General features: G+C 35.5%; 13 protein-coding genes, 1 long non-coding RNA gene and 2 pseudogenes across 22 annotated transcripts in view; 7 read left to right on the top strand and 9 right to left on the bottom strand.

Moving 5' to 3' along the window:
• The window catches only part of LOC9310930 (thioredoxin M2, chloroplastic), a 1795-nt gene extending 1090 nt beyond the window's left edge, over positions 1-705 (bottom strand). The window contains exon 1 of the mRNA XM_021020820.1: positions 363-705. Coding sequence (XP_020876479.1) covers positions 363-606 — 244 coding nt within the window. The 5' untranslated portion in view covers positions 607-705. The remainder of the gene's footprint in view (positions 1-362) is intronic.
• Positions 706-3414: 2709 nt separating this feature from the next.
• Positions 3415-5087, top strand: LOC9308839 (CASP-like protein 1C1). The gene is made up of 3 exons (XM_002874816.2): positions 3415-3705; positions 3847-3949; positions 4641-5087. Exons 1-3 carry the CDS (start codon positions 3548-3550, stop codon positions 4872-4874), a joined length of 495 nt encoding a protein of 164 aa, XP_002874862.1. The 5' UTR covers positions 3415-3547; the 3' UTR covers positions 4875-5087.
• Positions 5088-6874: 1787 nt separating this feature from the next.
• LOC9308838 lies at positions 6875-8230 on the bottom strand (annotated as a pseudogene). The gene is made up of 2 exons (XR_002330998.1): positions 8117-8230; positions 6875-7792 (listed from the first exon to the last, which is right to left on the bottom strand). The product of XR_002330998.1 is annotated as a polyubiquitin 11 (transcript).
• A 1735-nt stretch (positions 8231-9965) lies between these two features.
• LOC110227211 lies at positions 9966-11594 on the bottom strand. The gene has a single exon (XM_021020768.1). The coding sequence runs from the start codon at positions 11153-11155 to the stop codon at positions 10061-10063; it is 1095 nt and encodes a 364-aa protein (XP_020876427.1). The 5' UTR covers positions 11156-11594; the 3' UTR covers positions 9966-10060.
• Positions 11595-14423: 2829 nt separating this feature from the next.
• On the bottom strand, positions 14424-16131 carry LOC110227230. Its single transcript, XM_021020825.1, has one exon. It carries the CDS (start codon positions 15144-15146, stop codon positions 14613-14615), a length of 534 nt encoding a protein of 177 aa, XP_020876484.1. The 5' UTR covers positions 15147-16131; the 3' UTR covers positions 14424-14612.
• Positions 16000-16681, bottom strand: LOC110227451 (annotated as a pseudogene).
• A 592-nt stretch (positions 16682-17273) lies between these two features.
• On the bottom strand, positions 17274-19829 carry LOC110227243. 2 transcript variants are annotated; one of them, XR_002331011.1, is made up of 3 exons: positions 19427-19829; positions 19317-19355; positions 17274-18557 (listed from the first exon to the last, which is right to left on the bottom strand). It is a non-coding gene; the product is annotated as an uncharacterized LOC110227243 (long non-coding RNA). The 2 variants fall into 2 exon arrangements; XR_002331012.1 differs by lacking the exon at positions 17274-18557 and adding an exon at positions 18799-19215 and having other exon boundaries at positions 19427-19817.
• Positions 19830-21394: 1565 nt separating this feature from the next.
• Positions 21395-27743, top strand: LOC9310928 (callose synthase 12). Its single transcript, XM_021020684.1, is given in 6 exon segments — positions 21395-23449; positions 23612-25634; positions 25789-26152; positions 26155-27248; positions 27333-27393; positions 27478-27743. Coding segments are annotated over 4 exon segments (5340 nt in total). The 5' UTR covers positions 21395-21578; the 3' UTR covers positions 27237-27248; positions 27333-27393; positions 27478-27743.
• A 362-nt stretch (positions 27744-28105) lies between these two features.
• LOC9310927 (two pore calcium channel protein 1) lies at positions 28106-34095 on the top strand. The gene is made up of 23 exons (XM_002874814.2): positions 28106-28414; positions 28830-28973; positions 29070-29177; positions 29484-29579; positions 29694-29824; positions 30028-30088; positions 30184-30350; positions 30443-30548; positions 30655-30732; positions 30887-30948; positions 31091-31163; positions 31281-31346; positions 31442-31585; positions 31667-31724; positions 31975-32082; positions 32169-32232; positions 32315-32483; positions 32714-32778; positions 32929-33019; positions 33178-33264; positions 33376-33447; positions 33579-33616; positions 33711-34095. Exons 1-23 carry the CDS (start codon positions 28298-28300, stop codon positions 33802-33804), a joined length of 2199 nt encoding a protein of 732 aa, XP_002874860.1. The 5' UTR covers positions 28106-28297; the 3' UTR covers positions 33805-34095.
• Positions 34096-37361: 3266 nt separating this feature from the next.
• Positions 37362-38558, top strand: LOC9310926. Its single transcript, XM_002874813.2, has 3 exons — positions 37362-37935; positions 38025-38198; positions 38287-38558. Exons 1-3 carry the CDS (start codon positions 37603-37605, stop codon positions 38488-38490), a joined length of 711 nt encoding a protein of 236 aa, XP_002874859.2. The 5' UTR covers positions 37362-37602; the 3' UTR covers positions 38491-38558.
• Positions 38559-39115: 557 nt separating this feature from the next.
• LOC9308837 lies at positions 39116-40432 on the top strand. Its single transcript, XM_021020844.1, has 3 exons — positions 39116-39760; positions 39867-40045; positions 40149-40432. Exons 1-3 carry the CDS (start codon positions 39448-39450, stop codon positions 40350-40352), a joined length of 696 nt encoding a protein of 231 aa, XP_020876503.1. The 5' UTR covers positions 39116-39447; the 3' UTR covers positions 40353-40432.
• A 530-nt stretch (positions 40433-40962) lies between these two features.
• Positions 40963-41652, top strand: LOC110227450. Its single transcript, XM_021021551.1, is given in 4 exon segments — positions 40963-41016; positions 41114-41196; positions 41281-41443; positions 41445-41652. Coding segments are annotated over 4 exon segments (345 nt in total). The 3' UTR covers positions 41490-41652.
• Positions 41653-42362: 710 nt separating this feature from the next.
• On the bottom strand, positions 42363-43258 carry LOC9310925. The gene is made up of 3 exons (XM_021020830.1): positions 42829-43258; positions 42587-42739; positions 42363-42508 (listed from the first exon to the last, which is right to left on the bottom strand). Exons 1-2 carry the CDS (start codon positions 43215-43217, stop codon positions 42709-42711), a joined length of 420 nt encoding a protein of 139 aa, XP_020876489.1. The 5' UTR covers positions 43218-43258; the 3' UTR covers positions 42363-42508; positions 42587-42708.
• Positions 43259-50298: 7040 nt separating this feature from the next.
• Positions 50299-51660, top strand: LOC9308836 (death domain-associated protein 6). Its single transcript, XM_002874810.2, has 3 exons — positions 50299-50917; positions 51010-51171; positions 51278-51660. Exons 1-3 carry the CDS (start codon positions 50498-50500, stop codon positions 51479-51481), a joined length of 786 nt encoding a protein of 261 aa, XP_002874856.1. The 5' UTR covers positions 50299-50497; the 3' UTR covers positions 51482-51660.
• Positions 51661-51754: 94 nt separating this feature from the next.
• Positions 51755-53368, bottom strand: LOC9308835. The gene is made up of 2 exons (XM_021020828.1): positions 52832-53368; positions 51755-52721 (listed from the first exon to the last, which is right to left on the bottom strand). The coding sequence occupies exons 1-2, from the start codon at positions 53102-53104 to the stop codon at positions 52533-52535; spliced, it is 462 nt and encodes a 153-aa protein (XP_020876487.1). The 5' UTR covers positions 53105-53368; the 3' UTR covers positions 51755-52532.
• An 8848-nt stretch (positions 53369-62216) lies between these two features.
• LOC9308834 lies at positions 62217-64829 on the bottom strand. Of its 7 annotated transcripts, none has more exons than XR_002331003.1 (6): positions 64452-64829; positions 64007-64367; positions 63001-63045; positions 62757-62930; positions 62613-62684; positions 62217-62363 (listed from the first exon to the last, which is right to left on the bottom strand). XR_002331003.1 is itself a non-coding variant. In XM_021020833.1 (5 exons), the coding sequence occupies exons 2-5, from the start codon at positions 64235-64237 to the stop codon at positions 62310-62312; spliced, it is 393 nt and encodes a 130-aa protein (XP_020876492.1). In that variant the 5' UTR covers positions 64238-64367; positions 64452-64827; the 3' UTR covers positions 62217-62309. The 7 variants fall into 7 exon arrangements, 2 of the variants coding, with proteins under 2 accessions (XP_020876492.1, XP_020876491.1); XR_002331002.1 differs by having other exon boundaries at positions 62757-62879; XR_002331005.1 differs by having other exon boundaries at positions 62613-62675; positions 62757-62879.
• Between the last annotated feature and the right edge of the window lie 2941 nt (positions 64830-67770).

Here is a 67770-nt window from a genome sequence, read left to right as displayed (position 1 = left end):
TCCTTGCTAAAATATCCACAAAAAGAAGAGATCCTAAAATGTATCATTCTTCAATTTTCACGCAACCAGCATGAATTGTTCCTCTAACAGAAACCTCATTTTCAGCATGAATTTCCTCAAACGTATCCTCTCCTAAAGAAACTCTTCTTCCTCCAGATTCAGTAATCACGAACTAATGACAAGTTTTTAGCAGATTACAAATTACTAAATGAGTATAATAACAACACAAATTCAAGAACCTAAATTCTAACTACCCCACACAAACCAATCATAAACACAAAATCAGTTCAAAATCCATCAACCAGCAAGAATCAAGACCAGTTAATAACCAAAAATCGAAAAGGAAGAGTGAGAAAACATACTATCGGTAGTAGTTTCCTGAGCTTCACAGACGATAGCTCTTCGTAATCGAGAAACCCTAGGATGATGATGAATCGAGGTCAACGAAGCCGGAGAAAGAGAAAGACGGATTCTCAAACCTGATGATTCCGGTAACACGGCGAACATCCGCCGAGAAGAGAGAGAAGAAGCCGATGGTGAGGATACGATTTTGGTCTCGGAACGGAGAGAAATCGGAGGACGAGAGGTACAAGTGAAAGCAGCCATGGCTCGATAGATAGAGGACGAGAGAGATTCTCCTAATCCCCAAGTGTAAAATAATATCCAGATAGAGAAATTAAAAAGATAACGAAACTATGGAAGAGAAACTGATGCACATGTTTTTTATACATCAAAACAAACAAATAATGTTTCTTTTTTTCATTTTTTGAAAAAATTAAGTTAAAAATATTTCTGTCAACTCAAAAACAATTTAACTACGGGAAAATTTCCAAAAAAAACTCAAACTAATTTTTATTTAGACGTTTAATGCCCAATTATTTTGGATTGGAATAAAAATACCTCATCTAATTATTTGTGGTTAAAAAATACCTCATATATAAATTATTGGTAGAATCGAACACGCAACTTAACGACTGTTAACGGACGTAACGGAATTATTTGACGGTGTTAAATTTTAAACTCATATATTTTAATCTATATATACAATCTGTTTTACATGACTTACGATTATGTTGTTGTGGCTTGTTGGTAACATGTGACTTTATTTAGTTTACAAGCTCGGATTCGAGACCAACTGAATGTCATTTTAGTTATTTTTTTGGGTTTTTTTTTTTGTTTCTCTAAAACCCTAGACGTCGACCAGTGGCGGAGATTTGTGGCGGGGGAGTCTGTGGCGGAGGTTTGCGGCGGGAGTCTGTGGCGGAGGTTTACAGCGGGGGAGTCTGTGGCGAAGGATTACAGCGGGGGAGTCTGTGGCGGAGTTTTGCGGAAGACGTAGCGGTGATTTATGACTCGATCTAGGAGCAGAAGAGTCTAAAAGCCTTGAAAATTGCGGAATTAGAGGCTCTTGTTCATAAGTTTGATGAAACTATCATCTCTGCGACTGTAGTCGACGGCGGAGATGGGGAGGAAACAAATCCGATAAAGGACTATATTTGACTGGTCGGCGGCTAGGGTTAGAAAAACAGGGAAAAAAAAAAAATTGTCCCAGAAATAACCAATCACGCGTACAGTTGGTCTCGAACCCGAGCCTAGTCGACAACCGAAGCACGCGTTACCAACAGGCCATAACAACATAATCAGAAGTCTTCTAAAACAGAAGGTATATATCGATTAAAATATATAAGATTAAAATTTTCACACCATTAAATAATTCCGTTACGTCCGTTAACCGTCGTTAAGTTGCGTGTTCGATTCTACCAATAATTTATATATAAGGTATTTTTTAACCATAAATAATTAGATGGGGTATTTTTATTCCAATCCAAAATAATTGGGCATTAAACGTCCAAATAAAAATTAGTTTGGGTTTTTGTCGAGAATTTTCCCATTTAATTACGGTTACGAAACTTTTTTGGGAAATAATAAAAAAAAAATGAATTTTCTGATTCGTTGAGCTGTAGATATGATAACGGAAAAGAAAAAAATTATTCAATTTAGAAAAACAAAAACCCTTAATATAATTAATTTCGGATGATAAAAACAAAAAACAAAAACCGTTAATATTTTTACGTTTGGGTAAGATCGTGCTCTGAATTAGCAATCTGTTAGCCCAGTAAACTTTTGAGATATTCCCTATTGGGCTTATATTAGGCCCATTTATATATTTCGACTCTAGAGAATTGGAGTCGTAAGCATTCGGATTTCACTTCAGGATTAGCCATTAGGATATCAAAGCTGATATTGTGGATACTAGTTATTTACAATATATACATGTTCTCAAAATCTTTACTTTTTAAGTAACTTTTAAGAACATGAAAAAAAAATTTGATCGTTTTGAGTTATTTAAGGATGTGTTTTAAATTTTTGCGACAAAGTCGCATCATCGACTACAAAACAAACTATTATAGCGATTGGTCGTTACGTTGATCTCAGTCGCCAACAACTACTAAACGAATAAACTTTTAGTCATTCATACTAGTATGAATGTGTTATCATTTAAGTTTATAAACGGTTTGGTCTAGACTCTCAAGACATTTTTGTAAAAATAATTCTTATTAATCTGCAAACGATTTTTCTGCAACATTTGTGTTAATAATCTATTGGCCGTTGCTTGTTTATGATCTTCATACTTGACAGCTAAATCTTGGTTGATGGTTTAAACCAAAAAAAAAGTGAAAACGGCAGATAATAAAACCATTTTGAAACTAAGTTTCTATAATTGGATTAATTTCTAGACGTAGGAGAATGTTGAATTTATTCTCTTCATGTGAAAACACTTTTAATAGGTCACCCACTTCAAGACACTAAAATATTTCCATTAACTCATAAAAGTCCCACAACAAAACTCTAATTTTGCTTTTCACTGACTTTTTCGATTTAAAGCAATGTTAGATCGACAGTCAGAAGCAAAGAAGATTTAGATTAAAATGTGAAAATTAAAACTAAAAAGGACTTGTTGTCGGTAATTATCAATATATACTGTTGACGAAATCGATACAACAAATACGTACATTCGATTATATTAGAAAAAATGTCAACATTAATACGAGCCCAGCAGACAAAATCACCGAAGAGGCCACCTATAAGTTAGGACAACGGCTCAATGAAAAAATGATACTTGTTTCTTCTATGAGGTCATCGTTCATGAATCTAACAATAATAATAACTACGACATTCTGTTACGTCATCAAAGCATACTTTACATCTTTAATTCGAAACTATGACGACATCTATTTTAAAAAATATTGACTTTGTGGGCTAGGTTTTCAAATAATAACCACTGTAATCCGTGACGGTGAAGATAGTTGAAAAATCTCAACTAACACGACACATCGCAATCGCCAATCGATATATATATATATATATATATATATATATATATATATATATATATATATATATATATGGTTGATTACCATTTAGTTTATTTATTGAGTTTATGTGTTTGTGTTCTTACACTTCTCCCTGATGTTTCTGTGCTCTCACATATTTTTCTGTTTCATATAAATAAATTTGAATACTAAATCGATTGACCGATCGATATATGGTGAAGTTGACAAAGAGAATAGGAGGGCTTGTGCTGCGATTGGCAGCGTTTGGTGCGGCTCTTGCCGCCTTGATCGTTATGATCACTAGCCGCGAGAGAGCTTCCTTCTTCGCCGTCTCTCTTGAAGCTAAGTACACCGATATGGCCGCGTTTAAGTATGTACAAAACTTCTTATATTGTTCTTCTTTGTGTATGTGTGTGTGTGTTAATTGCGGTACATATATATTAATGTAAATTATACATCTAATGAGTTATGTGAATATGTGGTAATAAAATTAATATAACATGTTTTGCAGGTATTTTGTGATCGCAAATGCTGTCGTGAGTGTTTATAGCTTTTTAGTTCTGTTTCTTCCAAAGGAGAGTTTGCTTTGGAAATTCGTCGTCGTCTTGGATTTGGTAACAATTTATATTCTCTGCATGATTTCATTTGCATTCTATATTTTAAGTTCGTTTGGTTATTAAAGTGATGTTATTATCTGGTTAATTTGTGGATATTAACAAAGGATCCTAAATAAGTATTATTTTAAGATCTTCATTGAAATTTTTCATCACATATTACTGGCGACAAAAATGCAATGAAATCAACATTTCTGTGGCAAAAATTTCACAACTATTTTGCAGCTTTTACATAATGATTTTCTCGTTATACTAACTTACTAAGTTTTGGTCCAAATGGTGTAATTCAAGAATTGAAGATTTTGATATAATGTATCCATATATGATATATTGATCATTAGTTCAATTTGTGTTACATGACCGACCACCTGAATTTTTTTCCGAGTGTACTGTTTTGTTCGTTTTTTGTTTTTTTTTTTGTTATTATTATCACAATTCGAGTGATAATAATATGTATAAATGTGTATAAATGTCAAAGACGATGATTGATAACTGATGGTGGTTAATTTGCGTTTATAGGGATAGATGAATTCGTTGGGTGGAAAGTTAAAACACTTAGATTGAATGCTACCTAATTAGTATTCGTGTCTTAATAAAAATATTTCTTATCGTTTGTTAGGTGAGATTAGCTAAAATAATTAATATGTTTAATTTTAATTGTGTATCAATTTTGTTATTAACCGTGATGAAGGTGATGACCATGCTACTGACGTCAAGCTTATCGGCGGCTCTAGCGGTGGCACAAGTGGGAAAGAAGGGAAACGCAAACGCAGGTTGGCTTCCTATTTGCGGTCAAGTTCCAAAATTTTGCGATCAGATCACTGGAGCTTTAATTGCCGGTTTCGTTGCACTCGTCCTCTACGTACTCTTACTCTTATATTCTCTCCACTCCGTCGTTGACCCTTTTCTCCTTCAGAAATCTTGAATCTAATTTTTTTTTTTTTTTTTAGTATCGATCTAATTTTACGTCGCTCATATATATATATATAGACACATAAACATAAACTTCGATCGATGTCGATTTGAGACGTAGCTCGTGTGTTGTGTTTGTATAATTTCTTTGTATGAGTGGAAACTTTCATGGCTTTGTTTTTCTTCTTTCTAACTCCTTTTTATGGATTAAAATATATAATTACCATCTTAAAGTCATTTAGATCCCAAATGCGATTAGATCATCGTTTGATTATTTGTATGGTTATCAAGTGTGCGACCTTAAGTATACATATATTTATAGTTAAAGGGAACATTTTCTTATTTGTATAATGTTATTATAGTTTAAGGACCATAAGAAGAGTTAGCTGAAAATACACATAAAGAGACGAATGAAAGTATAGTTATGTGGGACACTGTTTTGTGTGTATCCAAAAATTATTTTAGTATCGCAAACCAGCCTGTCTTAAGTGGACATTTGGAGTAACAAAGTCGATCATCGGAAAATTAACGTTAAAGTTGCTCTAAATCGTGTGTATCTTGTTCTAATGCTTGGTGAGGCACATGCGACCATTTGTTGTGTCAGAAGAAAAGGAAGATTCCACCTTATCGATTATAATCCCACATGCCTATTATTTAAACATATACTGTAATAATTTAGTCCCAGAAGAGAATTTCCTTATAATTAATCAAATTTAAATATATTTTGTGTTGTTTATAAGATGACTAGATTCACTTGATTTTTTTAATACTGCTTGGTCGTTTGACTGGTCAGGATCCAGAATAAATCAATAAATATATTGTATATTGGTTTGTAAGCAAAAAAAATATTCTCAAAACGGTATATGAGTATGTGGAAGCAGTGGAAGCCCCTTTGGCCCTTTGGTTGAACAAGGGTTAATTAATGCTTCTATACCCAGAGGTCTGGGGTTCGAGTCCTATATACTGCGATTTATTAATAAATTTGCAAATTATTGGAGGCAAGTGTGCAGGAGATCTCCAGCGATGTACAATTATAGCCGTTCGCCAGGATTCTACGCAGAGAGGGAAGTGTCCATCAGTGATCCCACAACGTTCATCGAGTATTCCTCAATCTTTTTAACTTATAAACCCTAAAAGTTGTGCGAAGCCGTAGTCACATGGTAAAACTTTGTTCATGCCTAATTTGTGAGAAGAAGAAGAAGAAATGAGAAAACGACGACGTTTCGATACGCACCGTAACGGAGTTGACTAACACCCGTTAGATTGACTCCGATTTTTACACGTTGTATCAAGTATAGGGTATGAGATTCAAATTTTATTGAAGTTTAGGTTGTAAAATACCCTACAAAATTGTCTAGGTATGAAAATCCACGGCACAGACAGTACGGGTATGAAAACGACGTCGTTTTCATACATGTCAGCGTACACGTGTACGATGACTCAGCACTGTAACGGAGTTGACTAACACTCGTTAGATTGACTCCGATTTTTGCACGTTGTATCAAGTATAGGTATGAAATTCAAATTTTATTGAAGTTTAGGTTGTAAAATACACTACGAAATTGTCCAGGTATAAAAATCCACGGTATAGATAGTACGGGTATGAAAATCCCCTTTTCCCGGCTCGAGAGTATCCTAAATTCCCAATGGACCTCTTGATGAGTTCCAAGCCAAAGTTATGAACGATGCAGGAAACGAGAAACCTCCTTTCCCTGTTCTCTGCAGACCAAGTCCTAAACTCTCTATTTGGACTTGTATGATATCATTCTTTGTTTTTGAAGTCATTTAAGTATGTCATGTGTAAATGTGTCAGTTTTGATTAGATCTCATGGGATTGTTAGACTGTAATCTTTCTTTCTAAATTGCAGATTGGGTATGCTGACGCCTAGCTAACCAAGGCCCTATGACTAATTCTGTTGTGCTTTTAACGGTTATATTTCGGATAGTGCATACTAAGAAGATAGCACATCGTGTAGAGAGATAACGATGATAGAAGTGAATCCAAGGACATAATTGCAATTGAAAATTAGTTCGATTTGTCATTAGGAAGAAAGAGGAGATTAACGGATCGAAAACATAGTTCATCAATTATTTATCAGGAGCTTTACAAGGCCCCAGAAACACAAACCACCAAAGTTTTAAAAGAAACGAGGCATAAACTTCTTAAACCATAACAGAGACGAGTTTTAAAAACCACCACGGAGACGGAGGACCAAGTGAAGAGTAGACTCTTTCTGGATGTTGTAATCGGCCAAAGTGCGACCATCCTCAAGCTGCTTTCCAGCGAAGATGAGACGCTGCTGGTCCAAAGGGATACCTTCCTTGTCCTGGATCTTAGCCTTCACGTTGTCAATGGTGTCGGAGCTCTCCACTTCAAGGGTGATGGTCTTTCCGGTCAAAGTCTTGACGAAGATCTGCATACCTCCACGGAGACGCAACACCAAGTGAAGGGTCGACTCCTTCTGGATGTTGTAATCCGCCAAGGTACGACCATCCTCCAACTGTTTTCCGGCGAAGATCAACCTCTGCTGGTCCGGAGGGATACCTTCCTTATCCTGGATCTTGGCCTTCACGTTGTCAATGGTGTCGGAGCTCTCCACCTTCCTTATCCTGGATCTTGGCCTTCACGTTGTCGATAGTGTCAGAACTCTCCACCTCAAGAGTAATCGTCTTTCCCGTTAGGGTCTTGACGAAAATCTGCATACCACCACGGAGCCTGAGAACCAAGTGGAGGGTGGATTCCTTCTGGATGTTGTAATCAGCCAACGTACGGCCATCCTCCAACTGCTTTCCGGCGAAAATAAGCCTCTGCTGATCCGGAGGAATGCCTTCCTTGTCCTGGATCTTGGCTTTAACGTTGTCGATGGTGTCAGAGCTTTCCACCTCAAGGGTGATAGTCTTTCCGGTGAGAGTTTTAACGAAGATCTGCATCTGTATTTCAGAAAAAAATTGAGATTAGTCGACAAATCCGATCGCACAAATAAGAATCAAATCCGATCAAGAAACTAATACCAGATCTGGATAGATCTCAAAGATAAAACTCAAATTCGTTGAAAAAATCAGATCAAATTCAAAGAATCGACGAGAAAATAAACAGATCAACGAAAACAACGAACCCTAATCGAGAATTAAGATGAGATCTAACGAAGAAACTCAGAACTTTTAAGATTAACCGAATGAAATTCAAAGAACAGAAACTCAATCACGATCGAACGAAACAATACGAAGAAACTGAAAAGGAACCCAGAAATCTACCTTGATCACGGTTGAGAGATTTGAGAGAATGATTTTAGATTGTTTGAGAAATTTGGAATCTGAATTGTGAAGAAGATGAGGTCTTTGGGTATTCATTTATAGGAAAGAGAAGACGAAGACGACTCGGTCACGAGAAAGCTAAGGCGGTGAAGCAATAACCAATAATAAATTGACACGTATGTATAATGACGTGTATTGAGCGTTGTTTAGACGCAAAGTTTTTTTTTGGCTAATTACCTTATTTGTAGGTTAGGAAAAGTATATGTGCTTTGAGTTGATAAACACGTCTCGTTGCCGGCTTCAACCACTTTAACGCCGTTTATTTACAAACTTGTCGACAACCACAATTTCTAACGGCCGTTATAAGATCCAGACGTTGAGAGTTAACGATCGTCACGATATGTAGTATTTAGTGTTATCTTTTTAATTTTTTTAATAAACGGTGGAGCTGAAAATTGGCAATAATTAAACTGCGGGTCCCACTTCATCAAAGCCTATCTCGTCTTTTCTTCCTTTTTTTGTTTTTTTTTGCCATTTTCTAATGCAAGTGGGTATAAAATCAGAGATTTTCTAGGAAAAGTAACTTTTTATCATAAAACAAATTGTGAAATAATCCATTTTATTAGTGTTATTGGATATTTTTGCATGATTTGCATAAGAGACTTTTTGGATCAAGTTGGTGAAGGTGAACGAGTCTAATTAAAAGGCAAGTTGTTTGGGTGACTCGGTTTAGTATATATAAATGGACCTCATTTGGGCCTGGGCCATATTTAACACTCGTGACTTCTTCTTCAGTCCAATAAAGCTTCGTCCAATAATTTTTTCATTCTTGTTAGCTCTTCTAGTCTTCTTACTAAATATTTGATGGTCTCTTTCTGTTAATCTTTGTGCTGCTAGTGTTTCCATGTTGTGTTTGCTGCAATTAGGGTTTATAACTTGTAAGTGACGCTTGATCGCTGCTTTAAAGGGAATTCAATAACAACAACAAGTTTCAGCTGTGAAATAGAAAGCAAACTTTTGAACAAAACAAGAGAACTTGAAGAAAAGATTAAAACCTATAAGCAAAGAGTAAAACCTACAAATAGGATAAAATCCACATAACTTTCTGTTGCTGAATGTATCATGCATAGTTTTTGTGTCTGGATATACAAAATTTCTAAACAACTTTTTTGAATCCAAAGAAAACTGTGACTTAAGAGGCACGAGTAAAAGACGACTCATAACGTCGGGGAACCATATAAACTGTTTCGGCTGGACCAAGAACACCGTTCCACTCGAATGACTGATCTTCATTCAATATTCTCTCCTTCATTCTGTCCGCAAAGAAATATCCTTCATGAGGCAGTTTTATATAACCCCTCCGAATACTTTCAACCAACTCGTTTCTCAGTATTTTCACTTGATCCGTCGAGCTCACTTCCACCTCAATAAATCTCTTCAATCCTTTACACTCACTTGAAAATGGCATCACATATACTTTTTTCTTCTGCTTCGGGTCATTATCAGGCGCATTTAAAATGTCAGAGATCTCTTCGAGACTGAGTACTGAGTTTGACGCTGGAGATTGCTCCGTTTGATGCACTTGAACCGTCACAGTCGAATCTTGAGGTCTGTTGATGATATGCTCTGCTTGGAGCTCTTGATTCCTGTTGCTTCTCCCAACCGTCACAGACGAATCTTGAATCTTACTGGTATCTTGGGTAACACGTCTGGGAACAATCACTATTGTACCCGCGTTTTTGACACCGTTCCACTCGTATGACTGACCTTCCTTCAATACTTTCTTTTTGTTCGTCAAGAAATACCCATCTCGAGGCAGTTTTTGTATCTGACCTCTCTGTTGACGCTGAAACAACATCTCTCTCAGTTTTTTCACGTCATCCGTAGCGTTCACTTTCACTAGAATATTTATCGGTAACACACGTACTAACATGCTCCCAACCTTCACAGACATATCTGAATCCTAGTGATCTCTTGGTCTGATTTTGACTGTGGAGATTGCTTCGTTTGAGGCACTTGATCATTTTTGTTGCTCTTCTTGCCCCCAACCTTCAAAGACGAATCTTGAGTGTTAACGGTCTCTCTGACTGAGTTTGACGCTGGAGGTTGCTCCGTTTGAGGCACTTGAACCGTCACAGAAGAATCTTGAATCTTACAGGTCTCTTGGATAACATGTGTGGGAACCATCACAATTGTATCCACGGGTTTAACACCGTTCCACTCGTATGACTGATCTTCGTTCAATACTTGATTATTGTGTGTAAAGAAATACCCTTCTTGAGGCAGTTCTATATCACCTCTCCGTTCCCTATGAACCATCTCGTCTCTCAGTGTTTTCACCTCATCCGTAGATATCACAGTCAGCAGAATATTCTTCGGGACTTCATTCATACCAGAATATGGCGACACACCTACTACCATCTTCCTCTTCTTCCGGCCTCTTTTGTTGCTCTTAGTGATATTTTTGACTGAGTTTGACTGTGGAGGCACTATATCGTTGTTGTTCTTATTCGCAAACTTCACAGACGAATCTTGAATGTTAATGGTCTCTTTGACTGAGTTTGACGGTGGAGATTGCTCTGTTTGATGAAGCACTTGATGATCATTCTTGTTGCTGCTCCCAACCGTCACATGCGAATCTTGAATCTTACTGATGTCTAGCATTGTCTCAGGCCGATAACTGTAAATCTTTCTGATCTCTTCGGCTGTCAAAGGCCAACCTTTCCTCTCAAAGTACTCTTCAACTGAAATCCACGGTGCTGGAGATTGCTCTGTTTCCGGCATTTGATCGTTGCCGTTGTGATTATGGTTCACGTCAGGAGAGACTTCGAGCTGGATTTGAGAATCGTGGACGATCTGGCATTGGTCGAGGTTAAGATCCTCTCGAAGAATAAAAATACCGTCGACGATAAGGGTTTGTTTCGAAACTGGGATACGTTGAGACTTCTCGATCTTCTGTTTGACCACTAACAATGTATCTTTGCGATCCAGTTCAATCTCGAACAATGAACCACTCAGAATCTCGACGAGGAACTTCATAACTGTATCAATGGTGTTTCAAGATCAATGGAGACTGGTGAAGAAGAGAGTCAAGAAACAGAGAGAGAGCAAGAGAGAAAGTGATTGTTTTGTAATTTGGTTTTTATATCATTTCACTCACGTATCAAATGAAAGTCAATTGGGCTTGGCCCATATTTCTTGGGTTACGTGGTTCTTAAGTCAATGAAAGCCTCATCGAAAAATTTAAACCGTTGATAGGAACTCATCATATGACACGTGTCATCATAAGAGAGGAGCAACCGTTAGTCTGTTTTAACCGATCCTGCAACTAGAAGAAACAGAGCACAAAAAGGAACTCATCAGACCACCATTAATACGGATATCTTAAAGAGTTCTTAAGTAAGAAATGTGACTTAGCTAAGACCCAAAATTAAGAAAAGTGGTTTAGCTAAGATCCAAAACTAATCTTAAGAACCAACCACATGTCATATTATTAATTTAATACTTTTTTTTTTTGAATAACCGCGGGTCTCCCAAAGGCTTCCTAGGCCCAAGGACTAATCTCACGAGGCTGGCAATTCCCCTATGTAAACTTGCCAGTGGCCGTGCCTCGAACTCTGGTGGCGGAAGTCACAGCTGTGACCCCTTTACCACTAGGCCACAAGGCCCGGTTATTAATTTAATACTTCTAAACCATTTTTAAGATACCATTGTTAATCATGCTCTCAGTGTTATTAGAGCATGAGCAGTGGTAGAGATTCATAGAGTCTCTCAAAAAATATTATTTTAATATTTTTAATATAATTTAATTGTTGTTTTATATTAAAAGTTAAAAAGAAAAATCAAAGTCAATCAAATTTTGCCATGTGTGAAAGGGGTCTCTAGAAAGGTTCTCATATGTTCTCATTTGAGAATCGATTCTCGTTTCTCATTCTTCCTTTTTATTATTTTCCTTTTTAATATTGTTGAGAGACTTCCACTGTGAATGCTCTTAGGCTTGTGCAATCTACGTATGTCTATGTGTATATCCAAATTTTTTTTGTGGCAACTAGGATTTAAGTCCAAATGACTAGTAAATTAGATGTTCAAAATTATTAGATTTTTTTCCAAAAAACATATGAAAGTTAACTATATCAAAGAGTAGAATTTGATAAAAAAAAAAAAATGCAAATAGAAGAAAATTAAAGAACAAAGAAGGAGATTGGGAGGTAGAAAAGTGAATAAACAATTATTTAAATCCTTGCTATTGGTGTGGTCAACGAAATTGAATCCTTGCTAATGAATTATTGGTGGGAGAAAGGCTCAAAAAAGAGAGGGATTCCATGGATAGCTTGGAAAAGGCTACAATATTCGAAAAAGGAAGGAGGATTGGGCTTTAGAGATTTAGCAAAATTCAATGATGCACTTTTAGCAAAACAAGTTTGGCGTATGATCCAAAATCCGAACTCCCTTTTTGCAAGATTAATGAAAGCTCGATATTTCAAAGATGACACAGTGTTGGATGCAAAAGAAAGGGCTTATCAGTCGTATGGTTGGGCGTCAATGCTTACAGGATTAGCACTTATAAAAAAGGTTCTCGTTTTCAAGTGGGTGATGGAAACACGATCAGAATGGGGATTGACAATTTGATAAGCTCACATCAACCAAGAACTCTACAGGTGAATCAAAATTTTGAAAGGGATACTTTAAAGTCGTTAATTTCAAGTACTGGGACTTTCCGATTTTGGGATTCTATTTTACTTGATAGAATGGTTAATACAAATGATCATTCATTCATAAATAACATTTACCTCTCGAGAATCCCAAAACCGGATAAACCAATATGGAATTACAGCGATAACGGAATGTATACTGTCAAATCGGGTTATTGGCTATTAACACATGATCCTGGCGATTCACAAGTTCCTCCTCCGATCCCTCATGGGTCTATCGAATTGAAAAACAGAGTTTGGAAGCTTCCTCTACTTCCAAAAATCAAACACTTCCTTTGGCGAATTTTATCAAAAGCTTTGGCTACTAACACCCGATTAAACACTAGAAGTATGAAACTGAATTCACAGTGCTCTCGATGTTGTAATGGAGATGAAACGATAAATCACTCTCTCTTTACATGTCCTTTTGCAATAATGACCTGGCGCCTCTCAGGCACACCGGCCTTCCAATATCATTAGCCTTTCAATGATGTGGAAGAAAATATTTCTAAAATGCTAGATGTTTATGACTCTTCACACACAACTAATGAACAAAAACTATCTCAGTTTTGGATTCTTTGGACGATATGGAAAGCGAGAAACAATTTTGTGTTTAATCATTTCATAGAAAGCCCATCAAAGGTAGTTTTGAAAGCAAAAGCAGAGACAAATGAGTGGATCAAAAACACTGCTACGAAGTTGGTATTATCTTCGATGCCACAATCTACCAACAGAGAACAGCCAAAATGGTCCACTCCGGAACCTCCCTTTGTGAAATGTAATTTTGATGCCAGTTTTAGCCAAATATCATCGTATGCTCGTGGAGGATGGATTATCCGTGATCAACAAGGTACAACAAAAGCATGGGGATCTTTGGATTTGAACGGTGCAAATTCTCCGTTGATGGCCGAAGCGAAAGCAATTCTGACTGCAATGCATCAAGTATGGATACGAGGATTCACCCAAGTAATTTTTGAAGGAGACTGTGAATTATTGATCAATTCAATCAACGGAGACATCATGCATAGTGAAATAGAGAACCTGCTGCAAGACATAGATTTTTGGAAAGACAAGTTTATACACATAAGGTTTAATTTTGTTAAACGATTTTGTAATAGGGTAGCAGATAGTCTTGCTAAATTTGCTTGTTCAAGTTCTTTTTTCCTTCCCGATTCATTGATTCCGCCAATATGGCTGGAGGAACTTCTGTGTAATGATTTGGTATTTTAATAAAATAAGTCTTGACGAAAAAAAAAAAAAAAACAATTATTTAAAAATATGATAAAATATATTTCATTTTAGAGATCACATCATCACACTGCAAAAATAAAATAAAAAACAAATTTAGCTTACTTTGACGTTTGTTTCAACTTAGCAAAAATATTTTAAAGTGTAACGCAATCGGAAAGTTTTCGTTTGGTGTTTACAATCAACAAAGGAATTTTGCTTAAGAGGATTTTTAATGATGTTTTATATGATTTTTATTATCTTTGACACATCGATAATATGCATATGCATATGCAAAAAAAGAAAAAAAAAAAGAGATAATATGCATATGCTTATTAGTTTATCATCCCTCTTTTATTATATCTCAACTAAACACCAACTTCATGAAATAACGAGAAATAATGAGCTATTTATTAAAAAAATAAAACCAAAACCTTTGATAAAATCTGAAGAATCTATAATTATCTAAACTAACTTAAAAAAAAAAGGATACTAAACACACTGAGGATAAAGAAAAAAATAAAAATTTCACACATTGAAGATAATAATGAAAGATTTCCAAAGATCTCGTCACTCCCTCATCTTCGCAGGTTTCCAAAGCGAATATTGAGCAACGACGGTGGATATTGCACTTGATCATTGTTGTTGTTGCTCTCAACCTTCATGCTCGTCGAGACGTTCTTGTCGCTTCTTACAATCGCCTGCGAATCTTGAACCTTACTGATCCCTTGTGTTGTCTCAGGCTGATAACTATAAATCTTTCTGATCTCTTCCTCTGTCAAAGGCCACTCTTGTCCCTCAAAGTACTCTTCCGCTGAAACCAATGGTGCTTGAGATTGCTCGGTTTGCGGCATTTGATCGTCATCGTTGCGATTAGGGTTATCATCATCAGCAGAGACGTCGAGTTGGATATGAGAATTGTGGACAATCTGGCATTGTTTGACGTTAAGATCTTCTCGAAGAATAACAATGTCGTCGACGATAAGGGTTTGTTTGGAAACAGGAATACGTTGAGACCTCTCGATCTTTTGTTTGACCTCTAACAGTGTATCTCTGTAATCCACTTCAATCTCAAACGATGATCCATTCAGAATCTCGACGAGAAACTTCATAACTTTATCAATAGAGAGAGACGGATGAAGAAGACACTGAAGAAAGAGCGAGATAAAGTTTTGTAGAGCAAATTTACGTAGAATTTTGTTTTTATAACGTATCAATTGGACCAGATTTGGGCTTGGCCCATATTAACTTTCTCGGTTACGTGTTTCTTAAGTCAATGGAAGCCTCGTCAAGAACCTAAATCGCCAATACTCAATAACTACATATTCTTCTTACTATACAAATCCATTGGTAATTTTTTTTTTACAATGACTGTCTCTGTTCTCGTCCCAATTCTAATTCGCATATCAATTCTACAAACTTTAGCTTAATCCATCTCCTTTGTTCTTTAGTCGTACCCCTTCGATTAGTTTTTTTCCTCTTGATTTAAAATAACTGTAACTTGTTATTGAAGCTTTCTATTAGGGTTTTTTTAGCTTTCCTATTTTTATGGTTGTTCTGCCTCGTTAGATAGATAAAAATTATCTACTGGTGATTAATTAGATCAGAAAGAATTTCTCGTTCAATCCGAAATTGGGAGATTCATTCAACGAAACTCCTTTCGATCTTTACTAGATTTCTAATAACCTTTTAAGTCATATTGGTTGTGTTGTTTGATATGATGTCATTGATGTGGCGATGTGCTATTTTCCTTCTGTGAAGAATATGATATAGACCATCCGATCGGAAATGTTTTTTGGAGAATGCAGAGAACTTAAAACTATTCAATAACAACAAGTTCCAGCTAACAAATCTTTATTGGTAATTACATGTCATAGAATATATACAGAAACCTAAAGAAAATTTGGAACAAAGCAAGAAACTTCAAGAAAAACAAAAAGCTATAAGAAAAGACTAATAAAAGCTTCAAGAAAGACTAATCTCAGCGGAATTCGGCATCACCAGTATTGTTACTACTATCTTCTTCATGTTTTTGCTCACCTTCACAGACGAATCTTGAATGTTAATGATCTCTAACCGAGTCTGACGGTGGAGATTGCTTGGTTTGAAGTTCTTGATGAGCCGTCACAGTCGAATCTTGATGACCGTTGATGATCTGTTTTGCTGCGTCTGACGGTGGAGCTTGATCGTTGTTTCTCACCGGCGAATCTTGAACGTAAATGATTTCACCGGTTTCAACAGGGCAAAAAGGTCGAATTTTCAAGACAACTTCAGTTGTCAAAGGCAAATCCTCACCGTAAATGAGATCTCCGATTGAGTTTGACGGTATAGGAGATTCCTCCGTTTGAAGAACTTGATCGTTGCCGTCATTAGGGTCACAAGGGTCCGGAGAGACGAAGAGTAGGACTCGAGAGTCTTGGAGAATCTTGCATTGTTCGATATCAAGATCGTCTTCAAGAACCTTGCATCGGAAGAAAAGGGTTTGTCTGGGAACAGAGATACGTTGATACTTCTCGATCTTCTTTTTGATCTCCAACACTGTGTCCCAGTAACCTAATTCAATGTAAAAATGGAGGATAGAGAGAATGCGAAGAGAGAGTGTTTGTAACTGTAGGAACAACGAGTTTCGATGCGCTTGTGAAAGCAGTGGTTAGTGAAGATGTTAAAGACGAATTGCAGAAGAGAGGATTTACTCATCTTCTCATTCAAATGGGTCGAGGAAACTTTTTCCCAACTAAGGTTCTTAATCATCTTCTTAAACTCATTTCTTTATTTGATTGCTTTTGATTTGGATGTGATTATGAAAATTGGGTTTAACTCTATATTTGTTGTTGTTGTTGAATTGTACTCTTCTCTTGTTGAATTTTGTATTGAATCAGATTCCTTTGAATATCGTGCCTCTATGAAGCTTCTCATTTGTGTTTTTTTTCTTCTTCTTAATGATCCCAGTGTGATGGAGCAGATGGATCATTAGTTGTGGATTACTTCACATTTTCCTCGAGTATCGCTGATTATATTCGGTTTGCATCTCTTGCTATTAGTCACGCTGGTTAGTTATGGGACTATTTAAGTACTTTTACATTTAATAGAGTCAAAACCAGAGACCCAGTTTCGAAATGCTAGATTATAATGTCATTTAACTCTCAATGGTGCCGATTCCCAATTCCAAATCAGATACGATTAAAACGGAAGCAATTGAGAATTATTAATCACTGTAGCTAGGTCCGATCGACACATACCTGAGGACACGCGAAAGCACCGATTGGTCTTAAGAGGCAGATCCAAGAATCTTGCTCCGATCTATGGCGTGATTTGTCTCCTCTGTCCTTTGCTCTTCCACTCTGTTTTTATTAACGGCAAACTACTGTTTCGGATTATTTGTGCTGGTTTGTAATGGGCTTTGGCCCAAAACTAACTATTTTTTTTTTCTTTTCAATTTATTATTAGCTTTGACCTATAAAGTGTTGTTCTTCATAAAATTAGAGCTTAATGACAATATATCTTGACACATAAAGTGTTGTTTTTTGTAATGAGCTCCAGAAAAACCGAAATTAGTTGACAAATTCGATCGCACAAAACCAGATTTGGATAGATCTAAGAGATAAAACTCAGATTCTTAGAACAAATCAGATCAAATTCAAAGAATCAACGCGTAAAAACACAGATCAACGAAAACAACGAACCCTAATCAAGAATTAAGATGAGATCTAACGAAGAAACTCAGAACTTTGTCTCCGATCAAAGATTAACCGAATGAAATTCAAAGAACAGAAACTCAATCACGATCGAACGAAACAATCACGATCGAACGAAACAATCACGATCGAACGAAACAATACGAAGAAACTGAAAAGGAACCCAGAAATCTACCTTGATCACGGTTGAGAGATTTGAGAGAATGATTTTAGATTGTTTGAGAAATTTGGAATCTGAATTGTGAAGAAGATGAGGTCTTTGGGTATTCATTTATATACAAGAGAAGACGAAGACGACGTCGGTCACGATGAGAGAAAACTCAAACGAGATCGCAGCAAAACAAAAGACCATCCCGATGCTATAGCTAACATAAATAAAGTAAAACAGATACGAATCTAGTAATATTTCATGGATGGTGTTGTTCGTTTGCTCATTTGGGATATGCATCCAAATGCTCCATCCAAATGATCTATCTGGCTAATCCATCTGAATGATTTTCGTTTTCATTTTTGGTGGTTCATCTGGATGATCCATCTAACTGCTTTTGGTTAAAACTTTGTTTGTTTGGTTGAAAACCATTCTCATCTAGATGCTTTTGATTAGAAAAATGACTAAAATGCCCATGTTTTCATCTAATTATATTTTAAGTCTTAATCTTAACCATATTAATTTTAATTATTGATCAAATATATATATTTACAACCAAACAAATTTCAAATTATTATATTTGACATTTATTACCAAAAAGATAGCATCTATATAAGCAAATGTAGAACTAATTAACTCTCTGTTCATCCATTAAAAATCTCTAGCTCCAAAACATGAATCTAAAAAGGGAAACATACATTTTTAATATCCATAAAAAGCATTACAGCTATACAAAACAAGCAAACAATTCCATCAAAACTGGGAACCACAAGAAAAGTCATAACCAGAAAACCAAACCAATGTTCTTCCAGAAACGATTTCTAAAGTCTAAACCATAGAGTAATAGTACAAATATACAATAGTAAACATGCAAACACCAATCTAAAATTCATTGCAAAGCTCTCTGTGGTCTTCAAGAAATTTGATGGTAGAAGACTAATTAGATAGTCAATTATTGTGCCTTAATGAGCTAAAACCAGAAACATAGACGCTGACACATACTTGCGATTGAAAGTCAAAGAAAGAAATAGAGACAGCTTTCTTTGGATTCATAAGAGACATTGAAAGACACTCATTGAGTAAAGAAAGAAATAAACACAAAATAAACCTTGAAACATTGACACATAGAAAAAAACTACTTCATAAGAGACATTGAAAGACACTCATTGAATGTAAGCAACATATCAAAACCATTGTAAAATCACTCAAAACAGTAGAAACTATTGTTCTTCTCCCTATATGGTTTATGGTTTATTCAGAACCATTGTAACTCTCTGGTAACTTCTCTTTTACTATGAAACTAAACATAGTAGCAGCAACCTCCACACTAAACATAGCCTATAAGCATTAGAAACACGAAATCAAACAAAGCCACAACACTCGTCTCCATTGGTACACATAAACTCAATACAAAATCATGAAATAGAGATATATCATACCTCTCAAACAGTGGTTGCAGCGATTTCAATCGGTAACACCTGAAACCCACTTCGAAATTTCAATGACTAAAGGAGAAATCGAATCCAATAATCAAACCCATGAGTCTTACCTCTCAAACAGTGGTCGCAGCTAATTCAATCTGTAACACCTTAAACCCACGCACGAGAGAGAGAAGAAGAGATCCGGCGAAGAGATCAAAGAGGAGTGGAGTGGGGTGAGAAGATCAAAGAGGAGTGGATTCCAGTGAGAGATCCGGCGGAGGAGATCATGCGACGAAGAGATCCGGCGAAGAAGAGATCTCGTTTCTCTTCTCTACAGAGATGGCCAAAGGAATGTTATGTGTCGAGGATGAGGAGAAGAAGGAGAAGAAGGTTTAGGTTTTGGTGTAATTCTCTAAATTTGATAGGGGTATTTAGGTCCTTTTCTATTTTAGACTGAAGCAGCTCCAGTTAACTGCTCCGATCAGACTCAGCTGGATTAGGATCATTTCTTGGATGAGTTTAATAAAAATCATCCAACTGGTTCATCTCACTGCTCTGTCAAATTGTTATAAACGAACATCATTATTCATTTCCATTCAGATGGATCATCTGAATGGAGAAACGAATAACACCTTACTAATATTAATTTAGTGTTAGTGAGAATTCCTTTTTATGACATATAAGCTGAGAATTCTTTATGGGACATTCTATCCTTTTAATGTAATTATTATAGAATGGAGAAAAAGTTATTAGAAAAGGAAAGGGAAATGGGGCAAGAGTAAGAAGGAAGGGTCCCATGTGAATCCAATTGAATTTTTAAAAAACAAATATGAGATTTACTTAGGGTTCTTGTTTTAGCGTCCAAAGCGGTCGCAGTCGCAGTTGCCGTTCAGCGACTTTTCCCTGTTTATATATGAAATAAATTGCTCCAATTGTTCTTGTTTTCTTTCAACCCACTTTGTATTATTTATTATTAACAAATATTGCTTGGTCCGAATTTTATTTTATGAATACAAGGTTAATTAGTTTTGAAATCTCAACGTAAATAAGTCAATAAAGAATATGACAGGTATAATTTTGTAACTGGAACTTAAATACACGGTCTGTGTTACGATCAGTATATTTAAGATACGGCTTTTTTTCTTTTCTTTCCGTGTACTTGCCTATTGACCGGCTGATGAATATCGGTTCTTCTTACATATATTGATCAATCACAATCTTTTACACAATTACAATTTTCTTATAATATATACTTGTGGTGGAAAATAAACACAGGAACAACAACAAGCGTAAAACCAAGTTACAATTTACACATTAATGCATGTATCTTTATTTTTTATTATTATAGGGTTTTCATATCAGTGCATGCATAATGCATTTGTTGTAGGAAAATAGTAGAACGGGCTAGAATAACAAAAGCAAACAAACTAGTTCCCTTTGTTTTTCACCGTAACCATTACGCTTAGAAATGATTTTCGTGATGAATCAAAGTTTTGTGTTGTTGTTTAATTATATTACAAACGACAATTTTATAACTTAATTCTAACGATCAATAAATTCGGTATTATTTTATTAATAAAAATTCCAAATCCGTAAATCCCTAAATTCATAGCACACAAATATTATAAAAGCTCTCTAATGTTCGGATCCAAGATTATGAATTAATTCCAGATTTCCAATCCATTAATGTCTTTCTTCGTTTAATGCTGACTCTTTTTTTCTTAACTTATATAGTAAGGAAACAAGAAAGGTTGAAGATGTACAAAGAAATTTCATTAACATTTTAAAACTTCAAATGTATTCTCCCAATAATCAAAATTTACCAAGTAAATCCCAAAAAAAACAATTCTGTCTAGATCTAGAATAACAAAATTTCACCTATTTGGATAAATATCTAGAAAATTTGTTAAATTTTATTTAATTACCATAAACATAAAAGAATTTTTTTTTATTTTTTTTGACAGCAAAATAATTTATTCAATCAATATATAACATTGCAAAGTTTATTTGATCATTAGTATATTCATTTAAGGTTAAAGGATCTTTAAGAAAAGGAAATTCAAATTATATTGTTGAAAAAAAAATACAAATTAAAGCCAGCAAAAAAAGAAAGAAAAAAAAAGGGAGAAACTGAAACGCGGAAAGGAGGCAAAATCGTCTCGTCGCCGTCTTCATCAGCTACAAACGAAAACTCGCTTCCGTTTCGATTTCTTTCTCCATTGTTATTGATTCAGTCAAGCTTTTTCTCCGAGAAATTTCCAAGATCTACCACATGCTACTATGAGCCTCCGCCACCGCACCGTCCCGCCGCAAACCGGACGGCCGTTGGCGGCGGATGCTGCCGGAATCGAAGAGGAATCGTACAATATCATTCCCGTTAACAACCTCCTCGCCGACCATCCTTCTCTCCGTTTTCCTGAGGTTCGTGCCGCCGCTGCTGCTCTTAAAACCGTCGGAGACCTTCGTCGTCCGCCGTATGTTCAATGGCGTTCTCAATACGATCTCCTCGACTGGCTCGCTTTGTTCTTCGGTTTCCAGAAAGATAACGTTCGTAACCAGCGTGAGCATATGGTGCTTCATCTCGCGAATGCTCAGATGCGTCTTTCCCCGCCGCCGGATAATATTGATTCTCTCGATTCCGCTGTTGTTCGTCGGTTTCGCCGGAAACTTCTTGGTAACTACTCTAGCTGGTGTTCGTATTTGGGGAAAAAATCAAATATCTGGATCTCAGATCGGAGCCCTGATTCGAGACGAGAGCTTCTCTATGTGGGACTGTATCTTCTCATATGGGGAGAGGCTGCGAATCTTCGCTTCATGCCTGAATGTATTTGTTACATCTTCCATAACATGGCCTCGGAGCTCAACAAAATCTTAGAGGATTGCCTCGATGAGAACACCGGCCAACCTTATTTGCCTTCTCTCTCAGGCGAAAACGCTTTCTTAAACGGCGTTGTTAAACCTATTTACGATACAATTCAAGCTGAGATTGATGAGAGCAAGAACGGTACAGTTGCGCATTCTAAGTGGAGGAACTATGACGATATCAACGAGTACTTCTGGACGGATCGATGTTTCAGCAAACTGAAATGGCCGCTTGATTTGGGAAGCAATTTCTTCAAGAGTAGAGGCAAAACTGTAGGGAAAACTGGTTTCGTGGAGCGCAGGACGTTCTTCTACCTTTTCAGGAGTTTTGATCGACTTTGGGTGATGCTAGCTTTGTTCCTTCAAGCCGCCATTATAGTAGCTTGGGAGGAAAAGCCAGATAATTCGTCGGTAACAAGGCAGCTGTGGAATGCTTTGAAGGCAAGAGATGTTCAGGTGAGACTTTTGACCGTGTTCTTGACATGGAGTGGTATGCGACTCTTGCAGGCTGTGCTGGACGCGGCTTCACAATATCCCCTCATTTCCAGAGAGACCAAAAGGCACTTTTTCAGAATGCTGATGAAGGTTATAGCTGCCGCAGTTTGGATTGTAGCTTTCACAGTCCTCTACACTAACATCTGGAAGCAGAAGAGGCAAGACAGGCAGTGGTCCAATACCGCGACGACTAAGATCTACCAATTCCTTTACGCTGTGGTGGCCTTCTTGGTGCCCGAAATTCTTGCTTTGGCTTTGTTTATAATCCCATGGATGAGAAACTTCCTGGAAGAGACCAATTGGAAAATATTCTTTGCTTTAACTTGGTGGTTTCAAGGCAAAAGCTTTGTGGGTCGAGGTTTGAGAGAGGGTTTAGTGGACAACATCAAGTACTCGACTTTCTGGATCTTTGTCCTAGCTACGAAGTTTACATTTAGTTACTTCCTGCAGGTTAAGCCAATGATTAAACCCTCAAAGCTGCTATGGAACTTAAACGATGTCAAATATGAGTGGCATCAGTTTTATGGAGACAGCAATAGGTTTTCTGTCGCATTGTTATGGTTGCCAGTTGTGTTGATATATCTGATGGATATCCAAATTTGGTACGCAATCTATTCTTCGATTGTTGGTGCTGTTGTTGGGCTATTTGATCATCTGGGGGAGATCAGGGACATGGGACAGCTTAGGCTTAGGTTTCAATTCTTTGCTAGTGCTATTCAGTTCAACCTAATGCCTGAGGAACAACTCCTGAATGCTAGAGGCTTTGGTAACAAGTTCAAGGATGGCATTCATAGGTCAGTCCGTGGAAGCATGCTACTAATATTCCTATATAATTTACTGTACAACGCTTGACTTGACTGTACAAGCTGTGAAATTTTAATTTTGTTAAAGCAGATACGCTGCATATAATTCAATTTTCATTATTGTAATAACTTGAGGTTGTGTACTGTATGCAGATTGAAGCTAAGGTATGGATTTGGGAGGCCGTTTAAGAAACTCGAGTCGAATCAGGTCGAGGCCAACAAGTTTGCGTTGATCTGGAACGAAATCATCTTAGCTTTCAGAGAAGAGGATATAGTTTCTGATCGTGAAGTAGAGCTACTGGAGCTGCCAAAGAATTCCTGGGATGTGACGGTTATTCGCTGGCCGTGTTTCTTGTTGTGCAATGAGCTTTTGCTTGCACTGAGCCAGGCCAGAGAGCTGATAGACGCACCTGATAAATGGCTGTGGCACAAAATATGCAAGAATGAATACAGGCGTTGTGCTGTAGTTGAGGCATATGACAGCATCAAACATCTATTGCTCTCAATCATCAAAGTTGACACTGAAGAACATTCGATAATTACGGTCTTCTTTCAGATGATTAATCAATCCATTCAGTCAGAGCAGTTCACCAAGACCTTTAGAGTGGACCTGCTGCCAAAAATTTACGAAACACTGCAGAAATTGGTTGGGCTGGTAAATGATGAGGAAACAGATAGTGGGCGGGTGGTGAATGTTCTGCAGTCTCTTTATGAGATTGCAACTCGACAGTTCTTTATAGAGAAGAAGACAACTGAACAGCTATCTAATGAAGGCTTGACTCCTCGAGACCCAGCCTCAAAGTTGCTGTTTCAAAATGCTATTAGGCTTCCTGATGCAAGCAATGAAGACTTCTACCGGCAGGTTAGGCGTTTACACACGATTCTCACCTCTAGGGACTCTATGCACAGCGTCCCTGTGAATCTAGAGGCGAGACGGCGGATTGCTTTCTTCAGTAATTCGCTTTTCATGAACATGCCTCATGCCCCTCAGGTTGAGAAAATGATGGCGTTCAGTGTTCTGACTCCATATTACAATGAGGAAGTTGTATACAGCAAAGAACAGCTCCGAAATGAGACTGAGGATGGGATTTCCACCCTATACTACCTGCAGACAATTTATGCTGATGAATGGAAAAATTTCAAGGAACGGATGCATAGGGAAGGAATCAAGACAGATAGTGAGTTGTGGACAACCAAGCTGAGAGACCTCAGGCTTTGGGCTTCCTACAGAGGTCAGACATTGGCACGTACAGTTCGTGGGATGATGTACTACTACCGGGCTCTTAAGATGCTCGCTTTTCTTGACTCTGCGTCTGAAATGGACATTCGGGAGGGTGCTCAGGAGCTTGGTTCAGTGAGGAGTTTGCAGGGAAAACTGGGTGGTCAATCTGATGGGTTTGTCTCTGAAAACGACCGATCTTCCTTAAGCAGAGCAAGTAGTTCCGTGAGTACGCTGTATAAAGGCCATGAGTACGGGACTGCATTGATGAAATTCACATATGTTGTGGCGAGCCAGATCTATGGGTCTCAAAAAGCAAAGAAAGAGCCTCAGGCAGAGGAAATTCTGTATCTGATGAAGCAGAACGAAGCTCTCCGTATTGCATATGTGGATGAGGTGCCTGCGGGAAGAGGAGAGACTGATTATTACTCCGTTCTGGTGAAATACGATCACCAGTTGGAAAAGGAAGTGGAGATATTCCGTGTGAAGCTACCTGGTCCGGTGAAGCTGGGTGAGGGAAAGCCAGAGAACCAGAATCATGCAATGATCTTTACCCGTGGTGATGCTGTTCAGACCATTGATATGAACCAAGACAGCTATTTTGAGGAAGCTCTCAAGATGAGAAATTTGCTCCAGGAGTACAAACATTATCATGGTATCAGAAAACCAACTATTCTTGGTGTCAGGGAGCATATCTTCACGGGATCAGTCTCGTCACTGGCGTGGTTCATGTCTGCTCAGGAGACAAGTTTTGTCACTCTTGGTCAGCGTGTTCTTGCAAACCCGCTGAAGGTCAGAATGCATTATGGCCACCCTGATGTATTTGACAGATTCTGGTTCTTGAGTCGAGGCGGCATCAGCAAGGCTTCCAGAGTTATAAATATCAGTGAGGACATCTTTGCCGGGTTTAATTGCACATTGAGGGGCGGAAACGTCACCCACCACGAGTACATTCAGGTTGGGAAGGGTCCACTATTTGGATTATTTCTAAATAACTATACTGCTACAACGATCCTATAATTCTACTTTTGTTATAATCATGCAATTTAACGTTTTTTATCTCCTAAATTCAAGAAAATTTGTATAACCTTTGTATTTATGCATTTTTCAGGTCGGGAAGGGTCGGGATGTTGGATTGAATCAGATATCAATGTTTGAGGCTAAGGTAGCTAGTGGGAACGGAGAGCAGGTTCTTAGCCGAGACGTGTACCGGCTCGGTCACAGGCTTGATTTCTTCAGAATGTTATCATTTTTCTACACAACTGTAGGGTTTTTCTTCAACACGATGATGGTCATTCTTACTGTTTACGCTTTCCTCTGGGGACGGGTTTATCTGGCTCTCAGCGGGGTTGAGAAGTCCGCTCTAGCAGACAGTACTGACAGCAACGCCGCGCTTGGGGTGATCCTGAACCAGCAGTTCATCATTCAGCTCGGTCTGTTCAGTGCCCTGCCAAGGATTGTTGAATGGTCTCTTGAGGAGGGTTCCTTCTAGCGATATGGAATTTCATTCGAATGCAGATTCAGCTCTCAGCTGTCTTCTACACATTCTCAATGGGGACCAGAGCTCAGTATTTCGGTCGAACTATTCTCCATGGTGGGGCAAAGTATAGAGCCACTGGACGTGGATTTGTTGTCGAGCACAAGGGATTCACTGAGAACTACCGACTGTATGCACGCAGTCACTTTGTGAAGGCCATCGAGCTTGGGCTGATCCTCATAGTCTACGCTTCGCACAGTCCGATTGCCAAAGACTCGTTGATTTACATAGCCATGACTATCACCAGCTGGTTCCTTGTGATTTCATGGATAATGGCCCCATTTGTGTTTAACCCATCAGGATTCGACTGGCTTAAGACAGTCTACGACTTTGAAGACTTTATGAATTGGATCTGGTACCAAGGCAGAATCTCAACGAAATCTGAACAAAGCTGGGAAAAATGGTGGGACGAGGAACAGGACCACCTGAGAAACACCGGGCGGTTAGGAATAATTGTGGAGATCATCTTGGACCTCCGGTTTTTCTTCTTTCAGTATGGGATTGTATACCAGCTCAAAATTGCAAACGGATCCACCAGCTTTTTTGTCTACTTGTTCTCATGGATATACATCTTTGCTATATTTGTGCTCTTCCTAGTAATCCAATACGCCCGTGACAAGTACTCTGCAAAAGCTCACATACGGTACAGGCTTGTCCAATTCCTCCTGATCGTGCTTGCTATACTGGTGATTGTTGCTTTGCTTGAGTTCACGCATTTCAGCTTCATCGATATCTTCACGAGTCTTCTTGCATTCATCCCAACTGGCTGGGGAATTCTGCTGATCGCACAGACTCAAAGGCATTGGCTGAAGAAATACAGTATTTTCTGGAATGCTGTTGTCTCTGTTGCTCGCATGTATGACATATTGTTTGGGATACTCATAATGGTTCCAGTAGCGTTCTTGTCGTGGATGCCTGGATTCCAATCAATGCAAACGAGGATATTATTCAATGAAGCTTTTAGCAGAGGACTTCGCATCATGCAGATTGTCACTGGGAAGAAATCAAAAGGCGATGTCTAAGTTTAAAAAACGGTGAAGCTCTTTATTCTCAACACCATATGTTATGGTTGTTTAAATCCTGGATTTCACACCAATACGGGTTTTAAATTTGTGTAGGTCTTAAGAAGTAAATGATAGTTCAAATCCTATTGGTATGCGGTGAAGGAATCTGTTGGAGGTTAGCTTTCCCGAATTTTGAAGTTTTGTTTGGTCTAAAGAAAAGTTCAGATGCTCATGATTTTTCATTATATATTTTAAACAGGTATTTTGGAGAGGGTGGATGAGGAATCGGGAAGTTGGTTTATTCGGTTATAGATGGGTTTAGTCATTTAGTGAGATATTTTATCGTCAGTGTGTGTGGAGGAACTCTGATTCTTGTATGGTTTTGTCTAAAGGTAGAGCGATTTGTGTAGTAGGGCTTTTGTGTATTTGTTCTCCTTCTGTCGTTGTAGAGCTTTAGAGGATTTTTAGTTTATTATTCCAGTTTGCTATCTAATGTCATTTCGCAGAGCATTTGTTCACATTTCACACCTTTTCTTCTCCTTCTTAGTAGAGATCAGTTTCAGATAGATACTTGACCATATTCCACTTCTCTTGTCTATTATCTGTTTCTGCTTGTCATTTTCTTGGTTTTTGCATTTATTTCAATCCAAAATTGAAATGAATTTATATAATTGGACCACGACACCACTCTGTCGGTTTTGACTTTCCTATTTGGATCTTCTTGCTCCCTTTTCTATTACAAATTGGGAAAAAAAACAGAAAAATTACAAATTGAGAAAGCATAATAAGCAATTAAAGCCACGTGGCAAGAAATCGACGAGTGACCAACGTGTTTGTCTGCAAGATCTATCCTTTATTAAACAAAACGGCGACTGATCTAACGGGAAAATTTTAAAATCGACAAATTATTATTAATAAATTCAACTACTTCTGGGCCATCATCATCAAGGATCTTATTCGTCGTCTCCTTTTGATCTTATCAAATTAGAGTCAATCACTCAGAAGAAGCTACTAGGCCTCCTCGACATTTGCTTTCAATTCGATCCAGATTTTGTTTCTCGCCGGAGAAAAAAAAAAAAATGGAAGACCCGTTGATTGGTAGAGATAGTCGTGGTGGTGGTGCAGATCGGGTTCGTCGATCAGAAGCTATCACGCATGGTACTCCGTTTCAGAAAGCTGCTGCACTCGTCGATCTGGTTCTCCATCTCTCACGCCCTAATTTTGAATTCGTTTTCCTCTTCACTTTTCAAAAAGTTTCTATACATGAATCACATCGACTCCAAGAGAAGAGATATTCTATGTATTTATCAGTTGATTAAGTCAGTGTTTTTGTCAACCTGAGAAGTTGAATCGTTTCTTCTGATTGATTTCTTCATAAATAGATATCACAATTCGTTTTGGTCACAAAATGGATTTGTTCCACCTGATTAGTCAATGTTTTATGTGTATATCCTCACGAAATTAGCATATCATTGTCTGGTGGAAATTGGGAAATGTTTGTTGCTACTTCGAGAGATGTTCTCTTTATCTTTTTGCTGATTTGGGAAACCTTTCATGTTTTATGACAAGGATTTGTGGTTTGACTCTGATATGTGGTATTGTGGTATCTAGGCTGAAGATGGTATTGGTCTTCCTGAGCAAATACTTGATCAGTCGAGTTTCGGGGAGTCTGCTAAGTACTACTTCATCTTCACACGCTTTGATCTGATCTGGTCACTCAACTATTTCGCTCTGCTTTTCCTTAACTTTTTTGAGGTCAGGGCATTTCTTTGGTATACACCAACCTTGCTTAAAAAATTATAGAAAATCACTAACTTGAAAGTAATAATACGGTTGTCCTGTCTTTTGCAGCAACCACTGTGGTGTGAAAAAAACCCTACACCGTCTTGCAAAGACAGAGATTACTATTACCTGGGAGAGTTACCGTACTTGACCAATGTAGAATCCATTATCTATGAGGCAAGTAGTGAACTTATTTCTTGTTTGCTTTTGATTTTCGCTATAGATGCATATATTTAGTGCAGATGAGCTCATGAGATACATATACATCCACTTTAAAGTTAAAAACTTTAATTGCCTTATGATTGCTTTTTATTAAATCTGGAGAAGTCTTGAGTATTTGATCAAGACTAGTTTATCTCGTTTAATTCATTGTCAAGAACTTAATATCAACACACATCTTATTTTGGATGTAATTATTATTAGGAATGGACAAGATCCTTTCTCATTGTGCTGAAATTATAATACTTTGCGCTGTCCAAATAGGTGATTACCCTGGCTATACTCCTTGTACATACTTTCTTCCCAATATCCTATGAAGGGTCCCGAATCTTTTGGACAAGTCGCCTGAATCTAGTGAAGGTATTTCCTTACTAGCCACTTCACCGTTTTGTGCTTCTTCTTTTTGTTGAAAATCAATCAGAAAGTAAGAAGTTCCTTTTGTCGTACAATAATTTATCTTCATCTTGATTCCAGGTTGCTTGCGTGGTGATTTTGTTTGTTGATGTGCTGCTTGACTTTCTATATCTGTCTCCACTGGCTTACGATTTTCTTCCTTTTAGAATCGCCCCATACGTGAGAGTTATCCTATTCATCCTCAGCATAAGGTATCTGTAGATCTCGCCTTACTTTCTATCAACTACATGGATTATATATGTCTTTATATCTATAGACAAAGAATGCGTAGATCATGTCACATGTATGATCAATGTAGACGTGTCATCGTTCACCTACATTTCCTCCTATTAAATCACTAAGTACAGCCCTCATCACATTCCTTAAAGTTATGATTCAATAATTTTCTGTATAGGGAACTTCGACACACCCTTGTCCTTCTGTCTGGAATGCTTGGCACATACTTGAATATAGTGGTCAGTGGCCTTCCCAAACATTTTTGGATTTTAGATAATTCATGAACTTATATTGATTTCATCATATATTTTTAACTACTTGAATATTTTCACAGGCTCTATGGATGTTGTTCCTTCTATTTGCCAGTTGGATTGCTTTTGTTATGTTTGAGGATACACAGCAGGGCCTCACGATCTTCACTTCTTACGGTGTAACTCTTTATCAGATGTTTATTTTGTTCACAACATCCAACAATCCTGATGTCTGGATTCCTGCATACAAGTAAGTATTAAGTGAAATCCCATGTGTGTCTCAGTTTGCTTGTATTGAGTTGCATCCAGTAATTTGGTGACTAATTTGTTCTGTCTTGTAAGGTCTTCTCGCTGGTCTTCGGTGTTCTTCGTGCTCTACGTGCTAATTGGGGTCTACTTTGTCACGAACTTGATTCTTGCCGTTATTTATGACAGTTTCAAAGAACAGGTGGATTAAGGATTTGATGTCTGCATGGTTCTTATATCATCTTTTAAAACAAAAGCATTAACATATTTTGACACCTTGTGTCATATCATATCTATTCATTTTGCAGCTCGCAAAGCAAGTATCTGGAATGGATCAAATGAAGAGAAGAATGCTGGAGAAAGCATTTGGTCTTATAGACTCAGACGTAAGTTCATCTACGCATAATGATTATTTTTACTCCTAGAGATATCCGGAGAAATTCTCCTTGGGAAAAGATCTTCATGAAAGGAGAGTCTTTGTATAGTTAACCACTTTTCTGAGCATATATTTTCTTCGTTCTTTATTTCATGTTTTAACAGAAAAATGGGGAGATTGATAAGAACCAATGCATTAAGCTCTTTGAAGAGTTGAATAATTACAGGTATGTTGATATGATCTTTCGTACTTTTTAATCTATGCTATGTATCGAAAAAGAAATACAGCTTTTATTTACTTTATCTTGGTTTCTTTCCTTCTATTATGTTAACTTGTGAGACCTGATATGCATTCCTTTGTCCTTATAGGACTTTGCCGAAGATATCAAAAGAAGAATTTGGATTGATATTTGATGAGCTTGACGATACTCGTGACTTTAAGGTAGAGATCTGTGAAGGAGGCAGATATGATTAGGGGATACATCTTAGGATTACTATTCACACAAACCTTTTGACCAATAACAGATTCATTTTCCCTTTTCTGTTTCCTATTGAGCAGATAAACAAGGATGAGTTTGCTGACCTCTGCCAGGCCATTGCTTTAAGATTCCAAAAGGAGGAAGTAGTAAGTCCACATATACTTTATTTTCCTTTTCTTTCAAAATTTACTTACCTCCACCATATGTTTACATTAGCGATCCTTTGTGTTTTTCATTGCAGCCATCTCTCTTTGAAAATTTTCCGAAAATTTACCATTCGGCCTTGTCTCAACAACTGAGAGCCTTTGTTCGAAGCCCCAACTTTGGCTACGCTATTTCTTTCATCCTCGTTCTCAATTTCATTGCTGTTGTTGTTGAAACAACGGTATATCATGTTCTCATAAAGTGTATTTCTTTGACATGTAATTCATAATTTTCATAAGCCATAACAGATTTTGGTATGCAGCTTGATATCGAAGAAAGCTCGGCTCAGAAGCCATGGCAGGTTGCCGAGTTTGTCTTTGGTAAGAACTTGAATAGGTTTCCACTACTTTCTCTCCATTTATATATTTTTTTTATTTAATTGTTTGTGAAGTGTATAATCTATGGTCATTGACAAATATGATGAAAAGATTAAGAAAGAAAATAGAAGTTAAGCTATTTCCTGTGTTATAACGCTGAGTAAAGTACTTTTTGGATATTAGATTGTAACAGCCGACTTTTATTGACCACCTTTTCAGGAGTTAACTTTTTATTCTTTTAATGGTTTCACAGGTTGGATATATGTGTTGGAGATGGCTCTGAAGATCTATTCATATGGATTTGAGAATTATTGGAGGGAGGGTGCAAACCGATTTGACTTTCTAGTCACATGGGTCATAGGTGACCTCTTGAAGCAGCAATTCCATCTTGTTTTGCTGATTGAGTGATTGATGGCTATGGTATAATTGATAATCTTTGTACTGCAGTTATTGGGGAAACGGCTACCTTCATAACTCCAGACGAGAACACTTTCTTCTCAAACGGAGAATGGTGAGGAATAACTATGACATATTTGTTATAATGGTTTCGTTTTGTACTATTCCTGATTCTGGTTCTATCCTGTCATTGATAGGATCCGGTACCTTCTCCTTGCAAGAATGTTGAGACTGATAAGGCTTCTTCTGCACGTCCAGCGATACCGAGCATTTATTGCAACGTTCATAACTCTTATTCCAAGTTTGATGCCATATTTAGGGACCATTTTCTGCGTGCTGTGTATCTACTGCTCTATTGGCGTACAGGTATATCAGACTACTGAGTTTTTTCTGAAAAATGCAAGCTTACTTATGTCTAAGCCTTGGTCCTTCTCTTCGTTTTTGCTTATACTAAGCCTCTTGAAATGCTTCATCTTCCAGTTAATCTGAATGTTGTAGGAACCACTGAACAGACACTCTCATGTGTTTTCCTTGCCTTCTCTCGGTTTCTATTCCCATACCAGAAATAAGACTTTTTCCATTTCATTTATATATAGATCTTTGGTGGGCTTGTGAATGCTGGGAATAAGCAGCTCTTCAAAACAGAATTGGCTGAGGATGAGTATCCTTTTTGACTTTATGAAAACCTTTTAATGCACTCAACACAGTCTTACTTAGTAAACCTGTTCTGTTCCTGTGATTGCTAGTGAGTTTTTATTGTTGGGACAGAAACGTTTTCAGAAATGATCGTTTCTTGACTGAAAAAACTCAGCTATCTATTGTTCAACTTCAATGACTACCCCAATGGAATGGTCACACTCTTCAATCTGCTAGTTATGGGTAACTGGCAAGTATGGATGGAGGTAATTTCACTCTTCTGTTAGTCCCAATTTTAGACTCATTATAGTTTCCAACAAGAAGTATCGCAAGATTCATTGGAGCTGAGGAGGCCAATGCTAGGTGTGACTATAAACAGCTTCCACTATGGTGCAATAGTTTTACTCAATGTTGTTTCCTTCAGAGCTACAAAGATTTGACGGGGACATGGTGGAGCATTACGTATTTCGTCAGTTTCTACGTCATCACTATTTTACTTCTGTTGAATTTGGTGAGTTTGACTGACACCAACTCCTAAGAGCTCGACCAAACAGAGGCCCTGATTGTTGTAAAGAAATTCTATTTGCTTCTTGGATTGACTAACTATACGTGTTTGTTTCAGGTTGTTGCTTTTGTCTTGGAGGCGTTCTTTGCTGAGCTGGATCTTGAGGAAGAAGAAAATTGTCAAGGGGAGGTTAGTTATCGTCTTTGATTCGCCATAAAATTACTACACAGAAAGGAACGGATGGTCTGGAGAATGCAAAAGTAAAAACCATTGATTCAGGTTTAAACCGTTTGTTTTCATTTTATGATTTTTCGTTGCAGGATTCTCAAGAAAGAAGAAACCGACGTCGATCTGCAGGGTAAGTAGAGAGTGAGAGAGATCAAATCTTTAGTTTTCTAATTTTACAGTAGACTGAAAATCTGAAGCTTTGTTTTGTTGTTGAATTGTTAAAGGACAAAGTCTAGGAGTCAGAGAGTTGATACACTTCTTCATCACATGTTGGGTGATGAACTCAGCAAACCGGAGTGCTCCACTTCTGACACATAAAAGAAAAAGGATCGTTAAAAGGTTATTTTCATATTTATACTTTTAGTGTGAATCTTGATTCTATATGGAGAGATCAAATAGAATCTAGAAGGTGACTACATTTTTCTTCTTTTGGGTGAAGATTTAATATAAAACGATTGAGTTTTAGTATGATTTTTTTGGCTTCTCGTGTGCTTAGCACTCTGTAGTACTGTTTGTAATGAAAACATATGAGCACAAGTTTCTTTGACCCTTTTGTAATGTTTATTGAGATTGACTTTGATCTTTTTAATGTAACTTTATATGTAACTAGATATGGATCTGTGCGTTGCACGGGTTGCCGGTCGAAACTATCATTCTTATTTTTTTTATTTTATTTTTTAAGCTTAACTAAAATTGTATAAACATATATGTTTAAATTTTAGAAAATACAGCATTTTAGTTATTTTTAAATAGAAATTTATTATGCATAATGCACAATATAAAATACTATTTGTAGTTATATATGTTACACTAATTATTAAATTTTCTGATATAAATATTGACCTATTTATAAATTATATAATTTTTTGTTTATTGTAAGTTATGATATTCATAAAATGTTTAGGGGCTTTTGCAAAAATGCCCCTTTTTCAATGTCACTTTTCAAAAATGCCCCTTCTTTAAAACTTTATAAAAAATGCTCTTTAAAATATAAGATTTACCCAAATATGTATATAACATTATTAAAACACACACAAACTACATTTCTGTGTATCTAAAATCTTATAAATACTTTATAAATACCTTATAAATGCATTTTAAATACCTTTAAAAACTTTTAAAATATCTTGTAAAACCTTTGAAAAACTTTTAAAATCCTTAAAAATAACTTGTAAAACCTTTAAAAACACTTTATAAAACCTTATAAATACTTGGATCGAGTCTTCAAGTAGTAGTTACAATCCATAAGTACCTTATAAACCTAATAAAACTTTATAAAAATTTCAGATTTAAAAAGGGGCATTTTTGAAAATGGACATCTAAAAAGGGCATTTTTAAAAAGGGGCACACCAAAAGGGGCATTTTTAACAATTTTCCAAATGTTTATATGTTGTATCATTAAATTTTAATAAATTATTATTATTATTATTTTCTTCATTTTAGTAAATTATTTACATCCATCGGAAGAGTGTTACACTTTATAATTTCAATGTGGGCAATTTAGAAACAAAAATATGACACTAAATAACTTAAGACTAAAACAAAAATAAAAAATTAACATTTGACTAAACAATGTCTATTTGCTACATGGCTTTTGTTAATTTTTGCCCCATATTACCCATTTATTTTTCGTTTTCTCTTTTTTTCTTCCTCTCGCCGGCGAGAAAGTCTCAAATCTCTCTCTTTCTCTTAATAGATTCTCTTATTTTTGCTCGATCTTATGTTTCTCCTTCTCTCACTCTTGTCGGATTCTTCAGTACCAAATCTTTTTTCTTTTTCTCTATCTCCATTTCTCTCCTTCGTCGGGCATCACCACCGAGTTTCACTACTTCGATCCACCACCACAACTGGACCTCATTACTATCACAATCACCACCACCATCAATACCAAATCTCGCTAATTTTGACCCACCACCTTAGTCAATATTTACCGCCAACACCACCATGCTTGAACCACCGTCATCAACACCAATACCACGGTTACCGCCTCTAGTCCTCTTTCTCCAACTGCACTTATTTCTCCACCTTCTTTAGCTCCTTCGACATCGGGCCGAGCCTTTGCGACAACAACTCTAGTCTATGTCCATCGCCGTTCATAATTCTTAATTTTTCTCCACTGTCATATATTTCTTGGATCTGAATATCACATGCTATTTTTAGAAAACCATTATGATTCAAAGTGTTTTTTTTTTATAAATGACATGGTATATTTTCAACAAATGATGAATGCATATAATTTTTACATGATTCATGTTATTTTTTTTAAAATTACCCTATCAGCACTTCCGTAACCATCAACCACCACCATCGTCACCTCCATAACAATCACATACTACTTTTATTTTTCTAGTATGACATGTTATTTTATTAAATTCTCGTTAGATGTCTCTCTTTCGTCTCAAAATTCCAGTATTGATAATCTTTATTTTTAGATTGCGTTTTATTAGTATTTATTTCATGTTTTTTTCTCCAAATTACAATATGTTTTCGTATGTTTGTCTTTTGGTTGAGAGCCATTTTTAAATTTCACATCTCTGAATATGTTAGTTTCCAAAGCTTTTCACTCATGTTTATTGCTTTAATTATTTTTGAGTCAAATGTTAGTTACTGATATTATCCTAAAAATAATTTATGACAGAAAAAAAAAAAGTTTTACCAATAGAAAAGTTAAAGCAATGGTGGTGTTTCTGAAGAAATAAGTTTCTTTGGTGAAAAATATGAAACAATCTATTTGTTTATCCTTTTTCTTATACGACTAATAAATGATTGTATAATTTTTTTAATCTTTTTCTATATATAAATCTTTATATTGTACAGTTAGTAACTTATAAATAAAAATTTTAGCATAATTTTATAAGGGAAATTGTTTTTTTTTTTTTTTTTTGTCAACAGATTTATTAGATTGGCTCAAATTAGCCAATGTGTAGGAATATTGTTTACATAAGTAGAAAGATGCGGTAAGGTACGAACATGCCCCTTTTGGTGTGCCTCTTTTCAAAAATGCTCCTTTTGGTGTGCCTCTTTTAAAAAATGTCCATTTTCGATGTCCATTTTCTAAAATGCCCCTTTTTAAATCTGAAAATTTTATAAAGTTTTATTAGGTTTATAAGGTACTTATGGATTATAACTACTACTTGAAGACTCGATCCAAGTATTTATAAGGTTTTATAAGGTGTTTTTAAAGGTTTTACAAGTTATTTTAAAGGATTTTTAAGGGTTTTTCAAAGGTTTTACAAGATATTTTAAAAGTTTTTAAAGGTATTTAAAATGCATTTATAAGGTATTTATAAAGTATTTATAAGATTTTAGATACATAGAAATGTAGTTTGTGTATGTTTTAATAATGTTACATACATATTTGGGTAAATCTTATATTTTTAAGAGCATTTTTTATAAGGTTTTAAAGAATGGGCATTTTTGAAAAGTGGCATTGAAAAATGGGCATTTTTGCAAAAGCCCTATTTTATAATTTCATCTTTTTGTGGAAAATATACATATTATTTTCTTATATACAAATTATATTTTTAAGTTGTTAAAAACAAAACTTTTGTTTACTATATGGCAAAATTTCTTATGGAAATATAGGTATAATTTCCTTATAGTTATCTTTTTACATTTTAAAACTTTTTAAATTTACAATTTTTTTATAATTAGCTTTTTTTATAAATATTTTTTACATTTTTAAAATTATTTAAATTTATAATTATGTACAATTATCTTTTTTTTTTTAAAAAAAAAGGAAATTTTTGTTTTACACATGTCAAAATCTAAGATCGGTAGATTTGACATGTGTCACGATCCTATGAGTTATTAACTTTGAAAACCATACTTTATATAATAAGATTTTTATTAGTAAAAATCCAAAAAAAAAAAAAAGTGGTAAAGGATGTTTTGAGAATTATGATTTTTTTTTTTTTTGGTAAGGGTTTTGAACTTTTGAGAATTATGATTACTTCTTCATATCTCCGTGGTTCCTCCTCATAAGGTTTTTTGCCAAAACGATCAAATAATGTTTTTTTTTCTGATAAAACTGTAAAAGTAAAATAAAAATAAAGAAGTGAACTTCCAAGGGCCCACATATCTATAATTCTGGTAAAATCTAGGGTTTCTCTTTTTATGTCAATCATGGCTTCGGGACCAAGCAAGACAGAGGCCGAGACGGCGCATATCGTTTCCGCGGCGGCGGAGCCCATAGAGACGACCACTGAAGAATCCGCCGTCTCTTACTCTCTGGACAAGGACAAATCCGACTCCGACCCGAAGGAAAATGATTCCTCCAATGACGAAGATAGCATAGTGGACGACGGAGATTCAGCAAGCGATCAATCGGAATGGGGAGTGGATAGCTTCGATGATGAGGAATATTGTTCACCTGATGAAGACTCTCATACCGACGAAGAAGTTGAGGGAAAAGCCCGTCTTTATAAACGGAATCTCCACTTTAGCCATGTTCGTATACACGATTCAAAATTTAGTTGTTTTTTTTCTAAATCAAATGATATTTAATTTTATGGTGAAATTTGGTTTTGGAGATTTAGGGCTTTCTTGTTGAAGAAGGGATTGGTCCACGTCCACGTTCACGTTCCGTAGGTTGTGGCTATATCTTACTTAAATCTCTGGACAGTGAACATTCTCCGGCTAAAGGTAGGACACAGCTTCAATACGCACAACACATGGCCAAATTGTCTCTTCGCAAGTACAATACCTTAAACGTAAGTTTAACTATTGCAATTTTAACGTTGTTTCAAGATGTGTTAATTGGCTATACATCAATTTTTTTTTTTTGGAGTGTGTTTTCAGGAAACCAATGTGAAATTGGATCATGTTGTAAGAGTAACAGCGTCTTTTGGCGTTAGGCAGACTTCGTATATCACTTTCATGGCGAAAGAATCTAAGGGAGATGATACGCTTGTGGAGTATCAAACCAAGGTTGCTAAAAAATTTCAATGCAAGACTTATCCTATGTTTTGCAGGCCTAGTCCAAAGCTAGATCCAGATATGTAGTCTAAATTATCTTCTAATTTTTGGATATAACGCTAAATAATTCGATGGTTACATGGTCGTTTCTTGCTTTCCGCTTCTTCTAATAAATGTCTGTACACATACCTAAGATTTATCATTAATAGTAGTTTTAGAGTGTTTACACATACCTAAGATTTATCATTAATAAAAGGTTTTCATGATGATCAAAACTTGAAAGTGCCCTGAGGCCAAATTATAAATATAAACAAGTGAATATACATTATTAAGTTTTATGGCTTTCTAACTCAAACCAATTGCAATGAGTAGAAAGTCTCATGTCCTCTTCTACATTACTCAAGTCCATTCTCATCTTTCCAGTGTGGGATAATTCTCATAATTTCTTTATCGTTAAAATTGTAAATAGTTTAGACTTCAAGGCGGATATATGTATGGGGATTTCCGTCGGATCATGGAGTCTGAACCAATCAAGACGGAGGCGAAAAGACTAGTAACAACTTCGAACTATTTAGAGAGTTTCGTGAACTTTATATATAAGATAGTCTTTTTTTTTTTTTTGTCATCTATATAAGATAGTCCTTAACAAAGAAAATGGCCATTTATAATTAATCTTTTTAATACATATGAGAAATTTTATTTTCACTCTAAAAAAAATCCAATCATTAATTAGTTGAACTGCCTGAATTTGGAATCGGTTTTGACTTTTGAGGGAATGTAAAACGTACAGGTTGTCACTTATGAGTTGAAGCATGAAACAATCAAATATCCGTGGACGACGAGACTCCTACTTGTATTAGGATTTTTGCCTGAACAATCAAATAATGTTTTTATGATAAAACTGTAAAAAGTAAAATAAAAATAAAAAAGTGAACTTCGAAGCCCACATATCTAAAAATAACCCAAATAATTAAACATCAACCAGTTAAGTCGTAAAATATTCTGCTAAGGTAAAAAATCTAGGGTTTCTCTTTTATTTCAATCATGGCTTCGGGATCAAGCAAGACAGAGACCGAGTCGACGCAAATCGTTTCCACGACGCCCATAGAAACAACCACTGAAGAATCCGCCGTCTCTTCCTCTCTGAACAAGGACAAATCCGACTCCGACCCGAAGGAAAATGATTCTTCCAATGACGAAGATAGCATAGTGGACGACGGAGATTCAGCAAGCGATCAATCGGAATGGGGAGTGGATAGCTTCGACGATAAGGAATATATTTCACCTGATGAAGACACTCATAGCGACGAAGAAGTTGAGCGAAAATCCCGTCTTTATAAACGGAATCTCCACTTTAGCCATGTTCGTATACATGATTCGAAATTTAGTTTTTTTTTTTTTTTTTTTTTTTTGTATTTTCTAAATCAAATGATATTTAATTTATGGTGAAATTGATTTTGGAGATTTAGGGTTTCTTGTGGAAGAAGGGCTTGGTCCACGTCCACGTCCACGTTCCGTAGGGGGTGGCTCTACCTATCTTGAATCTCTGGACAGTGAACATTCTCCGGTTAAAGGAAGGACACAGCTTCAATACGCACAAGACATGGCCAAATTGTCCCTTCGCAAGTACAATGCCTTTAACGTAAGTTAAACTATTGAAATTTTAACGTTGTTTTAAGATGTTTTAATTAATTATATTGTCTATACATACAACAATTGTTTTTTCTTTTGGGGTGTGTTTTCAGGAAACCAATGTGAAATTGGATCATGTTGTAAGAGTGACAGGGTGTTTTAGGGGTAGGTTTACTTCGTATATCACTTTCATGGCGAAAGAATCTGAGGAGGATGATACGCTTGTGGAGTATCAAGCCAAGGTTACCAAGAATATAAAACGCAAGACTTATCCTATGTTTTGCAGGCCTAGTCCCAAGCTAGATCTAGATATGTAGTCTAAATTATCTTTTTAATTTTTGGATATAACGCTAAATAATTAGATGGTTACATGGTCGTTTTTTGCTTCTTATGAATGTTTGTCCAAGCACTAAATACTAGTTTGAGAGTGTTTAGACATACGTAAGATTTATCAATAAAATATGAAAAAGCTTCGACTGTGATCAAAACTTGAAAGTGCCCTGTCTCAGGCCTAATGTATAAACAAATAAATGAATCAAGGGCGAGGCGAAAGACCATGGAGACATCCAAAGACTATGAATATCTTCAAAATATTTAGGGACTTTTGTGAATTTTTTACTTCATAAGAAAAATTAGTGGATGAAGTAAAATTACGGTTTAGAAAAGAAATAATTGGCCAACAAAAAAAAAAGGCCTCGCCCATTTATCAATAATATTTTAATTTTCAAAACTTTCCTTTTCCTTTAAAATTATAATTAAAATATGTGATATGACAGAATGCTTGTACTATTTTTACCCATGATCATGCAAATTCAACATTGACTAGTCCCGTCCAAGTGCAGACCAAGTGCAGAAATATTCAAGATCACTCTTAACTCCGATTAGTCTTATTGATGTCTCGCATCTTAATTAGTTTGAAACTAACTTATGAATTCCCAGCAAAATCAAGCCCAACAAGTCCAACCAGGAAGCAAAATACCAGTACATTCTTCCTCTTATTTATGTTGTCTTGCTTGATTCAGAATTGGAAACTGCACCTTTTAGACCACTAACTTTTACATATTATGTTTATGTGTAGCTATTTGGTGATGGCAGCCGTATTAGCAGGGATTGGACAACTTCAGGGCTTTTAGATGATCCTATTGATCAACTCGAAGATAAATTTAACTATTTTTTACACTATAGTTGGTATTTAATTTTACAATTAACCCAAAACTAACTTTATTTACAATTGCATGTAGACACATGCGGTTCAGTGGTCTTCACCCGCCTTTTACAGGCTTCTTACAACAAAGATAAACTCATTGCCGAATGTCGAGATTTATCCTACCAAGATGGAACACATTATATCAAAAACAAAACTGGAAAGAAGAAGTTTTTGTTCAGAAACATGAATATTCCTATCAACTATCAAGTATATCAATAGTGATGGACTTCACAAAGATGTGAGTTAGTGAATTTAACTATTTATATTTTCTGAACTCCTAATTTAAATTGAACAACAGAAATTAAAAGCTCTTTGTGTAGCGAAAAATATATCCCACAAGAGAGTTTGTTTATCGACACACAAAGATTTACCGACTTGTTATTCTGAAATCATGCAAAGGGAGATTTACAAATTTATATAATAAAGACTTTATTTGTTGATTATACCCTCCACGTGAAGCTATTAAAAAGATTTTCCTCATAATTCTGGCAAACAAGAGACTTGACTGGCCAAACAAAATTTGTAATATATAAATACCATATCATGCAAAGCTTCAAGCCAAAACCAACTATGACATATTTCTACACATGTTTTGCGCCTTGAGAGATCAAATCCATGATTGGCTAAGAGAAAGTCATACCTTAAATCAGTGGCGGATCTAGAAACATATATAGTATGGGGCACAATATATTTAAAATATAAATTTTTAATCTAAAATATTATATTTATTGATTAAAAGACATGTAAATGAAGCAAATTCATTTGATGTGTTCAATTGTTGATCAACCATTGATTCTACTACTCTATATAAACATTATTCCTTTAAACAATTAAAAAAAGGTTAGAGAAAAAAATAGATTAAAATATATGGAAAGCATTTATTACCTGAAATCAGTAAAAAGAAAGAAAATAGTAGCTAATTGACTAAAAAATTAGTAGAGGAATATTATATTGTATGTGGCACGATACACCAATTATTCCATCTTTTCTTCAAAGTATATATAACAAAGTTCAAAATTATCAAATTTTGTATAGGACACGTGCCTAGGTACTAATACACGTACGTCCGCCCCTGCTTTAAATAGCATTGGTTTTAAGGCTTTGGCATATAGGAGACGGTCTACAGAGGATGGGATGTATCTTGCCGTCCAAAGTAAGCATAGACTTGGCTTGATACTCCACAAGAGGTCCATCCGGCTTTTCCCTCGCCATAAATGTAATGTATGACTTTGCTCTCGGTCCTCCGTGACAATTACCCCCTCACAACTTCAACGAACTCCACATTACACTCCTTGAACAACAATAAATTAACAAACCCAACAAGAAGAGAGAGAGAGAACTAACCTTGACTTGGTTGTGTTTTTGGAGACAAACATAGACCATCTCTTCCCAGAACTCACGAAAGGTTTTACCATGAAGCGCTTCCTTCTCCAAACTCATTGGGAAGATTCTCTTGTAGTTATAACCTAGGCTAAACTCTCGCTCCGCGTAAAATCCCTAATCACACATGTTGAATTCATCATCTATTCCACTCGATTCCAAAAATCTAGTTCACAATCAAAGCTACACAGAGTGGGTTTACCTACCTTGCTCTCGATGATCTGGCGTTTGTAGATGTGATAGTGTTTATTAGCCTTTTCCATGTCGGAATAAGGCTGCTCATCAGAGGAAAGTTCCAAATCCGAAGATGAATAATACTCCAAACCTTCGAAGCTGTCCACATCATTAACATATCAAATATAGCCTCAGGCTCATCCATTTTGGATTCCTCATCACTGCCTTCTTCATTCTCACCAACGTTCTGTTCCTCCTCCTCCAGGTCGAACTCAGCCTTACGCTTTGTCAGGTAAGAATTGACAACGACCGAAGAAACATCATCCATGGGTTCTGCCGCCTCCTTAAACTCGCTCGAATCTCTTTCTTTCGTCGCTACGCATGGTTTGAGAACCATCGATGATGCTTCCATGGATTCCATCTTTGCTTCCTCTAACTTGCTCGATTCTCCCCCTATCGTTTTCTCGGTTTGAGAACCATGATGATCGATGATGATCTATGATCTAGTGAGTCCTAGAACCTGTAGGAATTCGTACCGGTTTATAACGATTTATAAATACTAATTACGAATTTAATTGCCAGGAACCGTGTAAATAAAGAATTAAATCTAGATCATAGGGTTTGAATATACCTGGATATTCTGCAGCGGAAAGGTGAATCATATTAATTCGAGGTTGTTTCAGCACCCCAAGTGTTGTGCCTCTACCGGTATCCACACGCACACAAACTGGATCACACGTAGTATGCTAGTACTGTTGAGATCTAATCTCAAAATTTAGACAAACACTTTGTCTCTTATGTTTAGGGTTTGGTTGCTCAAAAACCCCATCACAAACGTTGACAATATATCAATATATATAGTCAAACGTTAAACCTAAACTTAGGTTTATTAATGGGCCAAAGCCCAATTATTCTTTTCTTTCTTTTTGCAACTTACGTTTACAAATATATGTATATCATATATCACATATATATTATATAATAAACACTTTATTATAAATACACAAATATAAATATATATGTATATCTCATATAACATATATATTATATTATAATTATAACCCAACATTGATCCAGTCTGCTTAGGTGTGTGACCCTGTAGGTTCGTATAATATTAGCAATGAGTCTTAAACTCATAGATTATAAGCGGTCTCTAGCAAAACATTATAACCACCTAATATTATACGAATGTCATACCTCGACATTTCAACTTCAATTAGAGTAAAGTACAAACGATTTCAGGACATTCCCAATAATCTCCCACTTGTACTGGAATCTTCTATTCCCATAATCCCTTCGTCTCTATATCTCGATCTCAGCATAAGGCAACAAATTATCATCCTTATTAAGCTAGACCATGTTTATCGAACTCCGATTTATACTGATAAAAACAAACGACTGACATTCACCTCGTTTGAGCGCGGCCACGCATTTCTCAGTATCAAATCTTCGATAGGCCCAGAGATATTTATCTCCCGTTATATGGGAGGGACAAATCCCATCTTGTTCCATCCCTGTTCCTTAAACAATTCATAACCCGCCCAATCACTGTCTTTATAATCACCTTTTACGGCTGACGTTTGACAGAGTCAAAGCGAACTAATCCATGAATGAGAAATCATGACGAACTCAGGTCAAAGGACTATACTCTATAGTTGTGATGAAAAACTCTTATGACACTCATATAACAATCTTGTAGAGTTTTCATAACGGGTCAGTCCAATACTGTGTTCTCTAACACATATCTATGTGATTGACTTTAATACCACATATTAATGACTCCATGAAACGTAGTCATCAGTCACCTCACATACTAGCCATTCTTAGTTATTAATGTCCCATTTTAATAACCTTGGCTAGGGACTTCTATAATTTATGTCATTTTCCACTTATAGGGTTTCATGATCAAGTCACGTACTTGATGGTCTATAAGAATGATATAAATTATTTTGGAACTATTATTTAATTATCCAATAAATAAATAATACTGAAACAAATTTCATTAATTTGAAAATAAATTCAAATGTATTTTAACATGAACATCATATCATAAATAAATAAATAAAAACCTCCCACTAGAAATAAGATCACATCTTTATAAATCTAATGCCAATCGCAGCAGTATGACTCTCATGCTTAGGCTGTGGAAGAGGTTTAGTAAACGGATCAGCAACATTTGCATCTGTTGGAACTCTGCTAATCTTCACATCACCTCTATCAATAATCTCACGAATGAGGTGATATCGCCTTTGTATGTGTTTGGATTTCTGGTGTGATCTAGGTTCTTTCGCTTGAGCGATGGCTCCATTGTTATCACAGTAAAGATCGATGGGGCCAGAAATACTAGGAACCACACCAAGTTCAGTAATGAACTTCCTAATCCAAACAGCCTCCTTAGCCGCTTCAGAAGCAGCTATATACTCAGCCTCAGTTGTAGAATCTGCCACAGTGCTCTGTTTGGAACTCTTCCAGCTCACTGCTCCTCCGTTGAGACAAAAGACAAATCCTGATTGAGATCGAAAATCATCTTTGTCTGTCTGAAAGCTGGCATCGGTATAACCACTCACAACAAGTTCCTCACTTCCTCCATAAACCAAAAACTTATCCTTAGTTCTTCTCAAGTACTTAAGGATGTTCTTGACTACTATCCAGTGACTTTCACCTGGATCAGACTGGTATCTGCTCGTCATGCTCAAAGCACAAACAACATCTGGGCGAGTGCAGAGCATAGCATACATGATAGATCCTATAGCAGAAGCATATGGAATCTTACTCATCCGCTCTCGCTCATCTTGTGTCGAAGGACACTGAGTCTTGCTAAGAGTTATGCCATGAGACATTGGTATAAAGCCTTTCTTAGAATCATGCATATTAAACCTATGCAAGACCTTATCTATATAAGTATCTTGACTTAGTCCAATTATTTTGTTCAATCTATCTCTATAGATCCTTATTCCAAGAATATAGGCAGCTTCTCCCAAGTCTTTCATCGAGAAACAACTTCCAAGCCAAGTCTTAACAGACTGGAGCAAGGGAATGTCATTTCCAAGAAGCAGTATGTCATCTACATACAATACCAGAAATGCGACTGCGCTCCCACTAGTCTTCTTGTAAACACAAGGTTCTTCTTCGTTTCTAATGAAATCAAACTCTTTGATTGCCTCATTAAAACGAAGATTCCAACTCCGAGATGCTTGCTTCAATCCATAAATGGAACGATGAAGCTTGAATACCTTCCTAGCAGCTTCAGGAACAGTGAAACCTTCAGGCTGTGTCATGTACACATCTTCTTCAAGATTTCCATTAAGGAAAGCTGTTTTCACATCCATTTGCCAAATCTCATAATCATAATGAGCAGCAGTTGCTAGAAGAATCCGAATGGACTTAAGCATTGCAACTGGTGAATAGGTTTCATCATAGTCAATACCATGAATTTGCTTGTAACCTTTCGCCACCAGTCTAGCTTTGTATATCTGTATATTACCATCCATGTCAATTTTCTTCTTGAAAATCCATTTACACTCAATGGCTTTTACACCATCAGGTAAATCAACCAAAGTCCATACTTTGTTTTGTGACATGGATTCCATCTCGGATTTCGCGGCCTCTAACCACTTAACGGAATCGGGGCCCATCAATGCTTCTTCGTATGACGTAGGTTCATCACTCTCTATAATCAATAGATCATGATCATCCGTCACCCAATCTCCAAATCTATCGGGTTCGTGACGGTTCCTTTCGGACCTACGTACCTCAGGTTCCACAGGTATAGGTTCTACGACTCTTCGTAGATCCAACTGATGTTCTTCCTGAGAAGTTGGAACATTCTCATGTGGTTCTCGAACTTCTTCGAGTAACACTTTACTCCCACTAGTTCCTTTTGAAAGAAACTCCATTTCCAAAAAGGCACCATTTCGAGCAACAAACACTTTGTTGTCAGTAGGATGGTAGAAGTAATAACTTTTGGTCTCTTTAGGATAACCTACGAAGTAGCATTTATCAGATTTGGGTCCAAGCTTATCAGTAATCAACCGTTTGACATAAGCTTCACAACCCCAAATTTTGAGAAAAGATAAATTAGGAACCTTTCCAGTCCATATCTCATATGGTGTCTTTTCAACTGATTTTGTCGGACATCTGTTTAGCATAAACGCAGACGTCTCTAGAGCATATCCCCAAAAGGATATTGGAAGATCAGTGTGACTCATCATCGATCGAACCATATCCAATAAAGTTCGATTTCTCCTTTCGGACACACCATTCCACTATGGTGTTCCTGGAGGAGTGAGCTGTGAAACAATTCCACACTCTCTGAGATGATCAATGAAAGCTTGGCTCAAATATTCTCCTCCACGATCTGATCGAAGAGCTTTTATTGATTTGCCAAGTTGATTTTGTACTTCATTCTGGAACTCCTTGAACTTTTCAAAAGATTCCGACTTATGTTTCATTAGATAAACATAACCATATCTACTGAAGTCATCAGTAAATGTAATGAAGTACTGATAGTTTCCTCTGGCGCTTGTACTCATTAGCCCACATACATCTGTATGTATAAGGCCCAATAAGTCACTAGCCCTCTCACTGTGCCCAGTAAATGGGGCCTTAGTCATCTTTCCCAACAAACAAGATTCACAAGTCTCATAAGATTCATAATCAAATGAGTTCAAAAGTCCATCACTATGAAGTTTTTGAATTCGTTTCTCGTTTATATGGCCCAAACGACAATGCCAGAGAAAAGTTGGATTCAAGTCATTAGACTTAAATCTCTTGGTACGAATGTTATAGACTGGCATGCTTTGGTTTAGAACATAAAGCCCATTCTCTAATGGAGCGCTACCATAAAACATATCATCTCGATCAAATGAACAACATTTGTTCTTGATCGAAAAGTGAAAACCTTCCATGTCCAAACATGAAACAGAGATGATATTCTTGTTTATAGCAGGAACATAGTAGCAGTTCTTAAGCTCCAAAACCATGCCTGAAGGTAAAGACAACGAATATGTTCCCACGGCTAATGCAGAAACTTTTGCTCCATTAGCCACACGTAGGTCCACTTGTCCTTCCTCCAAAGTTCTACTGTTGTTTAGGCCATGCACATTTACACAAATGTGAGCACCACAACCGGTATCCAATACCCAAGGAGTAGAACCAGAAGTAGTAACATTTACTTCTATAACATAGATACCCGAAGAAGAGACCTTGAATGTTTTCTTCTTCTCCAGATCTTCCAAGTTGTCAAGAGGGTTTGATCCATTCAATTTGTCCTTCTCAAGAACATCTCGAAATGAATAGGAACTTTGAGGGTTTAACATAACTGTCGAAAAAGAAAAGCAGAAATTAATATGATGTTCATGAATTTTAGAATTCTCAACAATTAAGAAAACTAACACTATACTCAAAACAAAATTTCCTCTAATGAGTACAATGATCCAAGATCCATATTTCACTAGAATTCAAGTGAGCTTTGGCTCTACCCCTGAATATCTAGTTATTTAGGTAAGCAACACCTTGCTAATTATATCTAATATAATTCTTGGTTGTGGATGACATCTTATGTCTTATCCAACCCTATGTCTCTAAGCCCAAAACCGTTTTGATAGCCTAGTCAAGTAAACCAATTTTATTTCATATGGTAACCGTTACCATCTGTCTCACTCTTAAACAATTGCAGACCGCTGCTTTGGCAGACCCGCCATACAACAATTTAAGTTTTAACAGTTGATAAAATTGGGAAGACATCAAATACTTGATATTAGTTGAGGAAATAATTTTATAACTCAATTTTATATTTAAAATTTATATCCAATATAAATAAAATATAACTAATACATATCCAATATGTAGTTAATTAAATTATAAACAATTTCAATAATTTTAATCAAATTAAAATTATTAATTATTTTAAAAATAATCTTAATTAAATCTCACCAGCTCTAATCAAATTAGAACATAATATAATCGAACTTATCCTAATCAAATTAGGATCTAGCGAATTATTATTTTACAAGTATAATTTTTGATCATATCAAAATCTATACTATACTACTATTGACTTTCTCTTTCTAAAAAGATATAAATCATGAGTCAATATATTTATAATATATTTATGGTAACAGATCTTTTGCATAAGGAACCATTCCAAATCAAAAGAATCGTATACTTACCCATAATTCTACATACACATATTATATATTATATATAATTCTAACTACGAGATTTTATATGTATATGTGAATCTAATATAAACAAACAGATATCATATATCAATTGATTAATAATGAAACGTTTTCATATGAACAAAATTAATCAAGTACACATCAAACGACTATGGTTAAAATATACCTATTATCGATCAAATCGAATAACTACATGTGTAATGATTAATGGAAACAATTTCACGTAAAGGTGCAACGAATCAAAATTCTTTAATTTTATTCATGTTTAAACGAGTCACAGATAATTATCATATGTCATTCATACTTATTATATTAACTATTAATCAAATACGTACAGAGACATATTATCTATCATACACCTTAACACAAACGTATATCCAAATATACAGAAACATGTTTTAGTTGAATCATATAATTTTGTTTATTTTATGCTTTACCAATTAAATTTCATAAATTTAAACAAGCTAAAACAAATTACAATTATTCATCTATATCAAAATATAGATTAAACTAGATTCAAATTCAGTATTAATCACGTAGGCTCTGATACCACTGTAGGAATTCGTACCGGTTTATAACGATTTATAAATACTAATTACGAATTTAATTGCCAGGAACCGTGTAAATAAAGAATTAAATCTAGATCATAGGGTTTGAATATACCTGGATATTCTGCAGCGGAAAGGTGAATCATATTAATTCGAGGTTGTTTCAGCACCCCAAGTGTTGTGCCTCTACCGGTATCCACACGCACACAAACTGGATCACACGTAGTATGCTAGTACTGTTGAGATCTAATCTCAAAATTTAGACAAACACTTTGTCTCTTATGTTTAGGGTTTGGTTGCTCAAAAACCCCATCACAAACGTTGACAATATATCAATATATATAGTCAAACGTTAAACCTAAACTTAGGTTTATTAATGGGCCAAAGCCCAATTATTCTTTTCTTTCTTTTTGCAACTTACGTTTACAAATATATGTATATCATATATCACATATATATTATATAATAAACACTTTATTATAAATACACAAATATAAATATATATGTATATCTCATATAACATATATATTATATTATAATTATAACCCAACATTGATCCAGTCTGCTTAGGTGTGGACCCTGTAGGTTCGTATAATATTAGCAATGAGTCTTAAACTCATAGATTATAAGCGGTCTCTAGCAAAACATTATAACCACCTAATATTATACGAATGTCAGACCTCGACATTTCAACTTCAATTAGAGTAAAGTACAAACGATTTCAGGAGATTCCAAACAGAACCTCTCTGTGTTTCAAGCCAATTGGGAAAGTGAAAACAAAATTCTATATTTTACCTTCTGCCCAGGAAACGTAGGATATATTTAATAAATAATAAAAGTAAAATAAATGTAAAGGAGTGATGAATTTCATGGGCCCATATAAAAATAAACCAAATTACTAATTAGCAACCAATTAACTCTATAAAATATTCTGCTTAGCCAAAATCTAGGGTTTCTCTTTTATTTCAGTCATGGCTTCGGGATCAAGCAAAACAAAGGCCCAAACGGCGCAAATCGCTTCCACGGCGGCGGAGCCCATAGAGACAACCACTGACGAATCCACCGTCTCTTCCTCTCTGAACAAGGACAGATCCGACTCCGAAACAAAGGATGATGATTACTCTGCCGAGAGCGACGAAGAAGAAGAAGGAGAAGACTACGAAAGCAACGGAGAAGAAGAAGAAGATGACGATGATAAGGAAAGCGACGGAGAGGACGATGTAGATAGCATAGTGGACGACGGAGATTCAACAAGCGATCAACCAGAATGGGGAGTGGATGACTTCGATGATATATATAGCGATTTCTATTCACCTGATGAAGACTGTTATACCGACGAAGAAGATGAGCGTAAAAAACGTCTTTATCGTCGAAATCTCCACTTTAGCCATGTCCGTATATACATATTCGCAATTTAGTTTTGTCTTTTTTTCTAAATCGAATGATATTTAACTTATGTATATTTGTTTATTTGGAGGTTTAGGGTTTTCTGGTGGAAAAAGGAATTCGTCCACGTTCAGTATGGAGTGGCGCAATCTTACTTGAACCTCTGGACAGTGAACATTCTCCGGTTAAAGGAAGGACACAGCTTCAATATGCACAAGACATGGCCAAATTGTGTCTTTGCAAATACAATGCCTTAAACGTAATTTTTGATTATTTGCAAAATTTTTACATTGTTTTGTTGGTTTAAGATGTGTGAATTGGCCTTATATCAATTGTTTTTATTTTCCCTTTGGGTGTGTTTTCAGGAAACCAATGTGACATTGGATCATGTTGTAAGAGTGACAGGGTCTTTCACTGGTAGTTGGGTTTCGTATATCACTTTCATGGCGAAAGAGTCTGAGGATGATGATACGCTTGTGGAGTATCAAGCCAAGGTTGTGAAGAAATTAAAATGTAAGACTTATCCTATGTTTTGCAGGCCTAGTCCCAAGCTAGATCCAGATATGTAGTCTAAATTATCTTTTGCTTTGTTTATGGCTAACTGCCTAACTTCATGATTATATAGTCTTTTTTCTTGCTTTTGTTTTGGATTTCTTCAAATGGATCTTGGTCCAAGCTACTGATAAATGTATTGTAATGCGAAATACCTAATGATGTTAAAAAGAAGTGCAACAGCTCTATCTTTTCCCTTAATTTTATTAACTAGCTCTATCTTTTTCTTTAATTCTATCAACTAGCTCGATCTATAGTTCTTCTTTAACCAGGTAACACACAGAGTGTTACCAATTATTTATTCCGAGAATCATGCACAGGGAGATTTACATATGCACTTTATTTGTTGCATATACCCTACATGTAAAAGCTCGGCCGAAACATGTATATGATCACGCACAGTTTCAAACCAAAAGCCTCAATGACATAAATATCTAAACACTTTTGCGCCTGCATAAAGCAAATCAATCACTCTTTGTTCGATGATCCGAGTAAATCCAAAATCAATCACCCCTCTCTGTTCCGAGCCAATTGGGAAAGTGAAAACTAAAACTTCACTTAAATCCTGTAATTACCTTCTGCCCAAGAAATGTGTGATATGTCATATGTACATATTAACTAAGCAAGAGACTAAATGGCCAAATACATATGAGAGAGAGACTATATTGTCAAGAGATTCCAAAAGCAACTATGATATACAAATATATATAAAATTTATCACGTTTTGAGTCTCGGCAAATCAACCCAAAACTAGGTAAAAGGCAAGCCAATTGATACATTTAAGTCTTTGGTTTAGGAGCCGGTCTACAGAGGATAGGGTGGCTCTTTCCGTCAAGAGTATCCATACATTTAGCTTGATACTCCACAAGAGTTCCATTCGGCTTCTCCCTCGCCATAAATGTAATGTATGACTTATTGACTTGGCTCTCGCTCCACCGCGATAATTACCTCTCACAACTTCAACCAACTCCACCTTACGCACCTTCAACCACAATAAACAACATTCAGACTTAGCTACTCATCATATAAACAACAAACAACAAGTATGGAGGGTGAAAGACAGATTTATTAAAACAAAAAGAAGAGGAAGAAGAGAGAACTAGCCTTATCTTGGTTGTGTTTTCGGAGACATATGTGTACCATCTCTTCCCAGTACTCACGAAAGGTTATTGCCCCAATCGCATTACGGTCCAAACTCATTGGTTTGATTCCTTTGAAGAGATAAATTAGTCTTCTCCCTGGCTCCACGTAAAATCCCTAATCACAGACATTGTTGAGAACTTAGTATCGTTCTTATAATCAATCACCATCTGATCAATTTCATGGAATTGTAGCTCACATTCAAAAACCAAAACATGTGGTGGTACCTTGCTCTCGATCAGCTGGCGTTTAACGATGCGATAGTTATCTAGAGCCTCCTCCTCGTCCGATAAAGGTTGCTCATCAGAGGAAAGTTGAGCCTCAGGAGAGGAATAATACTCTAAACCATCGAAGCTGTCCACATCCCATTCAGGCACCTTTATGATATCATCATCATCATCATCAAGGTCCTCAATTTTATGATTGCCTTCTTCTTCAATCGCAAACTTGCTCGAATCTACTTTTATCGTCGTCTCCACTACGCATGGTTTGAGAACCATGATGATCTCGTAAACCCTATAACTCCCAAGTTAATTGGGGAAAGTGAGAAATAAAAATATGGTTTGGCTACGGTTACGAAATATGTAATTATCCCAAGTTTTTTTTTTCTCTGGTTTCTAATCAAATTTGGGATAATTACATATTTCTTTGGTTTAAATTGGTTTTATCCTTAATTTTTTATGGAGTTTTATTTATTTGGTTAAATTATTTATGATATTATTTTTTCTAATAGTCGTAATTGGGAGACCTAAAAAAGAGCACGGAATTTAGGAAATTGGTGTAGAGATCTTTGTAAAATAAATTTGTGGTTATTGACACGATTTGAGCCTTAAGTTTAGGTACTTACACATTATTGTAAGTATTCTTATCCAAACTAACACAACTCATCTAAACTAACACAACTAACGACATGAAAGTGAACATGAGGAACGATATTCACAATGACATAAATGCCAAGATGAGATATGAAACGTATAAATTGTGAACCAAAAAAGAGAGGAATGGGGGAGTAATTAAGGTTTCAATGTATTTCTTTATTTTTGTCTTTAAAATAAAAGAATTTTATAATAGAAGTAGTTTTTACTATAATGTATATTTTTTCCCTAAAAAAATATTCTAAGTGTTGTGAACTGTGTCTTTCATTAATACAATAGGAGATATATATACAAGGATAATAGTAGGATACAGAGAATAAGGTAAAACCCTAATGGGCCATGGGCCGGTTATGGAGTCCATCCATATAGTTTATAACACTCCCCCTTGGAAGACATAACCGTGCCCGATACTAAACCGGGATCTCTATAATGCGCTGGGGAATGTTGCCTCATTAAAACCTTACCAGGAAAACCCAGTGGGACAAAACCATGGTGAAGGAAAAAGAGTACAACACGCATTACTCCCCCTGATTTGAGCATCACTGTAGATCCTTGAGTCCGCGCATCCCGATCTGATGAATGAGCTTCCAGAACGTTGAAGTCGGCAATGATTTGCTGAATAGGTCGGCTGAATTCTCACTTGACCGGATCTGTTGAACTTTGACCTGACCGTCCTTCTGTAATTCATGAGTGAAGAAGAACTTGGGCAGAATATGCTTCGTTCGATCCCTCTTAGTGTAGCCATCCTTTAGTTGAGCAATATAGGATGCGTTGTCTTCAAATATGATGGTCTTTGATGTAGTAGTAGTAGTAGTAGTAGTAGTATTAGTAGTAATAGTAGTAGTAGCTGCGCCTTAAGGAAGGCTGCCTACGTACCCTTGGAAGGGATCAAGCCACACGTAGTTCCTATTCATTGACCATGCCATAATCTGATCTTATGAATAACCTGCATCAGCAAATCAAACTAAACCAAAGCAAACTGGATCTTCTTTGGTTAGATCAGTATAGAATAAACCCAAGTAAACAACGCAGGAAGAATAAACTTTAAAATTTAATCAAACCTTCCTTTAAACCTTTCCAGCGCCTTTGGGTTGATCATGAACTAAATTTAGACAGGAGACTCACGGCAAAACAAATGTTTGGTCTAGTGTGTCTAGCCAAATTCATTAGAACTTCTATGGCACTGAGGTATGGCATTTTCGGACTGAATGGATCACTATCCAATCTGAGGCTTCTCACCACCATTGGGCCTGGTCAATGGGCGGGCCTGGTCCTTATTAAATCTCCTTGAGTACTCTTTCAGTGTATGCCATTTGATGCACAAGGATTCCATTATTCACGTACTCAGGTTGTAATCCCAAACAGAACTTAATTATTTGCCTAGGTCTTTCATTTGAGATTCTTTCTTTAGATATACTCAACTGTTTGGGCGATTACCCAGAGGTTTAAATCATTCATATACACTGCTATGATTACATATCCTTTGTTTGCAAACTTCTTGATAAAAATACATGGACTGATCGGATCGTTTTTATAGCCTTCTCTGATGAGATATTCACTTAATCGGTTATACCACATACGTCCGCTTTGTTTCAGTCCATATAAGGATTTGTCCAGCCTTATGCAGTGATGTTCTCGAGAATTTTTCTTATCTTTGAGCTCACTACCCTCTGGTAATCTCATATATTATCCAGTGGACTTATATAAATATGCAGGCATTACATCCATTAGCCGCAAATCTTTCTCTTTTATATAGCCAGACTTAGCAAAAATTTAAATGTCTTTGCATCCACCACAGGGGAGTATATCTCCTCTATTTCTGGTCTTTGTATGAATCCTTGTGCGACAAGCCGTGTCTGATATATCACGCTTTCACTATGTTTATTTCACACAATCACAAAGACTCATTTGTCCCACTGGCTTTACATTGAATGGTGTCCTTTGTATTGGACCAAACACATTCTTCTTCTTAATGATTCTTAGCTCCACGTTTTATGGTCTTGTACCATTTTAATCAATCAGGTCTTTGAGTGCACTCTAGTATAGACGTGGGCTCCTGATCCTCATTCATTTCAGTTGCTACCTTGTGCGCAAATATTTTATCATTGATGTCGACATCTTTTCGGTTCCATTGTATTCTAGACATGATATAGTTTATAGAGATCTCTTTACACCTTCAGGACCTTGAGGTTTGGCGTCCCAAACCTCATTGATTGGTACCTTAGGGTTATGTCTATTAGCCGGCCATGTCTATGGTTTCTTGAACCTTCTCGGTTTCCCTTGCACCTTTCTTTGATTTCCGAGGGTTCTTGTCTTTGGAACCTTTTGGGTCTACCACATTTCTTACGTGTTGTAGCCTCTGTAGCAACTTGATTGTGTTCCTTGTGAACATCAATACGTACTGGTGCATTACAAGCTGGTATGTACGATTTTGTTACTCTCTTTGGGTCATTATAGGAATCTTGGCAACTGTTTTATCTAGCTTTTGCAGATATATAGTCTTTTGGATCTCTGATGGAGTCCGAAGATCTTGCCATGTGAAGGATGTATGATTCCATGTAAGTTCTTTGACCAGCTTGTTAGTCTCTCCACCCAGTGTTGGGAAAATGGATTCATTGAGATGACAATCCTTGAATCTGGCCTTTGGCTCGAGATACTTAATGATGGTGGGAGAATCATTGTTAACGTATATTCCCATCCCCTTTTGAGGTCCCATCATTTGCTCTCTGTGGTGGTGCAATGGGTACATAGACTGAACACCCAAATGTCTTAAGATGGGAAACGTCTGGCTCATGACCCGTTAGCAATTGGGATGGGGAATATTTATGCTCACTAGAATGGCCTGATACGTATAAGCTCTTGTTGCATGTAATATTGTGTGTCCCCAAGCAGCTACTGTCAGTTCAAGTATGGACATGTGCCACGGGGTATACTACTCTCCCCCTCATGGACATACTGTAGCCATAAAACGCTTGGGACATAATTTACCAGCATTATCTAGACATATAGTCTTAAGTATGTGGGCTCACAGACTTATGGTCTGGGCCAGCAATCTAGCAAACACCAAGTTTCTAGTTGCTTTGACTGGTGATGACCTTAGTAAGGGTTTCCCTTGTGTACATGCTGCACACGTGAGGTCCTTAAGGAGTGTGCCCTTTTGATTTTAATATCAGCTTTACGCATCATGTTAGAACCAGGCTGGCCAAGCCGGTCATGCCATTAGTGAATTTCTCAGTAAACCCTTTTGTTTACTGTATTAGCCTCTATCATATTGACTTTGGCATAGTAAAGATATATGACGCGGGTATAGTCTCTAAGACCTTCTCATGGTCTTGGGTGCTCTTAGTAATATATGGGAATCCTTTGTTCCCTTCACCCTTAGTTTCAATGTGGAAACCATTCAAACACATTTTTTTGAAACTCAACAAGCCCCTTTGAGCTGGGTGAATATGAAGCATCTGAGGATGCGTGCCCTTGGGAATATGGGCCTGCCATGGGCCTACCCTTAGCCTTCACTAAATTTAGCTATACCCGCAATTTGGCTAATGAACCATGTCTTTAGATATTTCGTTTATTGAATTCTCATAATCATCTATCTCATGGTCGAAATCTTCTTCACCATCGTGATGAACTAAATGAGCTTCTTGATTCTTTTCAAACTCTCTTGATAGAGATCAACGAGATGCTTAGGTGTCATGCACATCTTAGTCCAATGGTTTCCCCATTCCTCATCAGTGGCAAACAAGTTTATTTGAGTGTTGTGGTTTGGGTATATCGTGGCCTACCTCGATTACGACCAAAGTCGGGTCGGTGGCCTTAACCATATGAATGGTTTCCTTGATCATATAAATTATAATTTCCACTTCTACCACGTCCATTCCATTTACCATGACTGTGGCCATGATACTTATCTCTTTGGACGTGGTTAGGCTCTTTAGTCTCTTTAGGCTCTTCAGCCCAATGGGCTTCTGATAATGGGGTAGGACCAGGAGGTCTCATTTCACTATTCATAACTCATTGTTTTGCTCAGCAAGTAGCAAAACAAGAGTTTAGACTTGTATATGTGGTAAAAACCTTTTTTTTTTTTTTTCACGATATTGTTGCTGAGGCAATATATTGTTTGTGTGAAAGGTCGAGAATGCTTTCTTTAGCAAGTCATTCTCAGTAATTTCCTCACCACGGAATCTCAGTATTGACACTATTTTAAATAGTGCTGAGTTATACTCATTCATGGATTTGAATTCTTGGAATATGAGATTCTTTCGATCGAATCGGGCTTTTGGGTAATAGCACCGTATTTTTTTTTTCAACTCTGTCCTGAGGTCCAGAGGATTCTTAATAGTGAGGTACTGATTTTGAGACTCTCATTGAGGTGATGGCGTATGTTAGTAATCGCCTTATATCTTTCTCTTCTGGTGGCATTGTTTCCTTCCACAATAGATTCACCAAGCCCTTTTTCCTTTAGGACAATCTTAGTGTCCAAAGCCCATTTTAAATAATTGTCACCAGAGGCATTGAGTGCCGTGTATTCATAATAGTTGATTTCTGATATCTATAATATATAGAGTTAAATGAGAACTCATGTAATCGGTTAGACCAAGTCATGCGGTATTTGAGACCGAGCCATGCTTGTCTTCAGCAAGTGTTTTCTAAACAATCATGTTATATATATATATGGATAAGTATCATGGCAATTATATGGATGAAATCAACCCTAGAAGATTGATCTAGTATGCAACAACCAAACAATCGGATCATACTAGATTAGGATATTAGGATTTCGCGGTTAAGTTTTAGGGTTTTAGCATCCGCGATTTATAGTACTAGGGTTTTTGCTAGGATTTCGGTTTTATGTATGGAACTTTCTATTTATGGAAACTTTCCTTATATGGAACTTTTCTTTTATGGAAAATTTCTATTTCTCATCTAGAAAGAAATCCTAAACAATTATGTACTTTAGGGTTTTGGAATATTTCCTTATGAAGGGGTTTCTTATTTTGGTAACTTTCCATTTTGGGAAACTTGCTATTTTAGGAAACCTTTTATTTTGGGAAACTTGCTATTTTACGAAACTTTCTATTTCTGTAAACTTTCTTTATATGGAACTTTCTATTTCTGGAAACTTTCCATTTATAGGAAGCTTGATCTTAAACCGTGACTTAGGGTTTATTAAAACCGATTTAATCGAGGATTTAGGGTTTCGGTTTTCTTTTGGATTATACCAAACATAAGTCCGGTTTTAGGTCTATAATCAAACCGCAACTTGCAGTTAGGGTATCGCATTTTAAAATCGCGATTAGAATTAAACCGGTTAATCAAACCGGTTATGTTCTGGTTAAGGTTTCGGTTTAGAATTAAAAACGGAAATAGCGGTTTGGTTTTCACGATTAAAATCGCGATTAGGGTTTATATTTATGGAGGTTTTATGGTATGAGAGAACAATCAAGCAAACCGGTTTAACCGCGTATATGATGAATAATAACTTTAATATGCTAAATTTATGATTATCAATCAATTTATAACTCAATCGTAGCGTGTGACTATAATTACTCTTTCACAGATTATTATAAACAATTTTAATACGTAAGTAATAGCGATTGACTTACTACTCTTAATGACAAATTAGCAATGATCAATACTCAAATATAATTAAAAGAAATACTATATGTAATATTCGGTCTTAGAACAGTTAAGCATAATTCAATTATGAATCAAATTTATAGCAATAACGTGATGAATTAAATAATAATTGAAATATGTTAAACGTAGAGTATCAATCAATCTACGACTCCGACATATCAAACGTGTAAAGTAATATTGTTTTCTTATGAGAATTAATTAATACAACATGACTATAATAACTAGGAAGATCAATAACATAGACTTAGGTGCTTTTAATAATAAAATAATATATTATATGAACAGATCTAATGCAATGATAAACAACGATCGAAAGCACATGGATCAGTTTTGTATCTTAATTAATTAAGCATGACAATATTGACTAAATGAATCAAACGTAGACTTAGATATTATATGAGACTATGAACATAATAATATTCAAACGATCTTATGCAACGATTAAATAAACAAAACATGAACCAAACAAACAATCATGCAATAACGATCATTATAATAATTAGGATACGATCTGTTTAGAAAGTATGAGTGGATCAATTTATATATTAAACTTGAGGTTACTTACCTCGACGTGAAAGATGAGATCGGAAACGGACGAAAACGGCGAACGCTTTTGTTTGCTCGGCGGCTAGGGCTCGTCAAGTTTAGGGTTAGGTTTTTTTTTTTTTTTTTTTTTTTTTTTTTTTTCGAGCTTATGTGCTGATAACGTGTTGTGAACTGTGTCTTTCATTAATAGAATAGGAGATATATATACAAGGATAATAGCAGGATACAGAGAATAAGGTAAAACCCTAATGGGCCATGGGCCGGTTATGGAGTCCATCCATATAGTTTATAACACTAAGTGAATTCTATTTTTATCTAAGTATTAATAATACCTTTATTTATAAAGTTGCAAATTATCCACTCACTTTAACTTTTACATAACTTTCATAAAATTATGATATTCTTTCAATTAAACATTTATTATGAAAAAATATATTTCATCATATAAAAATAATAAACATAATAGATTTTGTTTAACTATCGTCATTAATGTATTTTTCCCCAAATGATGTTAATTTTAGAGAAATTGCACTAGATAACCTAAAAAAAAACAAAACTAAATATCTAACCTCTAACCCCCCTATTCACTCTCTTTCTCTTCCTATCTCTCTCTACCTTCTTTCTAAAAAACTAATTTTTCTTTTTTTTTTGGGTTATTCACCTAAATCACCCATAATTTTATTTATTTTAATCATAAATAAAAAAATGTTAAAAGTTAAAAGACCATTTTGCAAATAAAAAAGTTCAACTCTACCATAGAGGATGAAATCAAGTTTTTCTATATATAGAGTAAAAATAGCAATATTTATTTTAGATATGAAAATAGAGGTGTGTTCGAGTAAATTTTATTCTAAAATAAAATTTAGTGGAGATAAAAATAAAGGTGAATTGGAGATGCTCTAACCACCTCTATTTTTGCCTCTAAACTCTATTTTAAAGTAAAATCTACTCTAACACACACTCTATTTTCACTTCTATGAGCATCTCCAATGTATACCTCTATTTTTTCCTCTAGTTTAGAAGCAACTATAAGTTAGAATTGATTTTGCTCCAATGTATGTCTCTAAAATTGAGTTATTTCTATAATAGAAGAAAAAATAGAGATGTATATTGGATTACTCTATTTTTTCTCTATTTTAGAAGTATACATTGGAGCAAACTGGACTCTAAAATAGAGTTGTATCTAAAATAGAGGAAAAAATAGAGGTGGACATTAGAGATGGTCTAAAATAAAGATTTCTATTTTTTGCTCTATATATAGAGGAACTCTATTTCGTCCTTTATAATAGATAAACTTTTTTATTTGAAAAATAATCATTTAACTTTTATCTTTTTATTTAGTTATGATTAAAATAAATAAAATAAGATTTTGGGTTGATTTTAGAGGTTTTGGTATAAATATCTATTCTAAAATTTGAGACTACTATTTTCAAAAAAGAAATTATATAAAGTCTTATAAACATAGAAATTATATATATTATGAAAATTTTGTAAAAATTAAAGTAAATGGGTCCATTTGCAGTTATATATATATAATGTATTAATACTAAAATAAAAATAGAATCTATTCGAAATATTATTTTTACAAGAAAATATAGAAGAATATATTAAAGTAAAAACTATCTCTATTATAGAGTTCCTCTATTTTATTTTAGAGATAAGAATAGAGATATACATTAGAGATAGTTTTAGGAAAGATGATCTATATTAAAATTGGAAATAAAAGATATTTACACTGCCAACTGAGTTTAAAAATTTATTTCCGTAAAATTCATTGAATATTTTAGAGTTAATGAATCAAATTTAACTAAGGATTATCAAATAACTGGTTAGGTATTTTTCATAGTTAAATTTGATTTATTAAATAAAGATTAGCTAACTATTAACTAATCCGGTGATATTGCAAAAGATAAATTCTCTCAACTCAATTGGCAGAGCGTTGAGGAACGAATCCAACAACAATAGACAAGACGGTTTGTTGTGTTTATGTTAATAACAACTACTTTATTTTCTCTGAATTGTTAGAAACATATATATGAATGAATGATTAAACAAACCCACGTAAAAAAAAAAAAAAAACAGAGAGAATTAAACTAGCCTTATTATCTTGCTTGTGTTTTTGGAGACGTACATACACCATCTCTTCCCATGGTACTCACGAAAAGTTTTGCCCCAAAGCGCATTCTGTTCCAAACTTTGATACCTTTGAATAGATAAGTTAAGGGGTTGTTCGTTTGCTCATTTGGAATATGCATCTAAATGCTCCATCCAAATGATCTATTTAGCTAATCCATCTGAATGATGTTCGTTTTCATTTTTGGTAGTCATCTGGATGATTCATCTAACTGTTTTTGGTTAAAACTTTGTTTGTTTGGTTGAGAACCATTCTCATCTAGATGTTTTTGATTAGAAAAATGACTAAAATGCTCATGTTTTCATCTAATTATATTTTAATTTTTAATCTTAACTATATTAATTTTAATTATTGATCAAATATATTTTACAACCAAACAAATTTTAAATTATTATATTTGACCTTTATAAATTTCCATTTTCATGAAATTGATTTTTTTATAAGAACCAAAACATATGTTATGACAATTAACGAAGAGCCAACATCATTACCAAACATAAACTTCAAAAATCAATACAACCCAAGCCTCATATAGAGCATCTCCTTTGTCAAAGTCTTCAAATTCTGAAACAAAAACAAAGCAATCGTCACACAATCATCATCATGACAAAACAAAGCAATCTCAATAGCCTTAAAGTTCAAGAGGCTAAGCAAGATCCCAGAAGCTAAACTTTTTTGTCATAACCAAAGATAAATTCATTACCACTACTTTTGGTGCATTTACTAAACCTATCAGTACAAACAAAGATTTGATTGAACAGAGAACCAATTACTATTGAAGAACAAGTAGAGATTATACGAATAATGACATACCTTATTCTGGTTACCAGTTCCAACACCACCATCAGTCTTCTCTGCCTCAGCCTTAAGATCAACCTGCAACATCTGCAACAGACTTCATACGATTCTTAAAGTTGACACCAATTCAACACCGAAATTCTCACAGAAAATCCCTACCAAAACTCAGCTAAAGTACCAATCTTATTGAACCAGAAGAGATTTAACAGAATCCCGCATAGCCTCCATAATTCTGTCACCAGAAGGTACATATGGAACATGCCCATCATTTTCATCACCATGCTGCTCATATGATTCCACCATTTCCCAATGTTTAAAATCACTATCTTCTTGCTGTGAATCTCGGATAAAATTATGTAACAATAAGAAAAAAAGGGATCAAAGAAAACAATAAGAAACCAACCTTCTTCTCCTGACCTTGTTGCATCGTCTTTAAAGCAAATTTAAACTAGCAAACAGTGGGAAATGAGGAGAAAAGTTAAACTAGCAATAGATCTATAAGATAACAAACACAAAGGGAAAGATATAAGATAAACACATCTAAGGCCTACACCACAAAACCAGAACAAAAGAAGAAATATAAACCTGAAGTTATTGTTCATGTTTTTAGAACAATCTACCAATGACAAACAACAATACACATTTTATAGACTGTCTCCAATAAAGTGAATAAATGACAAAAGAGTTTAAGAATCTGTAAAGGCTTTAGAACAATCCAACCATAAGCTTAAACAATGCTAAGATTCCATTATCTAACCAAACCAGAAACACAAATTTAAGATTCCATTCTCATACAAATTGAGCTTAGGTTTTATCGGGTTTTAAGCTTCAAGAGATCATATATTCTCTTGTGACATAACAAGAAAAGAAAAAGGTACAGAAAAAGCAACGACTAAACTATATTTTATCAAGAAGCAAATTAAACTAAAGCAACCAAAGCTTTCATAACCGACGCAGACACATAATCAACAAGTAATCCAAAATCCAGTATCAACCATTTGAGTTCTATAACACTCTAATGCTCCAGATTAGCTTGTATTTCTTGAATTAACGTTCATAAACATTAGAGAACACACACTTAGCAGAATTAAGAATAGTCTATTGTGGCTCCATACATAAACACCAAGCAGCATACATATCCAAAAATGAACAGGACACAACTAATTACAAGCTCTACCAAAAACAAACCAACCACTGATTCTGTGAGGCATTTTATCAAACACTTGGTTGGCATCAACAATAAGAACAAAACAAGTGAAATTTGGACAAACCCACAAGGTGAAATCAAAGGAAGCATATGCAGAATCAACAATAACAAAAGCGAAGAACAAAGAGATGAAGTTGCATCAAGACTGAGAGAACAAAATCGACGAGACTATGACACGACGAATCTGTGAGAGAGAACTAACCAGGAGAAGGAGTCGAGAGAGAAATCGAAGCGAGAGAGAGCTTCGTCCGCCGAGAGAGATCAAAATGACGTGTGAGAGAGAACAGAGCTTGTCGTCGCCGAGAGAAGAGAAGAAAATCGATGTGTAATTGTTGAGTTTCATTAGGGGTATTTTTGACATTTCCGGCTGACTGCACCAATCAGACTCGGTCAAAATTTTCAAAATTTTCAAAATGAGTTTAGTAAAGTTCATTCAACTGATTCATCTCAATGATCTGTTAAATGGTCAAAAAAGAGCATCATTTTTCATCTCCATCTGGATGATCCATCTCAATGGAGAAACGAACAGCACCTTAGCCTTCTCCATGGCTCCACGTAAAATCCTTAACCACACACGTTGTACTAGAGAAGTCACCATCTCAATCTCATAGAATTTTAGCTCACATTCAAAACCAAAAAGATTGTACCTTGCTCTCGATCAGCTGGCGTTTAACGATGCTATAAGTTTCTAAAGCCTCCTCCTCGCCTGATGAAAACTGCTCATCGAAGCTGTACACATCCCACTCGGGCTTCACGCTCGTCAATTTTGGCTTTGCCATCTCTGCCTTCTTCAATCTCACCATCGTTTTCTTCCATGGATTCTAACGACGCCTCCAATTTTCTCAAATCTCCTTCTATCTTTCGTCTTGGCTGTGCATGGTACCATGATGCATAATATAATGATCAAGTAAACTAAGCCAATTGAGAAAGTTTAAATATATTATTATTACATCTTGTGGAAAACAGAGAGTGAAGATTGAAAGGGATAATTCATTGAATAAGAAACTATGGCTATATAAAGCCTTACAAAGCTAGGTTGCATGGAATCAGAAGCGGGTACGCGGAAGCGAAGCGTTTGGAAACGTGGAAGCGATTTTCATAGAAATTATAGAAAGTGTGTACGTGTTGGAAGCGTATATAAAAATTAATATATATATATATATATATACATATATAATAAACATTAAACATTATATGATATAAAAAATTATAATTAACATACAAACCTAATACATAAATTCTAAATATCTCTCTATATTTAAAAATCAAATAGTGTACGTTTACAATAGAGAAAAGTCAAATAGTTCAAAGTCAAAAATTTAAGATCATTCTTCATTCTCATTTTACTAATTCCATCAAATAAAATTGTTTTAAATTTTTTTTACCAATAAAAACATCATCAAACTCAAATTTCTCAAAATTAATTTAATTCAATTAATTATTTCAATATCTCCCTAATAAATGATCCATGCTGCTATCATTTTTCTAACTATGATATTTTAAAAAATAAAATACAAAATTAGTATGCAAAATTAGTTGTGGTTTTTCTTTTTTTGTAAAAAAAAACTATCAAAAATAATTTCATATTTCTTATTTATTTTGTGACATCAAATTTTTTAAATGGAATCGCAAGCTTCCAAAATAGAATCGTAAGCTTCCAAAGAGCTTCCAAAATGAATTTTTTAGAAGCGTTATAAAAGCGAGATTCCGAAAGCTTCCGAGAGCTTCCGATTCCGACTAAGATTCCGAAGCGGGAAGCGGACGTCCGACGAAGCTTCCGTGCTTCCTAGTTACAAAGTAGTACTGAATCAGCTAGAAAACAGGAAACAACTCTATCACTACTTCGACTCACACGTTCTCCTATAGACTCGGATCGGACTTAATTGATCCTTGACTCCTAACATCAAGACTAATTCAAATGACACTAACAAATCTGTCCAAGAAACGTGTGATATATTTACACAACTGCCATCCGATTCTTAAAGAGAGATTTTTGTGTTAATCCATTATTTTTCAAAGACTTAAGAAGACTGTCTATGAGTCGGACAATAAGAGCATCCTCATTACACAACTCTACAAAATAATTAAAATGAAAAATTTCTAATAATATTAGTTATCAACTCTTAAAAAAAAAAAAAAAAATTTACTTACATCCTAACATCTTGCAATCCATGAAAGTTCTCCATAGAGATTTCCAAAGATGCTGTCTCCAACTTATCATAAATTATTTTAGTCTATCCCGATATCATAAAATATTTCAGTCTATCCCGTTATCTAGTCCTAATAACTCCTAATCTAACGATTTTCTTAAGTCACTTTATCAAACTCAAAATGTATTGATTAGGAATTAAAAGATATATTACATATTTATGAAGTCCAATATCTTAATTAATGTGCTTGATCGGTATATTCATATTTCTGAATGAAAACTTTATCTTTTTGACTTTGATATGATAAGTCTCTATAGAAAAAATTACAACGATAGACGATGATAGATTATGAGTTTACCTTTATTGAAAAATGCACATAAACGTGTGTCTAAAAATTAGTTTGGTCAATATAGTTATTAATAATTTTATATAATATATTTTCGTGTTGATTAATAGGATCAACGATAAACTATAAAGTTGTAAAATGTCTAGAAATTTGGCTGTCAGCTCTAAATAACTTCATATAAACATGAAACGAATATTAGTGGAAGAAATTAGAAACATGCTATGAGATTTGTAAACTTTTTGAAAAATCAGAAACATTCGTAGATATTTTAGAAAAATGAGTCATGAATGATACCTAAATTGATGAGAATTCTTTGATTTTGTTTCCCAAAATTTTAAGGGAGACTCACAAAAATGCCCTTTTTCAATACCCTTTTTCAAAAATGCCTCCTTTGGATGTCCATTTTTAAAAATATCCCTTTTATGTACAAAATGACTAAATTACCCTTCTTTTAATAAAATATATCATAAATATATAAGGAAATATAACAAAATTAGGTCAACAAAATACAAAATATTTTTTGGCGGGAAAAGTGATCCCCCAATTTTTCCCGCCAAAACACTTGTAAAAATTTGTAAAACCTTTAAAATACCTTGTAAAATTTTCCCGTAAAATTTTTTCCCGCCAAAAAATTTTCCCGCCAAAAATTTTTTTTTGCGGGAAAAGTGATTCCGCAAATTTTTTGGCGTTAAATTTTTGGCGGGAAAAATTTACAAGGTATTTTAAAGGGTTTTTACAAGGTATTTATAAGGTTTTACAATGTATTTTAAAAGGTTTTACAACGTATTTATGAAGTATTTATGAGATATTATATGATTTTACAAGCTATGTTATAAGGTTTTACAAGTTATAAGGTTTAACAAGTTTTTTATAGGGTTTGACAAGTTATAAATACCTTATAAAACCTTATTAGTACCTTGTAAAACCTTTTAAAATACATTGTAAAACCTTACAAAACACTTGTAAATACTCCGTAAAATCTTTAAAATACCTTGTAAAATTTTCCCGCCAAAAAAATTTCGGCAAAAAAATTGCGGAATCACTTTTCCCGCAAAAAAAAATTTTTGGCGGGAAAATTTTTTGGCGGGAAAAATTTTTACGGGAAAATTTTACAAGGTATTTTAAAGGTTTTTACAAGTGTTTTGGCGGGAAAATTACGGGATCACTTTTCCCGCCAAAAAATATTTTGTATTTTGTGGACCTAATTTTGTTTCAAATAAGGGTAAAATGGTCATTAAAAATTAAAAGAGAGCAAACTTAAAAATGGACTCTCAAAAGAGACATTTTTGAAAAAGGGTATTGAAAAAGGGGCATTTTTAACAATTTCTCAAATTTTAAATTTAGAGCCAAAAACATATCAAAATTGTTAGAAAAAAATCAAAAGAAGATGAATTAAAAAAAAAAAAAAAAAGTGAGAGATGAGAATGAGATTTATGAGACAGAGCACTATATCCCCGGTTAGAACCTTTA

Source organism: Arabidopsis lyrata (genome assembly GCF_000004255.2).
Source record: "Arabidopsis lyrata subsp. lyrata unplaced genomic scaffold ARALYscaffold_6, whole genome shotgun sequence".
NCBI lineage: Eukaryota > Viridiplantae > Streptophyta > Magnoliopsida > Brassicales > Brassicaceae > Arabidopsis > Arabidopsis lyrata.
This window is presented reverse-complemented; position numbering and strand designations above follow the sequence as displayed.

What these genes read in the sequence shown, in the direction of transcription:
- LOC9310927 (XM_002874814.2), top strand. Translation starts at nt 28,298, where the DNA reads ATGGAAGACCCGTTGATTGGTAGAGATAGTCGTGGTGGTGGTGCAGAT. An exon ending in GTCTGGATTCCTGCATACAA is followed by an intron (nt 30,351 to 30,442) that starts GTAAGTATTAAG and finishes CTGTCTTGTAAG; the next exon opens with GTCTTCTCGCTGGTCTTCGG. An exon ending in ACAGAATTGGCTGAGGATGA is followed by an intron (nt 32,779 to 32,928) that starts GTATCCTTTTTG and finishes GAAAAAACTCAG; the next exon opens with CTATCTATTGTTCAACTTCA.
- LOC9310926 (XM_002874813.2), top strand. Translation starts at nt 37,603, where the DNA reads ATGTCAATCATGGCTTCGGGACCAAGCAAGACAGAGGCCGAGACGGCG. An exon ending in GGAATCTCCACTTTAGCCAT is followed by an intron (nt 37,936 to 38,024) that starts GTTCGTATACAC and finishes TTGGAGATTTAG; the next exon opens with GGCTTTCTTGTTGAAGAAGG. An exon ending in GCAAGTACAATACCTTAAAC is followed by an intron (nt 38,199 to 38,286) that starts GTAAGTTTAACT and finishes GTGTGTTTTCAG; the next exon opens with GAAACCAATGTGAAATTGGA.
- LOC110227211 (XM_021020768.1), bottom strand. Translation starts at nt 11,155, where the DNA reads ATGAAGTTCCTCGTCGAGATTCTGAGTGGTTCATTGTTCGAGATTGAA.
- LOC9308834 (XM_021020832.1), bottom strand. Translation starts at nt 64,237, where the DNA reads ATGAACTTTACTAAACTCATTTTGAAAATTTTGAAAATTTTGACCGAG. An exon ending in AACAAGGTCAGGAGAAGAAG is followed by an intron (nt 62,685 to 63,000) that starts GTTGGTTTCTTA and finishes AGTCTGTTGCAG; the next exon opens with ATGTTGCAGGTTGATCTTAA. An exon ending in GAACTGGTAACCAGAATAAG is followed by an intron (nt 62,364 to 62,612) that starts GTATGTCATTAT and finishes TTTTTGTTTCAG; the next exon opens with AATTTGAAGACTTTGACAAA.
- LOC110227230 (XM_021020825.1), bottom strand. Translation starts at nt 15,146, where the DNA reads ATGAAGTTTCTCGTCGAGATTCTGAATGGATCATCGTTTGAGATTGAA.
- LOC9308835 (XM_021020828.1), bottom strand. Translation starts at nt 53,104, where the DNA reads ATGGTTCTCAAACCATGCGTAGTGGAGACGACGATAAAAGTAGATTCG. An exon ending in GCCAGCTGATCGAGAGCAAG is followed by an intron (nt 52,722 to 52,831) that starts GTACCACCACAT and finishes GTCTGTGATTAG; the next exon opens with GGATTTTACGTGGAGCCAGG.
- LOC9310925 (XM_021020830.1), bottom strand. Translation starts at nt 43,217, where the DNA reads ATGGAATCCATGGAAGCATCATCGATGGTTCTCAAACCATGCGTAGCG. An exon ending in GCCAGATCATCGAGAGCAAG is followed by an intron (nt 42,740 to 42,828) that starts GTAGGTAAACCC and finishes ATGTGTGATTAG; the next exon opens with GGATTTTACGCGGAGCGAGA.
- LOC9308836 (XM_002874810.2), top strand. Translation starts at nt 50,498, where the DNA reads ATGGCTTCGGGATCAAGCAAAACAAAGGCCCAAACGGCGCAAATCGCT. An exon ending in GAAATCTCCACTTTAGCCAT is followed by an intron (nt 50,918 to 51,009) that starts GTCCGTATATAC and finishes TTGGAGGTTTAG; the next exon opens with GGTTTTCTGGTGGAAAAAGG. An exon ending in GCAAATACAATGCCTTAAAC is followed by an intron (nt 51,172 to 51,277) that starts GTAATTTTTGAT and finishes GTGTGTTTTCAG; the next exon opens with GAAACCAATGTGACATTGGA.
- LOC9308839 (XM_002874816.2), top strand. Translation starts at nt 3,548, where the DNA reads ATGGTGAAGTTGACAAAGAGAATAGGAGGGCTTGTGCTGCGATTGGCA. An exon ending in ACCGATATGGCCGCGTTTAA is followed by an intron (nt 3,706 to 3,846) that starts GTATGTACAAAA and finishes CATGTTTTGCAG; the next exon opens with GTATTTTGTGATCGCAAATG. An exon ending in TCGTCGTCGTCTTGGATTTG is followed by an intron (nt 3,950 to 4,640) that starts GTAACAATTTAT and finishes ACCGTGATGAAG; the next exon opens with GTGATGACCATGCTACTGAC.
- LOC9308837 (XM_021020844.1), top strand. Translation starts at nt 39,448, where the DNA reads ATGGCTTCGGGATCAAGCAAGACAGAGACCGAGTCGACGCAAATCGTT. An exon ending in TAAACGGAATCTCCACTTTA is followed by an intron (nt 39,761 to 39,866) that starts GCCATGTTCGTA and finishes TTGATTTTGGAG; the next exon opens with ATTTAGGGTTTCTTGTGGAA. An exon ending in GCAAGTACAATGCCTTTAAC is followed by an intron (nt 40,046 to 40,148) that starts GTAAGTTAAACT and finishes GTGTGTTTTCAG; the next exon opens with GAAACCAATGTGAAATTGGA.